The following is a 70157-nucleotide window of genomic DNA, read 5'->3' on the forward strand; positions in this document are numbered from 1 at the left end:
CTGTCCAGGTGCAGGATGTGCAGCCTTCATCACCCAAACAGAGCTGGCACTCAGAGTCTGACCCAGCCATCACCCAGAATGTGGCAATGCTGAGCCACAAGTTATCACTTCGGGCTTCCCACCTCAGCTTCTTTATACGGCAAAGAATTCCCAGTGTGGCCACCTGAGCATTTCCACGGGATACCAAAAATAGCAATAATAATTCCAGATATTGAACATCCACCCAGGGTTTGTCCCCATGATTGTGGTGCTGAAGCATCCCAGAACTTTTCCAAGGCAGGAAAAATTATGGCAGTGAAGTTCTGATTCCTTTGTATGTTTTTATCCTGACACCTTCAGGTGATAATCAAATTATGATTATTTTCAGCACTGAAAAGGCTAAAATCCCTGAGATCCAGAAGGATTTCTCATCAGGATAGCTTTGGTTTAGTAGCAAAGGTTATAGCCAAACAAAATGTTAAATGGAGAAAACTCAGCTTTTTTGGGGGTGTGAAATGAGTTCAGAGAAAAATCAATTTATTGCTGCAAGCCAAGAAGTTCTGCAGCACCTCAAGATGTGTGTGGATGCTGCAGCTTCTCACCTGACAATGGCTCTGCTGTGCACAAGTGCCTTAAATCCTTCTTGAGTTTTTTGCCACTCAAGTTTAGAACCTTAAATTCACTTAAAAATCCCCAAGAGGCAGCATTTTCTTGGTGTAACTGAACAACTTGCACCCAACAAAAAACAACTGGTCCATCATCCTCCTCTGGCCCAAAATTCCACATGTTCTCTGTGATTCTATTTATTATTTCACAGAACAGAGAAGTTTCAGCTAATTCTGCAATGGCATCTTGGATTTCTTTATCATTAAAGACGTGCTATAAGTAAATCACATTCTCCCCACTGGACACTCAAAGTCTTCCAGTCAAACTTTCCTCTGCCACAGACCTGATCAAAGTGGATCCGTGGATTCTTTTGCTGGATGAGATTCAGAACATCAGTGGCTGAAATGCCAAGTGCCTTTATATGAGAGTTCCACCATGTGTTGAACACCTCATTGCCAGCCACATGGAATTCTGACCAGATTCCTGTGCAGATTGGATCTCCCAGGGATGTTGCTTTTCCAGAGATATTTTTTTTTCCTCAGCATGCAGCAAATACATTAAAAAAAGTGGTATTTCCTATGAAAACATTTTATCCAACCCAAATATCTGTCTTTGTTTTGGGAGGGTTACATTTATGTTCCCACAGTACCTTGTTGTGCCATCAAATATCAAACCCTCATTGTATTAGACCCTGAAACACCTTACCTGCAAATTTCTATTTCAGTAGACAAGTTTACAAAGGCAACAGCTACCTGCACCTCACTGAAAACAGTTGTGACATAAAGAGCTGAAGGGACGTGGGGAGTTTAGGAAATGGTTTGGATTCAAACACAGATAAATCAACTTGAGCATCATAATTACAAAAAAAAAACCCACAACAAAAAAACCCCAAAAACAAACAAACAAACAAAATTCATTCCAATGTTCTGTTTCAAAGATATAGTCTGTATATTTATAATTTCATTTCCAATGATAAAAACCTGTCTCCTTTAAGCATCTCTGCTCTACTTCACTACCTGCAAAAGCTTTCCAGCAGGGAGGCAGGATACAGGATGCAGGCCCTGCTGAGGAGGAGGAGGCTGGTGGAAAGGCCAGTTTGCTCAGTTTGGACCATGAAAACAACCTTTCTTACACCCTCTTGGTAATGTGCAGCTGTTTTGCCTCTTAAATGGACCCTGGCACCACAGGGAATTATTTCAGCCCAGGCCTCCCACTCCTGACCCATTTTCATTTCATTTCCTCTCCCAGCCCTGTCATATGGCAGCAGCACATTATATATTATATATTACAGATTATGGCTTTTGGAGTTTCCTGCTAATTTGGTCATCACAGGGATCCTCCAGGAGCACACAGTAATCACCATGAGAGATGAGACCAGTCCTGTAGCACACACAGCCCTGACTCGGCCCCGTTCAGGTTCTCTTTGTGAGGAAGGTGGGGTTTGGCACAAAACTTCTCCAAAAAACCTTCTCCAAAGTTCTCCAGAGCCAAAACAGGCACAGGGCATGCACAACCCACCCCTGGCTTGTCAGGGCACTGGGAAAAAGGGAAGGTTTCAAACTGAAGCATTCAGATCTCCTCAGGAAAGTGAGGAAGGCCCAAGAGATGGGAAAACCCCACAGATCATCTTCCAGAACATTTGGTATATGGATCATCTTCCAGAACATTGGTACATGGACCATTTAGAGAACACAAAGGTCTCTACCTGGTAAAGCAGACAACTTAGATAGAATGCTAAAAAAAATTAAGGAACATTCTTGTTTTAAAGTATTCCTAATCAAAGTTGTCGATGCCTTTGAACCTGCTGAGCCATGGAGTAATTCAGCAAATCCTGTGAGGAAGAACAGCTCCATTCAGCTCAGCTTGGGGCAAAAATGTTTTCTATTAATTCCATGTGTTAATAAGCTTTTTCACAGCTTTTGAACATAAAGAACCTTTTGCTTTAGTACCCTGTAAATTTTGGAGCCAACATGGAAAGCAAAACTGTAACTGTGTGGCTTCACAGCTCCTAAACACACCAGGAGGGGTCAACCTCAAATCCTTTCCTGGCTTATGTGAACATGGAGCTCCCACAAGCAGCCTTCCCCTGGTTCATCACAGCACAGACCACCAATCCCGAGGCAAAAACCAACACAAAAACCTTGGAATATCAGATGTGCCCAGGCAAAGCCCCCAGAAAGATGCTCTGAGCAGGTTTCTCATGTGTGTTGAGTGAACACTGCAAGACAAATTAAATGAAAACCCTGTTTTAATTATTTTCTTCTTGAAGGTGCTCACTAAGAACAATGTGAGTTTAAGGATGATCACAAAAAAAAAAAAAAAAAAAAAAAAAAAAGAAAGACACAAAACCCAGGTTTGAACTGTATCATTTTAAATCAAAGAAAATAAGGAATAAGCAAACCCTGGAAATCCTTTCATATCCCAAACTCAGCCTTGCCCAGTAACAAAAAGTTTCAAAGATACAAGGAACTGCTGTCCAAAAAAAGGAAAACCACCAAATGAGCTGACAGCTTTGGAAATGTTTTCCTAATTCCCATGCCAGAGTCTGGCTATGTACTTGAAAGTTTCTGATTCCCATATAATCCAACTGGGGACACTTTAATTACACAGACAAGTGCATTTTCTGCTGCAGCCAGGCCCATAATGCCACCCCTGAGCCACAGCACACTGCAGGCTTGTTGGGAGGGAGCAGATGAATGGCTTGTGATATCCCACATTCCAAACCAGCCATTGCAGACTTCTCCGGATTTTTTTTTCCTTCAGCAAATTTTGGTGTGGGATCACAGAAATTCCTTTGAAAACAGTACCATGTGGTGGAGGAGCTTTCCCTCCCTGGCACAGCTGCAGATAAAATCCTGTGAGCATCCTCACTGTGAGCACACAGCAGAGAATGTCCAGAGCAGCTCTGCAAGGGAGAACTGCAATATCCTAAAAATCCTGAACTTCACATCCCTGCTTGTCAGTGCTTGCATGAACTAGGACAGGATGGATTCCAGCTGCTCTTTTTTGGGTTTTTGGTGAGTCACTGGCTATCTTCCTTTGTGAAAATATGGATAATTACCTGTTTCATGGCACAACTGCCCAACATTTGTGAAAAATAAAATAAGCATTTTCCAAGGGAAGAAACAACCCTGTACATCCCTCCTGCCACTGCTGGACAAGGCTCTGGTCCTCTCTCCATGAGTTCTGTGACCACCAGCTGATCTGCAAGGCAGGAAGAGGACAAACCAGTCTGGGAGAAAGCAGCAGCGTGCAAGATCACTGCCCTCTGCTGAATCCAGAGCTGGGGAGACACACAGGAGTTCCCTGCCAACCAAAAACTCTGGGAGCAGGGAATGGCATCAGCCACATTCCCAGTGCAACGTTTGGCAAGAGGAGATCAAGCCCCACTGAGGCCCACGGGTGTTTTGGTGGTGCAGTAGCAGGATATTGTCAATAATCCCCAAAATACTGACACAAAAAAGACAGTTTCCTTTGTCTGATGTAAATTAACTCGAGGAGATCCACAATTTTTATGTTTGTGCATAAACACGAGAAATATTTAACAACATCAAGGAAACCTCTACTAAGCAAAAGGTAATTTAACCAAATCAAAACACACCCAACCAAGAAATCACTTCAGAGGATTCAGTGATTAGGTTGGCCCCACCTTGTAGGGCTGTCTTAAGAGTTGATTTATAGATCAAAAATTATTCCACACTTGCTGGCATTCATTTTGATTTTCTTTCTATAGATCTGATCAGCAGAATTTAGTTTTTCATAAATCTTGCTAACTTTGCTGTATTACACAGGGGAAAGTACCATCCTGGCAGTTCTGAAGCAGATCCTTTTAGACACCCTCTCCCCATGCCCCAACAGCAAAGGGTTTTCTCTGCCTTCCACAGCTGTCTCGAGTTAAACTACATGAATCAGCTTATTGGATAACGACCTAATTGCACATTAGCACAGAAACAAAACACTTAAACTGTCACTTTACATTTTCAAGACAACTAACTTATTTTTTAATATAGTCCTCAGCCAGTCAGATCTAAACCAGCATAGTCAAGGGCATGGAAAATAGACAAGTTGTATATTTTAATCCCACCATTTACATTTTCCTTTTTTTTTTTTTTATCTGTTAAAACAACTGATGTCTGTTTAGCTTGATCAGTGAAAATTTCCTGCACTAAATTACTGTTGATGGCTGATAACAACACATGGAAACTCTATGTAAGGTTAAACCCTGAAAGAATTAAAAATGGCTTGAAGGATAAACTTTTTACAAGTAGGATAAATTAATTTTTCCTTAAATATATAAATATAGTGCTTCACAGGTAGCCAACAGAGGTATTTTATTCCTCAAATGCCCAGTTATTGAATACAAAAGGAATATTCTGTCCCTGCTTCAGATGGGAAAATGGACTCAGCCAAATCCTATGAGCATAATCCCTAATGTCAGCCCTGGCATGGACTAATGCCTCTTGGAGGAGCCTACTGTCAAAACCAGAGACAAGAGCAAAGGAAAACACATCCTTGGGAGAGCTCAGCCTGATCTCTCCCCTCTGCTCCCACATCTTGACTCTGGGAAGTGACAGCTCCATTTGGTGACAAAACTTCTGCCAGTGACTGATCACCACGAACAGAAGCTGATCTCAGGGACTGCTGAGAATATGCTGTGAATTGATCACACACACTTTATTTCTAGTTTTATTATTATTATTGTTTATGTTATTTTATTATCATTAGGCAGTCTCATGAATTTCTGCTGAGGACACTCAGGTTTGCACTGAAACCCTGTCCCTGTCTGAGGCAGTTCACCTGCCCAGGGCTGGAGCATCTCTTGGTTTCACAGAACAGGGCCATGGATTTCTTGAAGAAATCCTGGGGAAAGGAAAGGGAATCAGCCTGGGGGGCTCCCCCTCAGCAGCAGCTCCCCACAAAAGTGAATACAGCAGGATGGGAGACAGTTTCACCTTCCAGGCATTTCAGTTGTTGATTGATGTCCCTGCTTGGCTGTCACTTCACTCAAGACAACTTTTGAGTCGTGGAGTCACTTTTAGGCAGCAGAACTGAGTTGGCATTGTTACAAATTCTGTGAGACCAATTCCACCAGGCAGCTGAGCTCTGACAGATCCTCTGGGCCAGTGCTTCTGGTCACAGGGAGGTCTACCCCAAAACACAGATTTTCTTCCATGGAAAGGTGTAATTAACACCAAGAAAAAGCCCTGTGAGCGCTGCACCTACGCTCACATTCCTCTTCCAGCAAAGCTCTCCCAACCCAACGTGGCCTAAGGCACAGAGAAACTGTAAACTGATCTTGGAGCTAACTCCAAGCTCTGGAGAGATGAGCTGGTGATGATCTGCTCCCCAGGAAAAGACCGTCCTTAAACAGGAAACCTAACACGAGAAAAAGGGCCTTGTTAACTCTTTGGGCCCTGAGGCTTTGAGAGTAAAACATATGGTCAGAATTACCAGGCAAGGCAGGGCAGAGCAGCTCACCCTGGCCACAGTGCCCCAGGAACAAGGCACCTTGACTACTACATTCATTTCTCATAATATGAACCACAAAAATTAGTACAAAGCAGTATTTTCTTGCAGTGCTCAATTATTTCAGAGATTTCTCATGAAAGAGGCCTGTCATGACAAATACAAATGGAGAGGTGAATTCTTTCAAAAAGGGATTCCTGGATTCCAGGCAAAATATGGTTTTCAGAAGCTTTAGGGCAAAATTTGAAGCAGGTAAGAAGTTTTCTACTCTTTCATTAACTTAGATATTTGTTTTTCAAACAGATTCCATGTAATATGTCAAAAATGAAAACTGGTTTCTGAATTTGAGTATCGGCACATTTGTAAAAGTAAGTTATGCAGCAAAAGTATCACACTTTTCCTTAAAAAGTATGAATTCTTGCAAAGTCCTCAAAAAAATCTCCTTTGTTAGAGGCTAGAGTCCAATCTCATCGTGGGCCAGTTCTTTTGTTCCTGGTTTGGAATCAAGGGCTGTATTTATTCATTCCTTGAGGTTGCTGCTCCAGTGGCTTCAGATGCAACCCCTTGGATCTTCCTTTCCACGGGGGATTCAGATCCTGGGCCCTGCCCTTGGGCAAAACATATGTTCCACTCCAACCTGGATCCAACCAGAGAATAATTGTTTTATGTTTATTAATCACCTGCATGCAAATAGGTGCCAATAAAAACACCAGGCAGATTCTCTGCCAGGCCCACATCATCCAAGAGCTCCACAGCACAGTTTGGTGTCTGAACAATGAATCCCTCCAATGAAGAGGCATCGCTGCTTTGATATGCAGTGACAAAAATATCACATCAGCTCAGCCCCTCTGCAGTGATGAGTTTGAAATGAGACAAGAAACCTGCAAAAACATTCAACATCAGTGGTAAAATAAATTAGAGATGCTGCATTAAGCTAAACAAGTAGATTAATGCAACACGAAGGGGTGAGATTTCAGTGGCGGAATGACTCTGCTCGTGTTAAATGTGACCTGCCAAGAGGAAATCATCAGGCTGGGGATTGCTGAGTGTGAAAGTTTAAAAGGTTTTCAAGAGATAAAGGGAGTTTTAGCAAAATGTTTTTTAGAGTTCTGTGCCACTGCCTTAAATAAAAGCCATTGCAGCCATTACAGCCAAACCAGCTGTAATTAAACTCATTCTGGGAAGAATTTAACTACAAAGCCTGATGGGACTCCAGGGAAGAATTAGATTTAAGTAAGAGGCAGGGTGAGTTAAGGCACTGGAGCTGCAAATTTCTCCTGTGTCATTAAGCAAGGCTCAGTCTTATCCAGTTCTCATCCATTCCAGAAGACAGGAATACTTTAAGACTGACAACTTTTCTTTGGGAAGAAACAAACCTTCTCAAACAGACCACTGGGCTAAGACCAAAAATCTTAGACAAATTAACAGTTAAGTTTGTCACTCACCTTCTCCAGCTGAGAACTTGGGTGTTGTGCCACAACACACAACTATCAGTCAGCACACTGTCCTGTACACGTCTACCCTACTTCCAAGATTCTTTTTCTGAGCTTATTCAAACATAAAAATAAGCACCCAGAGCAATTTTATTGCCAATTCAAGTAGGGAAGGAGTCACACCAAAAACTGATCTCAGAAAAATCACTTCTGGGCAGACCACAAGTATCAGCCACATGATAATTATCTGAGGCTGTTCCATGAATAGGGGTTTTATAGGGAAGCAGCATCTTGAGCCTAGATGGATCATCAGGGAATATTATTCTCAAGGAAACAAAGCTCTAGCTAGTTGAGAGTAATTCAAAGATTTATAAGGAGTGCTGAAGTTTAATTTCTCACTGAACTGCTTTCATGTACTTCTAAATGTACAGACACATCAATTAAGAAACATCACACAATTGATATATTAGTTTCTACTTAAAATACTACTTAAATTATATTTATTGTAGTTATGAACCCACTGTGCCAGCAGAATGCTCTTTCCCAGTAACAGAACCACTGGTGAGTTAAAAGTGCATTTTAAAATCTATTCTACTTGGAAATCTTTGTATCAATGTAATTCAAATGAAAAAAAAATCCTCTATCAAAAGCAAAATAGGCCTTTGAAAACCTGATTAATTTTATACAGCAAGAACTGGTAACATCTTTGAAAAAATAACGTAGATGCTGCATGTTTGGCATGGACAACTTGCCTGGGGTTTGATGAGCTTTAGTGATGAGAGGGATGACAGCACAATGTCATCTAAAAATACAGTTTTCCCACAAATAAGAAATTTGGAGAGCAGTAAAATCTCAGAAGAGGAAAGATAAATAACCTGAATGTGCCCCCATGAACTGTAAATCAGGTTTCACTTTCACTGTGGAACAATTTACTCAAATCCTCTCAGGAAGGATCAGTGGAATAAAAAGATAAAACTGGCTATATAAATGTCAGGCTTTATTCGAGCTCGCACTGCAGTACATTACTCGTGTGCTTCAAATGAATAGAAAAAAAAAACCAAGAGAGAACAAAACAAGACTACTGAAGAAAGATCTTGGGGGTTAGGACTCCACTTTGGCAAGGGGTATATTGTCCACTTCGTGGATGCCCTCCTTGTCAATGAACCGGGCGTTGAAGGAGGTCAGGTTGAGGATGAAGCGTTTCTGAAGCTGTTCAAAGACAAAAAGAAGGAATGAGATTCACTCAAAGCTTAAATAAAAGAGGAGAATATACTTTCAATTTCCATCCTGGTTCCAGTGGCCCAAAATATTAGGAACTAGAAGGGGTTTTTTCACTGCTCAGGAGTGAATTAGTGGGAGTTTGTTGTAAGATGGTTCACATTAGACAAACCTCGGGCAGAGATGCAAAATAACCAGGCCTGTTAACAGGGAAGACATTTAAGCAGAAAAACTAGAGCAGGCTAAAGTTTTGGACACAAAGTGTACATATCACAAAGATACTTCAAACAGGGCTAAAATTTTGGACACAAAGCATACATATCACAAAGATACTTCAGACAGGACCTCTTCAGAGCACTTCTTGATGTTACATTCAAATCAATCTCTTAAAGACAAGGATAAAGACTATCTTCCTACAATAAAAGCCTTGGTGTCTGAAAGATCTGGAGTCTTATGTTGACACTAAAATTGGTCATGAACTTTGAGGTCAAGGCTTTACCTCAGATATCACTTCACAAGCTGGAAAGGAATTAGTACATGCTTCTAAGAGTTCTTAAGTGTAACACAAGTGACAAGCATGCTGCAGTACATTCAGAAGAAACATAAGAGGAAAAAGTCTGGATCAGTATTATGCCAAGCACGCAAAAAGCTCAAGTTTATGTTCTGGAGGACGTGAACCATGCAAAGGCAATGCAACTGCCTGTAAATCCTTTTCCTCAGTAGCTATTCCACATCTGGCCAGTGCCTTTATTACCCTTCTGGCAAAGGCAGCAAGAAACGCGACAAGAGGAACAGGAAAGGATCAGCGAGTGAATGCAAACAAACATTCCTTTCTCAGGAGCATCAGGGCCTGAGCTCAGCAACTCACCTCCTCTAGACATTTTTTTAAGAGATCCACAGCTTCCTCACGTGTGATACCTGAAAGGGAAAACATCCACAGATTGATTTCATTAGAAGCCATCTCTCTCCACAGAAACTTTTATTAAATTTAAACGACTTTTCAGCTGAGCACCAAAACCTCTCCTTCCCAGCTCACAGAAAACACTTTCCAGATGTCCCGAGGACGCCCTGCACCGCAGTGCTCACGCCCCAACAAGCCATTGAGAATCGATTTGTTACAGGGAATGGGAAGCATGACGGAATTCTGCCTCCCATGGCCAGGCCTGGCTCAGAGAAGCCCAGCACCTCCCTCTCCTGCAGTTTATTGCAGCTCTAAATGAGCTCCAGCTGCCCCGGCCGGCTGCGAGTCCAGGGCAGGAGGTGGAGATGGGTTTAGTGTGATGTTCCTGCTGGGTATCAGCTCAATAAAGGACCAGGCACGTGTGGGATGCTCCTGCTATTCTCACACTTCAGGATAAAATCCAGCACTCCATAGGGGTGACAAGCCATGACAATGAAGTTCATTATTTCCCTCTGTTCCACAAGGAATGGTGAAAATGGAACAATAGATTGTTGAGGGACATGACTAGAAAACAAACAGGGTTGGTGGGTCTAAAACTTCTTTCTAGGCTTAGTTCCAGACTTGCATCCACTGCTCAGGCAAGTTAAATGAAAATGTTCAGTTTATAGCTGCATTTCTTGAAGGAGGTAGATGAAAGGATTTCTAATCTCAGAGCAGAGATAATAACTTAAACTCAGCTTTGCACACAGGAGTCAAATAGTTTGTAGCTAAAGCCAAAGATGTCAGATTAACAATATTCTGTGCTTTGCACATTTCCTTATCTGCACAGTGGGGATGGGGCCATGTATATTCCTTGGCAATGGATTATGTGTCTAAACTAAAAGTTTAGACAGGTACAAACATGTGCAAGAGTTATGATGAGCAGCTGCCAAGTGCACAGAACTGTGAATCAGTCTAAAACCTCTCCATTGCATCCCTGGAAGTGTCCATGGCCAGGCTGGCCAGGGCTTGGATCACCTGGACAGTGGATGGTGTCCCTGCCATGGCAGGAGGTGAAATGAGATGAGCTTTAAGGTTATTTCCAACTCAAACCATTCCACACTCTGTGATTCACCACCACCACTTCAGAGTGCTGGAGATGATCTTGCTAGGAATACCTTTTCATTTGAATGTTTTTAATTTATCATACACAAAGCCAATCCAAGATATGGAGCAATAGGATCTGGGACTGACCTCTGAATACTGATACTCTGGGAAAATGTACATGTCAGAGCCAACAGACAAGAAAGAAGATAGAGCTGTCAAAGTGTTATTTATTAAAAGCAGACTACCAGCTGCCAATGGTCCAGGAAAGTCTAATCATATTTTAGAATAACTGAATTGTCCTTTATTCCCAGTCTGTATGCTGCAAACAGGGGAAAAAAATTAAGGAGTTAACTAGTTTTCTGTTACCATGCTAGCAAAACCAAAGGCAACCTTTCGAGCTCCATTTATCTAACAAAAAGTCAAGTTCTGATCTGTTGCACCACAGCAATGTCACCTGATTCAGCAAATGTCAGTCTCACTGGCTAATAAACTCAAGGCCTAAATTGAAGCAGGAGAATTTTCCTGTCCAGTGGCTCCACTCACCTGGCTTGTAATAGCGGTCAAGGATGCTGAGGGTAAGGAATGCTCCATATCCATGTGCTGCAAAGGGAGCCTTGGCCAGAGCTGCCAGGTAATCCATGTAGTACAGGGCAGGGCCCTCGTGGTCATCATAGCCAGCCAGGAGAAGGTTCACGTGGTAAGGGGTCTGCCAAGAGAAAGGATGTTTTTGTTAGAGCACTCACAGCAGATCTGTGAATCCTGATTTCCCGTGCACCAGGGAACAGCAGAGCTGATTACCCAATTCCTTATCATAAAATGCTGCATCAGTCTTGTCTGCAGCACATTGTGGGTGTCAAGCTAAAAGTGATCAGGTCTTCTGGTAACATGCACCAGCAAATAAAAACATAGAACTCTTCCACTGTGTTTGGTTTTTTTTTTACAGCTTTCACAACACACTCGAACTTTAAAAAACTTGAATGCAGTCTCCATGCCAGATTCTTTCCCCTCACCATAAAAATTATGGATTTTTACTGCTGACACGTGAGCACAACGTGAACACTTTGCAGTTTCTAAGAACTCTTTGTTCATGTAACCTGCTCTTTGCTCTCTCCCCAGTCCCCCTCCCAGGGAGCACAGCACGTATGAAAGCTCTCACACACTGCAGTCACACACAGTGTCCTGTTCACTGGCAATTTGGTTTTTATTGCATGTACCAAGTGTAATCTTTAATATTTGGCAGTTTACTCCATGTTCTGGGTTTAGTGTTCCACTATCATGAATAAATCAGACATCTCTTCTTCTCCTACATCTCCTTCCAAGATCTGTACTTTGTAAAACCATGAAACACACGTGCACTGTATTATTTTTAAATGTAGGATCAGAAAAAAATTTGGGCATTGTATGTATTTTTAAAAGCAGCTTTTATATACTTCCAGTATTTCCATATCTACACAATGTTTCTTATTAAATTAATTGTACTAACAGGATATCTCCAAACTGCTGGAAAACCTGGATCAACAAAGCAACAAAATAAGAAAAAAATAAGATGATGCAACTACCAGATTAAAAAAGCAAACAAAATTTCACCCTAAAGCCAAAACATTAACTGCATCATAGAAAAAGTTCATTTTGATACTCAATGCAGTAAACTTCCACACACAGAAAAAAAAAATCACATGCCACTATATTTTTACTTTCAGACAGTATGAAAGAATAAAGCAGGCTACAGTTATATATAAAACATCACTTTAAATTGTGTGATTTAATCTTCAAAGCATCCAAGAATATTTGGAAAGAAGTTACCATGCAGCTGTATTGGTTTAATTAGGCTGTATTTCATCATTTATTTATTCTGAAACATCACACAAGTTGATATTTAAGAGCCATGACACAAGATCACTCAAATTATTGTGTGACTTGGAATTACCAACATTGGCATATGCGAGATACTCAACCATAAATAAATGGTGTTATACAGACTTAAACCCATCTGTAAACTGATTTTCAGTTTTAAGTTCTCCCACTAATGGTCTCTGAGACTTCTTAAACCTCAAATGTGAATAATTATCCCCCATGCCTTATTATTCTAGAAAGGCAGGATTTAAACATCAGCAAATATACATAATCTATTTACAACTTCCATGATTATAAATGAAATTTGCAGCATAACACCTCGATGCTGGGACTGGAATTTCTTGTACATCCCAAACCTTTTGTCCATTCCAAAGGCAGCCTTTCTTGACTTCTGTAACTTGGTCCATGCCAACCATTCTCAACTCTCTACAAGGCTGGTGTGGTTAAAGGCCCATCAAATGAGTGATGGCTAACACTCCAGGACATTTTTTTAAAAATCAAACTTCCCTTCCTACAGAAGCACCATTTCTCATCCCAAGTAGTTTTGCACTTGGTGCTGTTTGATTTAAAATAACGACAGCAATTAGGAGATGTGTGAAATAGTTCAGAATTTACAGCTGAAGAGCACAGCTGTGCACAAGAGCCCAAGCCCAGCTCGGTGGTGACACAGCCCTGTGACATCTGGCGGAAGTCAAAGTCACAGCGAGGGGGAAAGGTGGGAGCAAGGAAGCCTCCTGCCAAGTGTGGACATGGGGAGAGGAGCTAAAGCTGCCTTTGGAATCCAGCCAGACCCTGTCACCTATAATTAAACAGCATCACAATCAGAGACTGAACTTCATCACCTTTGGAGGGCAGGGGGCTTTTTTTCCTACTTCCCCCCACCACACACACAGCCTCAGCAGTGAGGTCAATGTACCAAACCCTGCACTGGGTTCAGCACATGAACCAGGTGAGGTGCTGGAACAGGTAACAACAGAATGCTGGAATGGTTTGGGTTGAAAGGGACCTTAAAGCTCATCCCATTCCACCCCCTGCCATGGGCAGGGACACCTTCCAGGTTCTTCCTCTTCCAGTGTCCTGGCCTTGGGCACTTCCAGGGATGCAGGGCAGCCACAGCTTCTCTGGGCCCTCTGTGCCAGGGCCTGCCCACCCTCACAGGGAATAATTCCTTCCCAATCTCCAATCTAACCCTGCTCTCCTTCAGCTTAAGGCCATTCACCCTTGTCCTGCCACTACACACTACAGCACCACTCACCTCCATGAAAGCCAAAGCACCTTCCAGGTTTGCCCTGATCACAAATCACAAAGACTCTTTTCAGATCCTGCTCTGGAGCAGAAATCTTGTGTTTTAAAAAGAGAAATGTCATGAAAAACCACATGGTGACTATCAAGTAGAAGCAAAGACAGCAGTGATGTAATGGCCCTAAGATACAAGCCCAGTGTCATTACACTTGAGACTTTCCACCAGAAGAACAATTTCAAGGCACTGCCTTGTGAGCTGTCCCTAGGATATCAAGAATCTGGACTGCAGGAGTAATGGGAATCCTAAATAAAATCAAACGAAATCATCACCATGAGATGGTGATGAACAATGCAGAACAAACTCTGTTTTGACCTTGGCCACAACAAGTCTAAATGCCTGAGAAAGTCCTGCTGCAGTTTAACCTTCCCTTTCATACACCTTCTGGCCTCCTATAACATCTTTACACAGTGAGTGCCAATAAAGCAACAAACTACGTTTTCCCCATCAAACCTTTTACTTCTCAACTATTTTCCCACTCCTAACAGGAGGTGGTGGCATGTTTTACCTTTTAATTTTTATTTTCATGATCCACATGATTACATCAGTAGCCTCCAGAAATCCCTTATGCAGTTTCAAGCACCAGCGTTAATCCTTCTGGTATCCCACATTATGATGAAAATGTAACAAAATTCATAGGGAAAAAACCCCAACTCCCATGGCAAGGCTTGTATTGTCAAATTCTAAATGCCACAAACAAACCATGAAGTGCTAAGTTAGAGAAAAAAGCTTCTGCCTGCAATGTGGAGATCAGTGTAGTGTGACAGCAGTGTCAGAGAGCGCCACGCGCCCTGGGGCGTCGCCATCTGCACCAGAGCAGCGTTTTGTCTCTGGTAAATAAACACATCTGCCTCTGTCAGTGTCCTCCCCACTCTGCTGCCCATCTGGAGAAGGTGAGCTGGAAGACAGGCGTGGGCTCAGCAAGGAGTGGAGCCACAGGGAGGATCAGGCCCCAAGGGACGTGGCAGAGAGGAAGACAAAGGTGCCACGTCAGTGGTGCCTCCTGATGGGCAGGTCTACCAAAAAGCCTGTTAAAGGTACTTTAAATTACATGTAAGAAATAGCTGCCTCTGCTGAAAAGGACAGGACACTCAGACTGATCTGTGCAGGTCAGATGTCCCTGAGATGAGCCATCAGCACCAGGGCCAGGCCCCAACAGCATCACTGCTCCACACCAGCCTCGAGAACTCACAGGAATGCACAGAACACACACAGACCTTCCAAATCACAGCTCAACACAAGCTCAAGCAAACAGCATCACTGCCAACCATCACCTGCCAGCCATGCAGTTGGATGAAGCCATTTAAACCAGAAGAGCATTGTGAAATCACAGAATATCCTGAGTTGGAAGGGACCCACAAGAAAAAATTTCTACCTGCAGCTGTGTGTCAGAAAGGAGAACAATCATCTCTGGCTGTTCCTGTGCATGAGTTCTGGAAGAATTTTCACTCCACATGTATATAGTTCACAACAATACAGCTCTGAGGTTAATACTGGCCTTTATTTGCTAGTGTAAAACCTGATTTCAGGCCTGAGCAGTGCACTGCTAGAACAGCAACACAGTTTAACCCACACTCTCTTCCTGACAGAGCTGACCGACTTCATTCTCAACATCCTCTTTCTTCCTGTTTTCTTTCATGTAGCACATTAACATTCTTCTCAATGAAATGCTTCCTAACCTTAGATCATTAAAGGTTTGTTTGCCCCCTCACAGCAGCTTTTCATACTTTGAAAAAAATCACCCTGGGAAACATTGCTAATTGCAGTACAGTAACTTGAAAAAACAACCCCAACTTGGATGTGGTATTTACCAAAAGTCTCATGTTGCTGTTTACAAAAGGCACTTGTTTTCCTAAGTACATCAAACAGCTTTGCTCTATGAAATCATTTTCCAAGAAGATTAAACGGATTTGGAGCATTTGCATGAAAACCCACAACCTTATCTCGATGCTCAAGAAGTTTCATTCACTTCACGTCTGCAGCGTGTGACAAAGTGTTTACTGGGCCCAAGGCTGGAATTTTAAGTCTATGCCTGTATCAGTTATTGATAAGTGATGTGATAAGTTTTTAAAACAAGCAAATCAAGCTCTATTTTACTAAGACATTATTTCAGCAATGTGAACTCACAGAATATCAGAATCAGTGATGTTGGAGAAGACCTCCAAGCTCATCAAGTCCAACCTGTGACCCCTCAACCCTTTGTTACCCACAGCAGAGCACTGAATGAAACATCCAGTTGTTCCTTCACCCACTACATCCCTGAGCAGCCAGCTCCAAATTCATCACTAAAGACACTTTTTCAGACTCCATTATTTGAGATGGAAATGTTCCCTGGAAGCCTGTGCCAAATGTCTCAGCTTTACTCACCCGACTCCGCAGATAGTCCGCGAGGTTTCGCCGGGTGAAGTTTGCAGCTGCAGTGGGAGACAATTCATAACCTGGAGAAGAAATGGGACTATTTGTTTGCTAACAGCCCAAATCATTCATGATTCACCTCCCACCTTCCCGTGCCTTTTCTGAAATAACAAAATGTTCTTTAGTGACAAAATGTAGTGCCTTTTGTCTAATTCTGGTTTATTCTGAAAGCTACAGGCATAAACAGGGCCCTCAGACTTTGGGTATTTCACATCTGTATGGACCATAGAAATACATGGCTTCAAAATATAAAGTATTAAGGACATGTAGCTTGACTTTTTTGTCCAATATATCAGAAGCCCTGGTTACAGTTAGCATGCAATGGACATATTAGGAGAATAGTAAGTCTGTCAGTAAAACATTTGTGTCATTTATATTGCAAAGAAGTTTACTAGGATTTGGATAAACCATTTAATTTATACTGTACAATCCAGGTTCTAATTCTTCATCCTGCCTGAATTGTCACCTTTGCAGAGAATAGTAAGTCTGAAAGTCTGTCAGTACAATATTTGTTATTTATATTGCAAAGAAGTTTACTAGGATTTGGATAAACCATTTAATTTATACTGTACAATCCAGGTTCTAATTCTTCATCCTGCCTGAATTGTCACCTTTGCTGAACACTAAAAATGCAGAAATCTTTGCAGAAGGTTTGAGAACAGCCCTCTCCACCAACATTCACCTGGAAACCACTTTAGCTCTGCTCCCAACCCCCAGGGCCTGTCCTGCTTCACTCACCATTTCTCATTTTGTAGAGCTGAACATTTTTCTGGATGTATTCTGCAAACTGCACCGTGTCTCCAGGCTCCCCCACACACAGCAGTAAGATCTTTTCACTCATCTTAAACATTTTGTCATGGTCTAGGCAAAGAAAAATAACATTGAGAGCCATGGTCACCAGGAAGAATAAATTATTTTGCCAATATCATGACACATCAGGACTTTACAGAAGCAAAAAAGAGATGTGGATAACTGCATCATGACCATGAAAAAAAGCCTTTCTGAACACAGACTGACATTTGGTGTCTCACAGCTGGTGACACAGAACACAAGAACTGTTAAAGAGAAACAAAGCCCTTCAGGAGGGAGGCATTCCAGAAATAGAAAGCGTTTCCTACCTTAGAAGCAAGGCAGGAAAGAATAAAGCTTCACACAGAATATTGTGTTCAAAGCATAAGGGTTTGCTTCCTTCAGGAGTAAGGATTTTGCTCAGTGACTATTAAACTTTATTCAAATATTCTGCCACAGAAACAAGTAATTTATATAAAGCTGAAATATCAACACAGTGAGCAAAAGCAATCTTAGGAAATCCAGAAACAAATTCCATGTCAAACGATGCCCTTTTACTCATATCCTGCAGTCCCAAAAACCAGAAGCTTATGTGAATGAAGCTTTTCCAGAAACATTTATTTTCCTTGTTATTTTTTGAGGAAAAAACCAAACCACCAAAGAGAATGAAAATTAAAGTAATGATTATAAATCCCAATGAAGCTGACCTACAAGCAGGAAATGAAGGAACAGTAATCCATATTTTTAGACGTAAGTGCAATTTAAAACAGTTTTGAGTTTGTGTTGAGGGGATCCAAGCTGTTGCAATGACAGCGCTGAGGACAATCCTGAGCTCACAGAGCCTCCTGTCACCAGAGCAGGTAGCTGGCACTTGGATAGCCCAGGCAGACACTGAGAAGCTGCTGGAGTGAAGGAAAATCCTTGCACAAACACCAAGCCTCCCCCTCTGAGCTCACTGAGTGGTGCTGAACAATCCCTGCTGCAAGGCAGGCACCAAGTGTCACAATCCTCTAAAATGATGTCAAAAGTCATCTCAGCACTGGAGCTGCTGTCTGGGAAAGCCACTGCCACTGCCCAGCCCTGCAATCCCAGAGTGGTTTGGGTTGGAAAGGAGCTTCCAGCCCGTCCCCTTCCATGGGCAGGGACACCTTCCACTGCCCCACACCCAGCCTGGCCCTGGGCACTGCCAGGGAGGCCACAGCTGCTCTGGGCACCTGTGCCAGGGCCTGCCCACCCTCCCAGGGAACAATTCCTGCCCAAAATCCCATCCACCCCTGCCCTCTGGCAGTGGGAAGCCATTCCCTGTGTCCTGTCCCTCCAGGCCCTTGTAAATTGTCCCTCTCCATCTTTCCTGCAGGTTCCCTTCAGGTACTGGAAGGGCAATTGGGTCACCTCAAAACTTCTTCAGGCTGAAATTGATTTACAAATAAATAGTCTAAATATAGACCTGAAATTTATGGGTTCCCCCCTCCAGCAAAACCAACTAAATCCTATGTTCAAAGTACATTTTTCTTAAAGGTTGTGAAAAAACCCTATTTGGAACCAATATTAACTTAGAAAACATTATTTTAAGTGATTAAATTTTTATTTTGTATGTACCACAGCCTCTAACACTGCTCCAACTGGCTATCACAGACTTGAAGTGAAACATTTGATGTAAAAGCAGCGCTATAACATTTTTATATAGATTTATTTATATTCATTTGTATGGATCTAGCGATCTTCTGCTCTACAACTTTTTTTTAAAAGAGCTACTAAAGCACAGTCTTTAGAATGCAACAAGCTTCAGCCTAACAGGAAAAAAAAAATTGATTTTAGAGAATTTAAATCATTTTTTTAGAGAGACTTGGTGACACCCTAGATGTTTTACCTGACAAAGAAACAAAAGCCATGTTTCAGTCTGGCTCCTGCTCTCCGTGCTGTGAATTTCACTGATACTTTTAGTCCCCATAATGCCTTTTCTCCCATTAATTACGTTTTACCACTGAACAGGTCACAAGTGAGCACCTCCTGCCACACATCATTATCCCTGTACGGGTTTTAAACACTTTTACATTGCTGTTCAGAGCGAGGATTGGGATCACAGGCCTGAACAGGTAAATTAAGCTCAGAACCCAACACAGAGCGGTCACACCCGGCCACGACCGGGGACTTTACCCGCAGCAAGCGGCGATTTCACCCCCGCTTTGTCTCCCCGCTCCAGAGGCCGCCTGGCACTTCCCACAGCCCCCACACCTCGCTGAGGGGCCCTGCAGCGCTCACACACCGAGAATCTGCCCGCCGCGCTCAGCCTCCCCTCAGCCCGAGCCGCGGCAAATCTGAGGGGGTCGAGTTCCATCACTTTGGAATTGCAGGGTTGGTTAAAGGTGGAAAAGGATGAGGTGGCCTCGAATCTGAGGGGGTCGAGTTCCATCCTTTTGGGATGACGGGGTGGTTAAATGTGGAAAAGGATGAGGTAGCCTCGAATCTGAGGGAGTTGAGTTCCATCCTTTTGGAATCACGGGATGGTTCAAGGTAGAAAAGGATGGGGTGACCTCGAATCTAAGGAGGTTGAGTTCCATCACTTTGGAATGAGGGGATGGTTAAAGGTGGAAAAGGACGGGGTGGCCTCGAATCTGAGGGGGTCGAGTTCCATCACTTTGGAATTGCAGGGTTGGTTAAAGGTGGAAAAGGATGAGGTGGCCTCGAATCTGAGGGCTTTGGGTTCCATTGCTTTGGAATAACGGAATGGTAAAGGTGGAAAAGGAAGGTAGCGTCAAATCTGAGGGAGGTCGAGTTCCATCCCCTTGGAATATAAGAATGGGGTGGCCTCGAATCTGAGGGGTCGAGCTCCATCCCTTTGGAATCACGGGATGGTTCAAGGTGGAAAAGGACAGGGTGACCTCAAATCTGAGGGCTTTGGGTTCCATCGATTCCATTCCTTTGGAATGATGGGGTGGCCTCTAATCTGAGCGGGTCGAGTTCCATCCCTTTGGAATAAAGGAGTGGTTAAAGGTGGAAAAGGATGAGGTGGCCTCGAACCTGAGGGGGTCGAGCTCCATCCCTTTGGAATCACGGGATGGTTCAAGGTGGAAAAGGACAGGGTGACCTCAAATCTGAGGGGGTCGAGTTCCATCCCTTTGGAATAAAAGGAATAAAAGGATGGGGTGACCTCGAATCTGAGGGCTTTGGGTTCCATCCCTTTGGAATCACGGGATGGTTAAATATGGAAAAGATCCCAGAGACACAGCGTGGCGGGATGAGGCACTGAGGTTGGAAAAGACCTCCAAGGTCACCCTCAGCCCAGCGCTGCCACCGTGCCCTCCACTAAACCATGTCCCCAAGTTCTGCATCCACGTAAGGTTTTCACGGAATCATCCAGGTTGGATCTAAGATCATTCAGTCCCTCAACCAGCGCTGCCTCTGGAGCCACATCCCCCAGCTCCTCCTGGACACCTCCAGGACAGTGACTCCACCACCTCCAATGTCTGGCCATGCAAACAGCGAACATTTTTTCCAATATCTGATGTGAATCTCCTCTGTCCCAGCCTGAGGCCAATTCCTCTCGTCCTTCCCTGAGCTCACTCTTCCCACAGTAGGAGAGATGGCCTCACCTCACCCACCTGCCTGTCGGGGAGTTTGTGCAGAGCCACAAGGTCCCACCCGCGCCTCCTTTTCCCCAGGCTGAGCCCCTCCAGCTCCCTCAGCCATTCCTGGTGCTCCAGCCCCTTCCCCAGCTCTGTTCCCTTCTCTGGACACGCTCCAGCCCCTCGATGGAGGGCCCAGAACTGCCCCAGGATCTGACGTGCAGCCCAGCAGTGCCAGCACAGGGGATGGACAGTGTCCGTGTGCCCCAAAACCATCGAATTTGGTTCCCCACAGCCTAAGGACAATCCCTCTCTCTCCCAATTAGTGATCCCAATATCCTGGTCTCCTTCCAGGTGCTGAGCCCTCCTGGGTGCATTGCTGCTGCCTTGGGCTGGGAAACGCTGTCCTGAGGGATCTGGGCTCTGCTTTCTGCTCAGTCTCCATCTCATATGACCAGTGTGGGGCTGTGGTGTGACCCAGGATGGTGGGATGGGAGGGATTTGTCATTCCAGGGGCTGTTTGAGCAGTATCTCAATGTGATGTTAGTAAAGATGATGTTACAGTTACTGGAATGCCTGGATGAAGTTTCCTGCAGGAGCTCCTGCTTGCCAGAGAAGAAAAGAATCTGCATGTTCCTGCTGTTTCAGGTGCAGGAAATGAAGGTGCAGAGAGGAGAAGTGATTTAGGAGATCACAGGGCAGGGTAAGGGAGTGGATGGGAATAGAAATGCCTTGATTCACTGAGCTTCTCTCCAGCTGCCGGAGCGGGCGGTGCGGATCACCAACCCCACCATGAACCCTGCAAGGCTTACACGGGGCTTTGCTCCTAATCTCCCTGTCTGGGCTCCACAGAGCTCCCGGAACTGACTTTCTGTAGGCCTAAACATGGTGTCTTCTAACAGATTCCCCTCAGAGACGGGCAGGGACAAGCCTTGCCTTGTTCATCCCATGCCCAGCCTGTGGCAATCCTGGTGCCAAGTCTGGCTTTGTCCTTCCCACCACAATGCCTAGAGAGCAGCTCTTGCTGAATTTTTAGTGAGCAAAGCTACAGAATCTCTTTCACGTGTTTATTTTGACAGTGTTAGACACTGCCTGGATGGAGGTGTTTGTCAGTGGGATTCAAATCCTGAGCCTGGCTCTCCTGGCATGCAGACCTCAGTGGAGGGGAAAGCAGCAGGCACTGCAGGCTCTGCCACACAAACCCAGGCTGGTGACCCCAAAATGACGTCCAGCATTGAGCTGTGTGTGACTCATAACTGCACATAACAGCAGACGATCAATGTCATGATTGTTGCTAATTATAAAATCAAACCATAAAAGTAAAAGCTGTTTCAAACCAATGAATAGGGTTTTTTTCTCCTGTGTGGAAGCACAAATCAAGAAATCTAAACATTTAGCCAGAGATTTCTTCAGTGCTGTGGGGGATTTATTGACAGCCACATCTAGTCAAAGCTTCCCCCAGTTCCTCTAGCTCTGTACTGTTTGAATTCCTGCTGGTCACTGAATTATTTCTTTTCTTACTATTTCCTGTGCTTTAAAGGTGGGGAAAGCGCAATCAAATTATCGTCATGCTCATTTGGTTAATCACCCATTTAGTTACTTATTCAGTTCATTAACAAGACGCTGGCTAGTGTCAGTGTGGAGGAAATTCTGAGAGGCAGGCAGTTAGGAGACAGGATATAGGAGAAATAGGCCATTACTCCAGCCCAGTGAGTGGCAATTTCTGTCCCTCTTTTCTGCTACGTCACTTCAGTGCACAGTTTGTTCTGGATTTTAAAAAGCAGCCAGCAAACACGAAGAAAGCATTCTGCTGCAGATCACCGTTGTTTGTTAGATTCCATTTAGGTTCAATCCAAAGCTCTGCAGAAGACTAAACCACCTATTTTAGGACTCCTTTTTTTTCAGTTGAGAAAAATGTGCTGCTCCACAGGTCATAAGATGCCTGTAATTATGACCCCAAATGGATAGAAATGTTGCTTCTTGAGACAAATTCTATCTGACAGTTTTTACAGTACGTTCGTTCAGAGCAAAATGCCCTGTCCCCTGTCACCCGGATTGAAATTATTAAGGAAGACAGACATTTCACTGACAACTCTAGCCTCAGGGGGGAAAATATTCCTTCTGTTCCCCTCTGAAGGTCAGAGCTCACATAATGCAAAACACTTAGAACACGCGCGTACACATGCTCACGCACATGCGGATGAAACTCTCTTCAGCAGAGCTCTGGGTTTGATGGAAAATAGGAACCCACTGTGCAGGCAACTCAGGGAGTTTGGGCCAAAAGAGACGGGCCTTGCATTTCTTCAGTGTTAATTCTCATTGTCTTGTAAGTGATTTCTTTCTCCTCTGCTTGTAAATCGCATCAGGAGATGGTCATGTGTGCTCACATGTTCGTACTTCCCCTCACATGATACGTGCCCAGACATGGCACATCAGTCACTGGCAACTCCTCCGACAGTGTGGGATCTGTGGGATGGTCACACTTCCCTGGTAGCTGTTTATTCTTTCAAAACATTTCGTGCCTTCTTTCCCGTGCTGTTAAAAGCCCATTTGCAACCTGTATGTCCCATTTCTCACTTAAGCTGCATTGCCAGCTGTCATTTGGCCCAGTCTGTCACCCAGCAGTGTCCCCGTGCTGGGGATGTGCAGGTCCTCTCCTGTCAGAACACCAACTCTGGCTGCTCCAGAGCTTTTTTTGCTGGAGGAAGGGCAAAGCCTGGCCCTTCAGTGCCTCCCCAGCCCTGGCTGGACGTGTGAACACAGCAGTGCAGCCGCAGATGAGCTGTCAGTCACCGTGTTGTGCCTGTAGATCACCAACCTCACTTAATCTAGGGCTGAAAATTGGACCTGAGCCAAGGTGACCGGAGGTGAGAAACCAGCCCACAGCTCATTAACCTCTTCCCATTGCACAAAGGCTCTGTCTTCCCAACTTCCCAGCGACTTGGATGGCACCAGGCTCATGCTGGGTCCCTGCTGACCACACAGTGTCCTGGTGTCATTTGCACCGAATTTTCCTGGCAGGACCCAGCTCCCAAGCACTGACCCTGCTTTTCCAGCCCATCCTAGAAACACGTTCAGGGTGTTAATGGGCAGCTGCGAAACAGCTGCCCTCCCAGCACTCCAGGACTGAGCCCTTCACGGAGCTGGCCTGCTCATCTTCCAGAAATGCCTGGATTAATGCCACCACTTGCCTGTGGACCTGAAAGACCTGCCCAGACCAGCTCCTTCCCATGGCAAGGATGTTCTCAGCTGAACACTGGTACCAGTGGCAGAGTGGGAAACAAAAGAGTCCCAGCTTTTGTGCTGAATTTACTGTCAGAAAAAGGGTGGAAATCCCAAATCCTGCTCTGTACTGCCTGTTCCATGCATCCCACCCCACCATGCTCCTGCCAGGTGGGAACAGAGCCCTGTTCTGCCCCAACTCCTGCCCCTGTCCTGGCTGCCCTTCCCAGAGGGACACCAGCTCCTGCACAGCATCTTCCTTCAGATCTGCAAGAATCTCCAAACTTTTCTTTCTTCTTTCTCTCACTCCCTCTTTTTCTAAGTTTAATTCCGAACAGCCGGCTGTGTTCAGCCTGACTGGTTTGTTATGGCTTATAATTTGTGTTAGGATTAATTAACTAATTACCGACAAATGTCCGTTGGCAAGATTCTGCTTCTGCTTGTCAACTTGAAGTATTTAATTATTTTAATCATTTACTTTCATCTTCAGAATTTATGCTCTTCCAAGAGCGTTTCTAGGCATCTTTTAATTATTATTCTGATTTTTTTTTCAGAGGGGTGGCGAGCTGGGGGGAGAAAGCTGGGGGATGGGATCAGTCCTCATTAACTATTTCAGCGAGGAAATTTCCTTGGAAAGCCCTCTGTAGTTTTCAGACACTGGTGCATGGAAGGGACAGTCTGGAATGCAGGTGTGGGAATGCACAGAGAGGGATGGGCTGGGCTCTCACTTCCCAGTAAGGGTCCTCCCTTTTCCAGAGGATTTCAGGGGTGCAGACTGGGGATGCCACGGGTCCTGTTCCTTGGTCTAGGGGTCAAGCAGGTGTTGATTTACACAGATGCTTCATCCACCAGGAATAGCCCCTAAATCCAGGGGAGTGCTCAGGACACCCTATAAGGCACAAAAGAGTCTCTGCTGGATGAAATCTGAAGTGGACTCACAGCCACTGTGCCAGCAAGTAAATAACACAGGATCATAGGAAAGCATCCATTTATATAGGTTTTTCATCATTAAAAGGTTGTGAATGGCTGAAAACCCCCAAACTGAGCCCTGCTTTGATCATCCCTAGGGTTTAACATAGAAAGTGGGAACGCATCAGAATAGATTTGGGCTGGGATTCTGTCCTGGGGCTGGGGTCATGTGTGGAAATCCCATCCCACATCTGTGGGCATGCACAGGAATCCCAGACCCTGAATGTGCTGCCAGCCCTGGGACAGGAGGGCATCAGGTAACTGGGACAGTGGAGAATCCAGTCAAGGGCATCTTTTTCTGTGGGAAATTCCATGTGGGTGCCACAGACAAGATCCCACCTGAGCACACTCCGGATGAAAAGTCAATTTGCTCAGAAAAACAATGGAGCACCTGAAAATATATTGTATAAATAATTCAATGTATGCATTTAATTCCTTCCTTCCAAACACACTGGCCTTGCTGTTCCTTCCCTGTTTTGATCTCCAGGTGGGGCGGGCACCGCAGTGATTTGAAGGTTATGCACTTTCAATTTGCACCTGCTTACACAGTATGATCCCAGACTTTGAGTGGTTTTCCTCTTTTTCCTTCACACAGCAAAGCTGCAGCACTTGTGTGGGATTAAAACACAAGAGAAGGAAGTGTAAGAAGCTGATAAAAGACAGTGAAACTCTGAGTCTTTCACTAATACTTTCCAGAAGACTTCCAGGCTTTTTTTCCCTGCCAAATGCTTTAGGCTGCCAAGAAACCAAATTCCAAGGGGCTTGTAAAATCTTCTGTGGTGGGCACTGCCCAGGCAGGCACAGCCCCAGATCCTCCAGTGGGACACACATACCCCACTGACTTCAGCAGGAAAGACTAATGAAGGCTTCAGCCCCAAGAACATTTCTTTCCTGAGACAAATGAATCCCTTGGACCGGAGCACTGAGGAGAGTGTGCTATTTAAAAGGTTTCTTGAGGGTACGTAATTATATTGAAAATAATTAGGGGCAAGGCAGCAGTATTATTACTACTTATCATATCACTCTAAACTTAATCCAGACTGATCTTTGGGAATGCAGTGGGAATGCAGAGGATGGACCTTTCTTGAACAAGATGGGTCCATAATGTTGCTGGTTTTGGGTTGATATGGGAGACAAGGGTTTCTCCTTAGGAGTCACCTATGGAGACAGCAGGTTTGTCCCAGAGGGGAATGGAGGACCCAGGAAGGCTGGAGCATGGCCCTGGAGTCTGTGGAGTCTGGACTTCCATGCTAGTCCTTTGGTCCTTTGGACAAACGTGTTCCAGGACCTGGCAGCCTTTAAGTGACACCCCAGACCCTTTCCTGGAGACACAACAGCCTCTGGGGTGTGATTTGTGAGGTGAGCGGAGGCTCCCAAGGAGCCCAGGGAAGCAGCATTGCCCTTGTGAGCACTCATGGAGAGATCTAAATGAGATTGTTTTAATTAACTTCAGAATCCTGTTAATTAGAAGCCTCTCTGCATTAAAAATTGCTCCAGAGACCAGACCAAGTCATGGCTACACATGAAGGCAGAGGAAGAGGCAGGCCAGGCATGGATGGATCACAGTCCGGACCTGTTTGGAGCAGAGGCTGACAAATGTCAGGGTTAAAAATCCAGCTGGGGTCCCAAGGCTGCTCAGGAGGCCCAGCTGAGAATCCCAGGGCAGGTCACGGCGTGGCAGGACCAGAGCAGGAATTTTGGAGAGGCTAAGAACTGCTGTGGGACCTTGGGAGTCAGGAGATGTGACCAAAGCCCCAGGAGAGCTGGGCTGGAGGATCTGGGAGAGCCTGCAGGCAGGGAAACTGAGGCACGGGGAGCACAGGGTCAGGGAAAGGTGCTTTAAAGCTGTGGGCAGCTCCTGGGGTGGGCTGTATGTTCCTAAAGAAATCATCCCTGTGGGGAGCACAGGGGCTTGGAGGGCTCTGCAGTGGAAGGGGAGCAGCTCTGGGGTCACAGAGGAGCAGGAGCTGGGCTGGGGCTGAGGGTATGGACGGGTCCTTGTGGGAAGGAGAGCCTTGTCCTATTGAAGGCTGACAGAATGAACTTCAGTTTATGCCCCTGGCAGTTTTTTACAGCTCAGCTATTCCATTTAGGGGTTGGGAGCCAGTGGAAGGAAGCTCGGATCGCTTCACTGACCAGCCATAACATCCAGCCAGTACATTAACTGCCCTGCTGCCCTGATCTGATGTGGTTTTACAGACAATAGCTACTGGCTATTTAGGCAATGTATAAATTAACATATTCTGCACAAACTAGGAACATATTTAAATTAAAGGAAAGTGCCCTTTATTTGTCAATCATCCAACATCCACATTTTTACATTTCTTTAAAAAGACAATTTCAGCCGTCTTAATCCTACCTCAAACCATTCATCTTCACGAGGGAAAAATGTTGTTTGATTGCTCGATTGTTGCTCTGCCCCCCTTCCCCTGCCTCTTTCCTTTAATTAAAACAATCCCGATCTGCTCTCCTGGAATTTCTTTCCCAGATTGGCTCAGTAACTTGTGACCTTCATTTCTGCCCAGGCTGGAATCTGCTGGCACGAAGGGTCAGAGATGAGGAGATAACAGGGTCACCACCAGAACATGGGTGCACACAAGTGTTTGGGGTGTTGCAGCAGCAAACTTTATCTGCTGCTGTTTCAATATTGATGCCTGACATAGCAGTAAAGGAGAAATGGGCATTGGGGAAGTGTTGGATTTGACAAAATCGTGCTCAAAGGGCGAAAAAAATGACCTGAGTGGTATTTTCCAAACTGTAGCAGCCTGAGTCACTCAACTCTCAAGTGCCATTTCCAGTGATTTTAAACCTACATGATGCTGGTGAAAAACATTTCCAAGAAGCTCCGGGTTCCTTGGAGCTCTACAGCTCTTGCAGATGTGAATTGCCACAGCTCAGCAAATTATCAAAGGGCTGTTCTGTTGACAGCAGCTGTCGGCAGTGAAGCACCTTTCCCTGCTTGATGGTCTGATCAGGCACCAGCGAGATCCGGTGGCTCTTAGCAGCACAATTCTGTTTGAATGTTTGAGCTCTATTTTCTTTCTATGTTAAGTTAAAGAAGTAAAAAGCAAAATAACTCTGTTAAGAAACCTTCCTGACTGCTGTATCACAGCTTCTGCCCGGCTCCCATGGCATAGTGCTGAAAGAAGGGAAATTAATTTCAAAAAAGAGAAATATTGCTAAGAAATGCCCATTTGGCAAAGTTTGCCTCTCTCTGCCTGTCAGCCAGATGCCGACACCTCTCTCTTCTCAGCAAACCAGGGCCAGTGTGTTTGTTTAAGACCCAAATCAGCATCAATCAGGGTCTGTCAGTCACTCTCCCGGAATAAAGCGCCGGGGTCTGGAGCGCGGACGGTAATGGACACACGCTCCAATGAGCTTGCAGCCATCCCACCACATGCCCCAAGGCTGGAATTCTTTTTATTATTATTATTATTCAGAAAATAAACATTTTGTTAGTTAAGAAACTGTATTTAAGGTGCTGAAATGGAGCTCTCTTTGGCACCAAGGGGCCTTTCCTGTAACTCTCAGCTATGGAGAAGCTGGCTGGGTGCTGAGCCTGGAGTGTGGGGCAGCCTCAGCTCATCCTACAGTGGTCCCAAGGGATGAGGAGGAAGAGAGCTGCTCTAGCAGGCAGCATGGATCCTGCACAGTCTGACAGCATCGTGATGCTGGCTGGAACCAGGCTGTGAATAATGTCTGAGAGGTGTGAACGCTGCAGCGCGCAGGAGCCTCCAAATAATAACAGCTCACCAAGGGAAAACCACCCCGACAGCCTTCAAAATGGAGCTGCCTCCTCCCTGCTCCCCTCCTCCTCCCACCTGCCTTTCATTTTTCCTCATGCATGGAAGGTATTAATTACCCACCGTGCTTTAATGGCTCGCAGGAAGTGCCCTGCAGCGATCCCGGCGCGCAGCGAGCTTTGCCCGGTACGTGGCCAAGGAAGAGGAGCACGGTGTGACGCTGCTGGGGCACGAGGTGTTTCCTGTGGCCCTGTGGAAGGGACCCCATTTTTCTGACTCCTCTGAGCAGCTCTTTTATCTCTGGTGTTCAGCCACAGCAGCTCCTGTGCCCTCAGGGTGGCTGCGCAGGGTTTGTTAACCTCTGGGACAGGCAAACCGTGACCTCTCTCCTCCTGGGAATGAGCACTGCTGCTTGTTCCTGCTCACTGACATTTGCTGCTGCTGAGCTGTTCCTAACCTGGCTGAACTGTGCCTAACCTGGCTGAACTGTGCCTAACCTGGCTGAGCTGTTCCTAACCCTGTTAATCCGTGGGGAGAAGCCAGAGGAGCATGGCCAGGTAACCCACCCCACAATGGGACAGAAGATGGGGACACATTCCACCTGCATCCCCCATCCTGCAGCAGAATGCAGTGTTGAGATCAGCAAGTGCTGGGCTCCAGGACTCCCCCCTTCTGCTTCCAGCTCTGCGCTCCAGCTGTCAGAGGAGGAGTTTGGGCACCAGCCTTGTGTCTGGCATGAGGAACTCACCAGTAGCCTCCTCCTGCTTGCAAGGACTGCAGGAACCTCCTACAAAATTGTGGTTTTGCCAGAAATTTTAATAAAGAATTTGGAAAATAAGCATTTGGAGCAGCAGGGCACAGGGAATTTTTAAAATTTTTAACCCCGGCAACCTCTGCCTCAGGTCCCACTCCCTGGGGAGGCTCTGAGCTTAAATCTGGGCTGTCTCCCTGTGCCAGACTCTGCTTTCATTGCACCAACCTAAAACCAACAGCAAAGCACTCAGCAGATTCATCTACAAAGAGGTGGATATGGGCCAGTTCCAGCCTGTCCGAGGCTGCATGAGGCAGGAACCAGGTCTGAGTCTCAGCCTTGGGATTCCTGAAATATGCTGGCCCTTGACAGACACAGTGCTGTGAAGCTCTAGGAGAAAAGGTGATAAAAACCCTCTCTTGAGAACAGATATTAATTCACAGACTATCATGGCCGAAGATGAGCCTTTGGTTTTGCTCTGCCCTGCCCTTTTCCACCACTGCCTGCTCCATCCCTGCTTTCACACCAGGAGAGCTGAGCACCATCCCTGCAGAGCCTGGTGCTCCGGTGTGGGACCTGCCGAGGGGAGCACGGAGCGGAGCAGCGGCGCACGGGAGCAGAAGGGCATTAATCACCTCGCTGTGATTAGGGGCTCAGTGAGCACAGGCTGCCTCGGGGCCTTTCTGCTCCCTCTGAATGCCCTGGATTGCTGCTCTCTCCAACAGATGCAGCCCAGCCGTGCGCACCAGCCCCGGTGGCTCCAGCTCCTGCCCACCCTCTGCCAGTGCTGCTGCAGGTTGTGTTGCCAGGGTGGAAATGGTCATTTCTTAATTGCTTTTAGTGCTTTGCTGCACTGGAGATTGGTAAAAACCAAGTGTGCCTCCCACTGTGCTCCAGCTCCCAGCTGTGAGTCCCCTTAATGGTTGGAACTGGAGTCTTTTGTGCATTCCTTTTGGAGAAATGAGGTGGCAGCAGGGACAGGATGGCCGAGGTTGTCTGGGAGCTGAAGCCCAGGAGAGGCCATCAGGAACACACCAGGGCACAGAGCTGCTGGAGGAGATGTGTGGAAAGCAGGAGCAAGGGGACACAACGCCCCACTGAGGGAGAGTATGGCCTGGGCCACATTGCTCTGGGGAACAGCACCCACCTCACCAAGTCAAGTGTCAGGACATGCAGAGATGTTTTTTCCCCATCTACAAATACACAGCTTTATTCACTCAGAGCCATCCTTTCATTGCACGGAAATGGATGTGGCCACACACGTTATTTTAACTTCACGGCTCTCCCATCCGTACATAAAACAGCCCAGGGAGCTGCAGTTGATTCATCTGTTTGCCACAGAAGATGGATCAGTTAGCAAATTATTTTATTGACCCGCAGCGCTGCTCAAGGTCATTTGTTTCAGTGGACAAGCAGCATGCCTGGCATGCAAACGGGGCTGAGAGGGAACCTCCATATGCGACTGGCATATCCCAGCCCCTGGCCTCATTGTGGAGCCCTCAGCTCAGGCTGGAGCCCTCTCAGCCCGGCTGTGCTCGTTGGATAAGCTCAGCATTTGGGCTGCGATGCTGTAGCTTGCTCAGCTGTCTCCAGGCTTTCATCCCTGGCTGCTGCTGGGAAAGAAAATCCATCCTTCTTTACCGGAATGTGGTTTGGAATCTTTTTGCTTTGTTCTTAAAGGGTAACAAAAGCCATTTGCGGTGAGGAAGGGAAGAAATGGAGTTAAGTAGCTCAGTCATCATCCAGACATAGCCCAAGTCTGTAGATTGTAAGGATGAGACATGCACTGAAAATCACACTGTAGAAAATCCAGGCCCTTCCCAGGCTGTTGATCTTCTCCCAAAAATCAGGCAGGGATAAAAGCATATAATTTCTTACAAAAATGGGGGTGCCTCTGCAGGTTTGGTGAGCATTCCTCCTGTCCCACAGCCTTGTGAGGTCCCAGCAGGATCCCTGGCTGCCCTGGCACATCTCACCCTTGGTGTCCTGCTGCCATTCACTCCTCCAGAGAACCTCCACTTCCCACTGTCCTCCCTGAGCTTCCCGTGGAGCTGGGGCCTTGCTAACCTTCATTGACTTGCCTAAACATTTATTAATTGATTGCTGCAGGGTTACCACAGGCTTCTGCTGGCGTTTGGGGGAGATGGGATGTCCACGGAGTATCCTCGCATGAACTCCCGCCGTTGCTCCGGCTCCGCGGGCTCCGTTCTGCATCTGCTGCTCTTGCTGCTGGAGCAGCTTTTAACCAAAGACATATGGGGCCCATTAACACGGTTTTGCTTGTTTGCAGAGTCTGATCTTGGGAAGAACTGGCTGATTTCAGCTCATAGTTAAAAGTCTCAAGCCTAGGTGATGCAGGAGTGGAGCTGGAGCCAGCCTTGCAGCTGCCTGTCAGCACACAGAAATTCATCAAGCTCAGGATGAACGCAGTGAAATCCACAATGGACAGAGACCAGATTAATTATATCAAAGCCACGGATGTCTCCTTTTGCCCAGCTTAGTGCTGGCTTCTTCCTACGATAAGTTTCATTCCACCTGCAGCCTGTGTGGATGGAGGGGAGGGGAACTGGGAGGAATGCCCAGGCTGCAGGGATGTACAAGGAAACAATCCTGATTCAAAGTACTTAAGAACACCTCTGTCTTCTTGCACCTCTGCCTCAAGAAATGGATCTCAAGTAAAAGCTGGGCTTTCTCCATCTGTTGCCCCACCCTAGTCTTCACACTTTTTTTTTAACTTTACAAATGTGCCAGATTAAAAAAAAGAGAGAAGGAAAACCAAAAAGGGAAAATAGCACATCCCTTTGTGCAAGGCTTTCTTCCAGTCCCTGTTAAGTTCCTGTACATGCTGACAGTTTTACAATTTACATGACAGCTGGCTTGCTTGGAGGAGATCTCTGTTAATTAAAATAACACAAAGGGAAAGAAGCGAAATCGTGTCAGCGGATAATTAATTCGGAGCAGGGCACCAGGCTGTGCGCCGATCCCGCTAACAAAACTCCGCAGGAATTCGCAGCTTTACAGTCCCGGTCCCGCTGAGCCTCCTGGAGCCACTCGCTGCTCGGCCCCGCTCTCCACACCAGGCTGTCCCTTCCTGCAGGACACACCACCGTCAGGCTGTCCCTTCCTGCAGGACACACTGCCGTCAGGCTGTCCCTTCCTGCAGGACACACTGCCGTCAGCCTGTCCCTTCCTGCAGGACACACTGCCCTCAGGCTGTCCCTTCCTGCAGGACACACTGCAGTCAGGCTGTCCCTTCCTGCAGGACACACTGCCGTCAGGCTGTCCCTTCCTGCAGGACACACTGCCGTCAGGCTGTCCCTTCCTGCAGGACACACTGCCCTGCCCTGGGTGCACACTCTGCATCCCAGAGCTGGGATTGGGACACGTCCCTTCCTGAGGTGCTGGGTCCAGCCCCCGTCCTTCTGCCCTCCTCTTCATTGCCAGGGCTCTGCCTCTACCAAAGGGATCCTTTCTGCTGCTGTCCCTTTGTCCTGATCCCACGGGCAGAGGCCATGCAGAGCACCTCATCCCCCACTCCCTTCACTGCTCGGTGCTGGGGCTTCCAGGGCTGGGAGCAGCCAGCAGGTACCCGGCCAGGGGCCAGCACAGCCGAGGCCAAATCCTTCCTGGCGGCAGCTGGGCGAGTTATCTCTTTCCTCCAGCCCCACTCAGCATCAGAAGCTGATCCAGAGGCAGCTGCTGGAGAAGGGCTCTGTCCTTCTTGGCCAAGCAGCAAATCTGTGGCAAGATGAGCCATCGGTGCCTCCTGGTTGGGATGGGATTTATGGGAAAGGCAAGGAATAGGTGCATGAGGGTGAGCCCTGGGAAGATTTGGGGAATCCAGGGTGCTGGGGAGCAGGGAAGGCATTCCTGCATGGACTAACAGGGGATTTAGTGGGACTGAGGACAGTGAAGCGAGCCAAGCCCTTGGCTGCCGGCCGCAGCCCTGGGGCGCTGGCTGGGTGCAGGCTGTGCTGTCACCATGCTCACGTCCCTCTGTGCCACCCCAGTGCCAGCAGTGGCACCTCACAGTGCCCTGGTGCTCCCTGTCCACGAGCAGGGACAGTGGGTGCTCCCAGCACCCTCCCCAAAAGCGGCCACTCAGCACCTCAGTGCTTCGTTAACGATTCTGCAGCTGCCTTGGTGTGCTGATCAGGCGGGCTCGGAGATGGGGAACAGGAAAAAAAACATGGAAAGAAAAGAGAAAGAGCAGCCCAGGGCTCCAAAGCAGCTGAGGTGTCAAAGACAGAGATTTAATGAATGTGCCTGCGGTTCACCTGAACAGATGAGCATGAGCTAGAAGGAGAGAAGGAAGAAAATGGAAAAAAGGAAGGATCATTTTTCAGATTGGCAGCTCCCCTCCCAGACATCTTTTAACAAGAGAGGGGGAAAAAAAGGCTTTAAAGGGCCAGCCAGCTGCTTCCCTGCATCGTGGTGGGGACCCGGGTGCTCTGCACCCATTCCAGGGGTCAGGCTGGGTTGGGGCTGTGACTCCCAGCCCCCCATGTCCCCTCAGCTGCCCGGGTGCTGTGGGACCATGGTGGAGAGAAGGGTGGGGAGAAACTGCTGAAAAGGGGTGAGAGGAGGCAAAGCTGCTGGCTCATCCATCCCTGCACCAGCCCCACAGAAAGGCAGCAGTGTCTGCCTGCAGAGCCACTCTGTGCCCAGGACATGGCAATAAATGGGGGTTGGCAAGGGCCAGCCCAGGACAGCAGCCCAGAGCACCCAGCACACCTGGGCTTCCCTTGGCCCCCAACAGTCCATGACTCTGCTCCATTACATCTTCCAGAAGTTGCTCTGGGAGAGCCTCAGTTCCAGAGTTTCTTTGCAGTTTTCCAAAACAGAGACATTTCTTCTCCAGTGCAGCTCCTTTTCTGTAACCATTTGCCCTGCATAAACCAACACTCTGTGTCCAAGCAATTGGCCATCAGTTTATCCAACGTTTCTCTTTCCAGTGTCTGGTGGGAACAATATTAATAAAATACTGTATTTATACAATAAATATTAATACCATTTTATTTAATACAATTGTATTAAGTGCAATGTGTGATGTGTCCCAAGCCAGCAGCTTCCCTCTGCTCCTTCATGAGGAGCCACACCACAGTTCTCATTCAGACATCATTGCTGAGCGACATGGACCTGCAGGATCAGGGACAGGAGTACTCCAAAAATAAAACCAGCAAGGGCAGCAAATCCCCACTGTGTTCCTGCCCCTCCCAGCTGGGTGCTGGGACCTCCAGGTCCCCCCCACCCCAGCACTGTGCCAAGCGCTGCGCGCGGCTGCCGCAATTAGGGCGATCTGGGTTTCTTCGTAGCTGCAGGACAACGTTTTTGAAGGCAGGACTTTGATCTTATTTCCTAAGAGTTTCTCTTTCCCTTCCTTTTCATGTGTGTTTTCCCTGGGTTTTGTCTCATTACCCAGGTGAAGGCTGACGTTCCCCACGGCGGCCGTGCCGGAGCGCGGTCCCCGTTCGCCCCCCGCCGTGGGACCCTCGGGGACTCAGGGACAGGGCATCCTCACGTCCTGGAGCAAGTTTGTCCGTGGGCCTCTCCTGGGCAGAGCCTGCCAATTATGCTCAGCACGCAGAGCTCTGTCACATCGGCTTCTTGTCAGGGAAAACACGGCACTGGGGTCCTCCTTTCCCGTTTTTTCTTTCTGTTGTTTCTTTTTTCTTGATATTTTTAATGATTTTGCAAAGGAGCCCTAACAACAGAGATGAGGGCATTGCTCACGTGCTGCTCTGGGGAGTCTGGGGCTGTCACCCGTGGCAGGAGAGGATGGGGACAGGGACAGCCCTGCAGCCCAGGGAAGTGCCACCGAAGTCCAGGCAGCCACAGGGAAGCTGTCACTCTCTCAAGACGTGCTGTTGGCACAGGCCTGAATATCAAAGTCTTCCTGGATAAATAAATAAGCAAATCTTGTCCCCTGAACATCAGCATTTCTTCTTAAAACAGGCCCAGCCTTCTAGCTGCCCTAATCCTACCCAACACCAATCTCCAATTAAAACTCCAGTGCTGAGTGAGTTGTAATTCTCAGCACCTCAGGGCCACTTTTTTATTATCATTAATTTTTTTTACCCATTAAAACCTGTTTTCTCTAAATGAAATAAAATAGGGGCAGAGATAACAAAACTCATTGCTTTTTCATATATATATATATATAAAAGAAAGAAACAGTTTGCATTAAAAAAAAGAAGTTAATAAATGGCCGAGCCCCAACAGATGGGGGTGTGTGTGGAATTTGCATTTTTCAGATTAACATGCACGAGCAAAGATAGAAAACGCACTTGCCCCGGGGAAATAATTTGAGAAATCTTTGCATATTTTATTTAAAAGCATGCCACGTTAGGCAGGGTAATAATGCAGAGCGATGGTGATTAGGTTAGGCCTGGAGGGATTGCAGCCTGGGACCCTCCCTCCTCTTGATCTGGCTCATCCTTTTGCCGAGCCCCCCTTAAACCCTTGGTGTTACAGGCCAGACACCCATCCCAAAATCCAGCCCTGTTGGGGTGTTGGTGGTTGAACCCCATGGATTTGGGGCAGCTCATGACATGTGGTCCATGGGCTGTTGCTCTCCTCACTTCCAGGTGAAGAAAGGATGCCAGTTCAGTTCCACCCCAAGCTCCTGAGCCATGGGATCCCCCCATGTGTTGGGAGGGATGTGCTGCTCAGGGTTCAGCCCTCTCACGGGTGAGGTGTCTCCCTGGAGCTCTGCAGATCCTCTGGGATTCACAGCATTCCACAGGAGGGGTCAGTGTCCCAACACCCCAATCCCTCAGGATGCTTGGGAAATCACCAGGTGGAGTTCAGGTGTGGCAGCACCGAGGTCCCACTTCTGCCAAAGCTTTTGTGCCATCACCTCCTGTTTGAAGCCAGGGAGAAAATCAAGGTTCATCCCCAAAAGTGCTGGGGACACTGCACATGGAATGTGCTTTAAAAATTCATGCACTTTCCTGAGGGATTCAGGCAGCTTGGGAGAAATTGGGCGATCTCTCATAACCTCTGACAGCCTGCTCGTGGCATTTATAGAGCCCCAGACCTCTGAGCTGAAATGTGTTTTTTTCTCTCATCCATAGTGAGGAAGAGGAAGGTGAAACAAGCCCAGCTTCAGGTTCCAGTGGCCCTTCAAGACATGCTTCCCCCAGACAGCAGAAATGGGCAGCCTGTGCCCTACTGCAGGGCACAAACCCCACAGCCATCAGCTCTCACCAGCACCAGGGCTAGGATGCTGCTTTGGCCTTGAAAATATGATTTTCCTTTTTAATGTCACCATCTGCATTCTGCTGTTTAAAGTTTAACATCTTGTTTGCCAGGTCTCTTTCAAGGTGATGAGGTCTTGCCATCATTTAAGAAGTTCTTCATCTGGGGGCTGTAGGGAAGAGAGTCCCATGCAGTGGAGCAGAGCTTGGAGCAGCTCCCATCAGCCAAACCAGGGGTGGGCACTGCCCATCCCTTCCCAGCCATACCTGGGGGGTCCCAGGTGCTCAGTGCTCCTCAGAGCCACCACCAGCACCTCCACACCCGGCTGGAAATATGGCAAAACCCTCCTGCCTGGCAGAACCAGGCCCTTGGAAAGCTCCTGCCACTTCCCCGGCTTTGAAATCTGACCCAGAGCCTGACTCTCTCCCTGTCTGCTCCCCGTTTTTCTTCTGGGGGCTGTAGGGAAGAGAGTCCCGTGCAGTGGAGCAGAGCTTGGAGCAGCCAAACCAGGGGTGGGCACTGCCCATCCCTTCCCAGCCATACCTGGGGGGTCCCAGGTGCTCAGTGCTCCTCAGAGCCACCACCAGCACCTCCACACCCGGCTGGAAATATGGCAAAACCCTCCTGCCTGGCAGAACCAGGCCCTTGGAAAGCTCCTGCCACTTCCCCGGCTTTGAAATCTGACCCAGAGCCTGACTCTCTCCCTGTCTGCTCCCATTATTAATAAACTTTGAAGGGCTCCCTTCTGTCCTTAATGAGATTAGTGTTATTTTCATGCATTGCTGCAGGGCAAAGGACTGAAAAAGTGGCTGATCTGTAAACTAAAGGGTGCTAATCTATAGAGGGTGGGTCCCCCATTCTCATGGCCTCGGGGGCTGGGTGAGAGTAATCAATTAAAAGAGGGGATTAGAGGTGCCGTGGTCACCTACTTTATTGAGGTCACCCTGACACCCTCCCAGCCGTGGGCACACGCGGGTCCAGCTCGGTCATTGAGGCTCTTAGAATTAAAAAAGCCTTAATCACCAGCCCCTGTTCAGGCTCTGGACCCAAAGGAGCAGTAGGGAAAATCTGTTGTTAATACATTAATGGGCACAATTTGCTTAGCGGGTTTGTCTGGGCTTTGTAAATTAATGCTAATTTAAAGCACAACCTCACTGTCTTGTGTTTATTTTTTTCAACTTTATTCAAGTGCCTCCTTTTTGCCAGGAACTTGGGGAGGAAAAAATCCTCGACCTGGCCAAATAGGGAGTTGCTTTTTCTGTGGTTTCATAGATGTTCTAAAGGCAGATTGCTTAAGGAAGGAAAGGGCAGCCTTGTGCCGACTGAGAGTGTCCAAACACAGCTCCAGTGGCCATAATTGTGGAGAGAAGAGATTTTCTCTCTGAGGATTTCCTTACCAGCAATGCCTTGGGCAGCTCTGGGCAGGGATTGAGTCTGCACTGTGCATGTTGTACTCCTGGGATTTCTGTCCTTCCCTTTGGATCACAAATCTGTGCCTGAAAATGGCCCAAAGCCCTGACCTGCCCCTGGCCCATCTTTGGGGAGAGGAAGGAGCAGTTTGCTGCAGGACTCGGGCACTGACAGTAATTAAAAGCCTCTTTGCAGCGAGCAGGAGCCTCAGAGCATCCAGCAAGGGCTGCAGCACTCCTGAGCCCTGGGGCAGGGCATGCAGCACACCCCTCACCTGTCCTCTAGTGTCCTTCCCCTGGGGTGTCCCAGCCCCCCGTGGGACATCCCACCCACCTCGGGAGCACCCAGGGCATCTCCCAAACCTGAGCCCAGCAATTCTCCCCTTAGCCAGGCCGTGCCCAACAGCAGCCTGGGCATGGTGGGGATGGGAAGCAGGGCAGGGATGCCAGTCAGGGGTGTCACCACTGTCAGGGGTGCCAATCAGGGGTGCAGCACACCCCTCACCTGTCCTCTAGTGTCCTTCCCCTGCGGTGTCCCAGCCCCCCGTGGGACATCCCACCCACCTCGGGAGCACCCAGGGCATCTCCCAAACCTGAGCCCAGCAATTCTCCCCTTAGCCAGGCCGTGCCCAACAGCAGCCTGGGCATGGTGGGGGTGGGAAGCAGGGCAGGGGTGCCAGTCAGGGGTGCCACCATTGCCAGGGGTGCCAATCAGGGGTGTCACCATCGTCACCCGCAGGCACGGCTCGGTGGCATTGTGCTGACACTCACTCACCCTCAGCTGCCAGGACCTGTGGCTGCCACCGTGACACGTCCCCAGCGCCCACGGGGTCCCACCCCTCTCTGCTCCCCAGAGAGGACCCTGCCCTGCGTCTCTGCTCGCTTCCACGTGTGAAAGGGATGTCACTTTGGGTGCATCCCGAGCCCTGTTGCTGTCTGGGTGATGGCTCTGGAGTGCTAAAGGGATTAGCAGCCGTCTGCTGAGCCAGGCTCGGGCTCACAACGCAGAGACTGTGAAAATAATTGCCTTAATTTCAAAACCAGCTTTAGACAGAGGAGAAAATTTATGCTGTGGGGGAGACAGCTCCTTTTCTGGGTGCTGGGGGAATGTCAGGCCCAGAGGAGGGAGTTTTCCTTAAATTGAGAATGGGCAGCATGTGCCATGAGCCAAGACTGTCCTGGATGCCACCGGGCATTTGGGGTGTGGGCATCCTCAGTCACCAGTCCTGGTGGTTGTAAGACTGCTGCTTTTATATGGGGGCTTGTGGTGGTCCAGGTCCCCATCCCTGCCCCAGAAGGGACATTCCCCCTGTAGAGATCCTTATATTGGGAATGTGGGCACCTGCTCCTGGCACGGAGCTGAGCAGGGAGCTTGGAGGCAGCAGGCAGCTGGTCCAGTGACTCATGGCACAGCCTTGGAAGGCCTCAGGCTGGGCAGCTTAGGAGCTGTCATTTGCTATGAACACTTCCTGGAATTTTGTCTAAGGACAGGAGGAATAAAGGCTTTCTTTGGGCTGGAGATGCCACAGGGGACACGGGGGCTCGTGCTCCACCCTCAGCATCTCTTCTGAGCCCACCATCAATGAGCTCCCAACATCCCATCCCCTCACCCTGGGATGAGGCTGAAGCGCTCTGCCTCCACTGCCAGCCCTGGAGGGACGGATGCCCCGGAGGGCTCTGGAAGGGGGGACAGCCCTCGGCACCCCCAGCCCTGCCGCTAAACCCCAGGCTGGCAGCGGGTTTAATCCGCGCAGCCCCGCTCCGCGCCGCATTGCCACGGGCGATGCTGGATTAGGGACCGGCCGCCTTTGTCCTCCCTTTGTGCGGCGTTTTGCTCGCCTCTGCCTTAAACCTTGTAACCATTTTGCTGCCTTTTAAAAGCGCCTTGAATAGGGGGTGGGGATGGAGAGGGGCGCGGGGGAGAGGGGCCGGGGCTTTGAGGTTGAAGGGAGGCATTCAGGCTGCAGCTGCCCCGTCTCAGCACATTCCCCGTGACCCCCACGGGCACCGCCGCGGCCACCGAGCCGCGCTGGCAACGCGGCTCCGGGACAATCCACCTGCTTGCTCGGGACAAGCACTTTCATGCCTGTTGGGATTAGAGATTTTAAGTGTCGTTCCAAATTGTGCGGATAAACAGTCTTGTGAAAACTTGTTATCGTGGGGAAACGGCCCCGCCGCCACCCTCCGTCCCCTGGCCTTTTGTTCGGGCAATTTTTATTGCCGGATTGGATTTGATGAGGTTTAGGGTTTATTCTTAGGACTCCATTGAAGAGCTGATCCTTTGTCTCCCGCCGTGGAGCGTGAAGAATATGAAACTTAGGCAAAAATAAATCTGCTTTTCACACGTATTAGCCCCTGGTACACGCGGGGACCACCAAAAGCAGCTGAGAGCAGCAGCACCCCGGCCCTCTGCCCCGGCCCCCCGGGTCACTCTGGCCTCCACACCCTCTCCCCAGTTTGCACAGTCCCCTCTGAGCAGGGACACACCTGGGTGGTCACTGGTGGCCTTGTCCCAGCACAGTCCCCACTGCAAGAGCCACCCAGGGCTGCTCTGGCGATACGGATTTGGGAGGGTCAGCTCTGTAAAGAGCCCAGATGGTGTTGGGGGGAGCATCCCTCCTGCCCACCCCCAAAAACCCCAGCCCCACAGTCAGGTCAGTCATTTAATTGCTCCATTTATCACCAGTGACTTCGGGAGAGATTAATCAGCAGGGTAATTCCTGAGGAAAGGTTGCTCCAGAGGCTGCTTTCATTTCAGAGGAGCTCCCTGCAAATTTCTCCTTTACTGCAGGAACCTGCTCTGACACGCTCCCAGCAGCAGAGGGATGAGCCCCTGCCCCGGCTCCATCCCCACCTTGTCCTGAGCCACGGGGCTGCTGCCGAGCCCCGGGGAAGGCTCGTGCCTGTCCTTTGAGCTGGCCACTGCTGAGCAGCCTCCAGGGCAGTTTTGGCAGCACCAGGAGCCAGCAGCAGGCGTCTGGCACAAGCCTAGAGGTTGAGTTTCTGGAAAGTCTGGAGCTGGAGGCAGAAAATCATGCAAGACTTGGCGCATTGGGCTTGTTCCAAGCAAAAAACAAAAAAACAAAAAAACCCAAACAACTAAATCCAGGGCATGGCAAACTTGGTCAGAGCTGAACCAGAGCAGGGCTGTCCTGGAGGAGCTTGGCTGGTTTCAATCCACACCTCTCCTCGTGGCTCCCAGTCCCTAGAGATCACTGGACAGAACTTTTCCCTCTGCCAGGTCCCACAGCTGGGAGCTGCCACAGCCTTGTCCACCTCGAGGAAGGTGCAGGCTGTGTCATGGCAGCAGCAGCAGGGATGCAGCTTCCTCTGACAGGGCTTGGGAAGAGCTGGCAATGAGCAGGATGGGACAAGAGCTTGCTATTCCAAGCATTCAGGGTACTTGGAGATGGATATCTGCTGTCTGCATGGTTGTCCCACCATGATATATCATGGAAGGGGTGGCAGAGGAGGAGCTTGGCTGGGATGCCCACACTGGTGGCATGCCCTCAGGACATTTATTGTCCCCCTGTCCCACCAGGCAGCCCTGGGCAGGGTCTGCAGCAGCCTGTGCCCCATCCACCACATCGTTTCCTGCTTTGCATCTCGTGAGATGATTCCCCAGATACCCAGGGATGTTCCAGCTCCTCCTGTTAGGATAAAATATCGGTAATTACACGCATGCCTAATTTGAATTATTTCCACAGTGCAATCCTGGCGCTTTGGACCCCGCTGAGTAAGGTGGCAGGAGGCTCCTTCCTCAACAAGGAGATGTTGGGTGGTGGCATTTCTGCTCCTGGCCTGGGTGACCAGTGTGGCCATCAGGTGACCCCCATGGGGTGCAAACAGCTCGTTCCCAGCACCCAGAGAGGGCACGTTCCCAAATGTACTTTAGTTGTCCATAAAGGTGGGTGGAGAGGGGGATTTGGCATCTGCTCTCAGACCTGCCATGGGTGTCCCCACACTGAGGGTGTGGGGAGTTAATTGCAGTGCCCACGGCCTCGTTTGGTGCCACAGAGCTGACAGATGCTTTCCCAGCCGCCACGCTGCTGTCAGGAGCTGTGGGGCTGGTGGAGAAGGTTCTGGGTGAGTTTCCTTGGCCCAGGCTGGGTGAAATGTCAGATTTTATTCGTGTCATGGCTCCTTCTGGCCCTGCAGTCGATGAGTGCAGAACTGGGGCTGGCTGGGGAACAAGAACTGCTTCATCAACTGTTCAAGGTTTTAAAACTTGGTTTTCTTCCAGCGTGCAACCAAACCAAGTCCTTTGGAAAGTTTTCCATGTCGAGCTGCCTGCATGTCCCAAGGAGCCGGGGGCAGAGCAGAAATCTCCCTCAGCAGGTTTTTTGGGGTGCATATTGCAGCCATGGGCATCTCCAGGCCCCCCTTCCCTCTCTGCTGCCTGCCCACGCTGATCCCTGCCCTGGCAGGTCCCTGCCCACGCTGCTGGGCACATTCTCTGTGCATGGTGGGTTTCCCTCAATGCAGAGGTCTCTGCAGCCCCTCGCAGCCCCTCGCTGTCACATTGTGTTATTTGCTCCTGAGAAGTGACTGATGGACCTTCTCCCATCTGCAAAATTCCCAGTGGCCACCCAGAATTGCCAGGACACCAGGGGGAGATGCTGGAAAGGGATTTCAGCACCCACTGCTGCCTCCCACCCACCAGCCTCTGCAGTGGGTGGCTCCAGGATTGGAGAGGGGTGTTATTTGGGGATAAGGAAGGGACACCTCAGGTCAGCATCAGGGATTCATGCCCTGATGCCCTCCTGGGCACCCCTCTATGCAGGTTCCTGCCCATTCCTGGCTTTGCGGGCAAGGGTACGGGCAGGGCTGAGCCCCTTGTCCGGGGCACAGCAGCTCCCCCTCCGTGTTTCCTCCAATCCTTAATTCGTTCTCCATCATTTTTGTCTCCCCCTCCTCCCCCTCTCCGTCTCAGCTGCCTGATGAATGAAGGATGGGTTTTTAAGCCTTTTTCGCCCCCAAGGCCTGCAGCTCTGGCTCGGCTGCTATCGCTGGGATAAATGCAGCTTTTGGGCCCGGAGCAGCATCCGTGGGAGCCGCGGCCCCCCGCGCCGGGTTATCAATCCCCGCTCAGCATCGCCCGCGCCGGCCTGGGTCCTCTCCACTGGGAGCCCCTTTCCTACCCTCTGGCCACAAGAAAGACCAGTCTGACTTAATTCTGCGCAGTATCAACACCAAACAGACTCAGCCCAGCACTACTGGCTCTCCTAATTCGGCTTTGTGTTCCGTGGTTTTCATGAATTTTTAAAAAGTTTGCATTTCTCCCGGGTTTCGGCGGGTTTGCTGGGGTGTGTGTGCCCCAGCTCCACGTCCTCCTCCTCGCCCTCCTGGAGCAAACAAAGGAGACAGAAAGTCAGCTTGGGGCTCCTCACCCTGGGAAGTTTTGGACGGCTTGAGAAACCGAGGGTGCCACAGCTCAGGAGATGAAAGGGTCGGGTGGTGTTTGGATCCAGCTCTCGGGTCCTGGCACAGCCCAAACATGAAAATACAGATGGTGCCACTGGCAGGGCAGGGCTGGAGACTTGTGGAAGGAGGCTTTGGGAACAGAAAACACAAGGAGCCAAGCCCTAAATGGACTTTAAAAACCCAGATGCATTTCTTTGTTGTTGGTGTGAAATGCAGCCTCCATCCGTGACTGGGAGCTGGAAGCTGCCTTCCCCCTCTGGCCCTGTCCAGAGCAGAGAAATGAAGCCAGGACAGAAGAAAATGGAGATTCCAAGATGGAAAACATAGATAGAGTCTGTGAAGGCAGCCAAGCCAGGCACTTTGGTTTAAGTCTAAGCACAGACAAGCTGGGAGCCTCACTCTGCCACACCAGCCTGAGCTTTTGTCCACTTCCAGTGGTCCACAGAGAGCTTGGAGACCAGTCTGGCCACCCCAGAGGCTGAAAGCTGGGCCCAGCCTGCACCCCAGAGGTTCCTGTCTGCAGAGGTTGGCAGTGGTGACACTGCAGTCCCACCTGTGTCACAGAGCTGGACTTTGGTAGCCGCCAGCCCCACCCCAAATGCAGCAGCCCGTGGGGAATGGTGTCCCCCCATCGTGGCCAGGAGGAGCCAGCAGCCCCCCAGAGAGCCCCTGGGGCTGCCCAGGGGTTTGTTGGCTGGGCAGCAAGAGCCTTTGTTTTCAGCCCTCAATCAAACACTCATGGACAGGCCCTGTGCGTGTGGCACTCGGATTATTATCATCTTGAAGGAATAAAATGCAGCACTGGGGCTTTTGGGATTCAACCCGATGCTTCCAGGGCTCCAGATATTCCAGGGCTGATGCTGGGAACCAGGAAGGCATTCCCTCCAGCGAGACAGCCACTACATCACACGGGAGGAAATAATGATGTACGGCTGGCCTTGGGGCACTCTTTGCAGCTCGATTGGCCTCCCTGGCAGAAGAATAACCGGGAGTTTATTGCCTCTCTCCCAGTGATCTTTACTCCCAGCTGTTTTCTCAGGGAGGCCTGGGTCCCCATCCCTCATCTGAAGAGCTGCTGGTGAGGCACTGAGCTGGTTCCTGGGCTCTGAGGTGCTGGTTCCTGGCACAGGGCTCTGCTCTCACCTGCCCCACCTCTGTCCAAAGCAGAGGGTGATGTCTGGGACCCCCTTTCCCCTCCTCCTGCAGGTGCAGTGAGCTCCTGGAGCAGCACCAGCAGCCTGGCCTCAGCGCCCAGCCATCCCAAATGGACAGCACCCATGAGCTCACTCCTCCACACCACATCCCCTTCCCCAGTCCCAAACTCCCAGTGCTCCTGCGCTGCACCTGGGCAAAGCCCCTGCAGGGGTCCCAGAGCCCATTTCTGCCTTAAATCCCACCTGCCTGAGAAGGAAAAAGGGGAAAAGAGCCCCTTCATGCCAAAGCTGGTGATTCCTAGCTCCTGGTGCTGTTTACAGAGGGCAAAGGTGAGGTGGTGGCAGGTGATTTTTTGCCCCTTTCCCTGGCCCTGCTGCAAACAGCCTGATTGCTTCGATTGCTACAATTCCTCTGTCATTAAAATGTAAATGAAAACAGACACAAAAACAATCTGAATTTCCAGCCGAGTTGCTCTTGCTTAATATTCTACCCCGAAGGGGGATGTGCGGAAGCAACAACATTTCAAAGGGAATCATTAAAGAAGGGAGGCTCAAACTGCGTTTCCATCAGATACCACGGCAGAGCCGGGCACTCGGGGTCCCGCCCATCCCAACGCCGCTGGAAAGGACGAGCAGGAAAAGGGGTCCTGGAAAAAGAACCAGCCACGGTGAGGATGCTCACACTGAGCCGGGCTGGGCTGCTCACACCCCAGTGGTCCAGTTCTGCCTGCTCCAGGTTCATGTTTAGTGATCAGGCTGGGATGGTGCCCGGATTTTTAACACATTCCAAGGTTTTAGAAATACCCTGGAAGGGCATCAGGGTTTGCAGTGTGTCCTTTTCTTTTGTACTTCCATTGCATCAGCTATCATTCGATTTTGTTTTTAAAGTCTTTTTTTTTTTTAAGCTCATAAAATACTGGAAAGGGTTAGAGTGGATTCCAATTACAAGGTAAAATACTTCCCTCCCTCAGCAGCGCAAGGTGGGGGGAAGAGCCTGGTATTCCAAACCCTGCCTCCCACCTTGTAGAAATACCCTGGAAGGGCATCAGGGTTTGGAATGTGTCCTTTTCTTTTGTACTTTCATTGCATCAGCTATCACATAATTCGATTTTATTTTTAAAGTCTTTTTTTTAAGTTCATAAAATACTGGAAAGGGTTAGAGTGGATTCCAATTACAAGGTAAAATACTTCCCTCCCTCAGCAGCGCAAGGTGGGGGGAAGAGCCTGGTATTCCAAACCCTGCCTCCCACCTTGTCCACCCTGAGCTCTTGGCACTGGTGCTGCTCTGCTCTGTTTCAAGCAGGAGGTGACTGAATTTCTTCTGTATTTATTCTGCCAGTGTGAGGCAGTTAAAATTAAATATAAAGCATCAGGGAGTGAGAATAGCCTGAAAAATCCTGTGAATGGTGGTTCTGTCCCAGTGGATGCTGCTGGAACAGGAGGGATGCACCAAGGCTCAGGCCCACAATGAACTCCCAGGATTTGCCTCCAACCCTCCAGGTCCCCCTGGTCAGTGCCACTTGCCCAGGGCTGCAGGAAAAAGGAGGATCCCTCTGGGGAGAGCCCCCCTGCTCCCCAGCACCCTCCTGGACCTCCCAGGCAGTGCCAGGTGCTCCCAGCACGGTGGCACACATGGATCCTCTAAGGGCTGAGCTCATCTCTCCGGGCAGCCTCACTCCTCCGTGCCCCAGGGAGCAGCCTGGGAAGGATGGTGACAGTGGCACACGGCGTGCCCAGGGGGGTGGCACCCCTCAGCACACTGGGTGCTGCCTGGATGTGACATTTGGGGTGAGGGGAGCAGCTGTGGCTGTGCTCACCTTCCCAGCTGAGAGCAGGGAAAGCCCTTTTCCCACTGCAAACCAAACATGAGGGATCTGGAAGTCTGAGACACAATAAACAGGGGATCCTGGGATGCTTTAAGTGTGTCCCAGCCTGGATCTCTGGATAATGGCCTGAGATGATTAATTTTCTTTTGTACTTTCATTGCATCAGTTATCACATCACTCGATTTTATTTTTAAAGTCTTTTTTTAAGCCCATAAAATACTGGAAAGGTTTAGAGTGGATTCCAATTACAAGGTAAAATATTTCCCTACAAAGCTTCATAAATACTTGATTTTGGTTGAATGCCATTATTTTAACTTTCAAAGCAAGGCAACGTTTGCCAAACCCTGCTTTGTGCAGTAAAACTGGCCCAGCGTCACAGGGATTTGATGTAATAGTAATAATAAACTTTCAGAGGAGGCCTTAAAACCAGAAGGGCCGTGGGTCAGGCATGGGAATTCAGACTTGGATGCTGTGGGGTCCATAGTTCAGATCCCCCCGTGCTGGGGGAGCCCCAACGTGGCTCCAGAGCTGTGGCTGGATCCAGACCCTGCTGCTGCCATTCCCACCGACCTGGGGGTGCTTGGGGCAGGAGAGCCCAGTTAACCCCTCTGTGAGGTGAGAATTCAGCCCCTTTAGGGAGGTCTGGCAGTCCCTGAGGATGGGGAAAGCCCTGCAGGGGTCCAAGAGCTCATTTCTGCCTTGGCAGGGAGTGCTGGGTCACATCCCTGTCCCAGCCCCGTGCTGGGGCACCCATCCCACCCGAGCTGCCCCCACAGGGGCTGAGCAGGGCATGCAGGGTCAGGGTGTCCTGGGGGTGAGACCCGGCCCCTGCAGGGTCAGATTTTCCTTGGGGGATAGGACCCTGCCCCCTCCAAGCTGGCCTGGGCTCAAGCCTGCAGCGTTTTGTGTCTTTATTGTTTTTCCCCCCGCAATTGGTCGGGTTTTTAATGAACTCCCAAATCTCATTTGGGGCACGGGAGCTGGGGGTGGAAAAGCTCTGTCTGAAGTTGATTTTGCAAATCAGTTCTGGCCATCTCCAGCCAGGTCCTGGGGCAGCAGCATCAGGCTCCCAATAACCAGGGAGGAAGCCTCTTGTTGCCAGAGCAGATCCACCTCTTTGATGTGCTCCCTCAGTTATTCTTTCATTTCTTGAGCAAATAATCTGGATTTTCACAATATTTACCTTGGAAATAATTATTTGTGTAAAGCATTTGACCAAGATAAACAGAGAATCTCTCAGTCTCACTGCGGGGCTGGGAGGGCTCATGTTCCCCCAAACCTGAGGGAGCACGGGCTCCATGAGAAACGGGCTCAGAGAGGAGCACCCCACATCCTGTGGAACCCCCGAGGGCTTGGACAGACCTCCAGGCATGCATGAGGATGGAAAAACGTGGCCACTCTGCCCTTCATGCCTTGCTGTGTCTGTACATGGATCCCTGAATTGCATCCCTGGATTCCCACAGACTCACAGGCTGGAAAGGGAGAAGCAGGAAGGGGTGGGGGGAAAGGTGACAGAGGGTTCAAAGGGCTGCTGCAGCCTGGGTTTTTCATCTCTGCTTAATCTCTGTGAAGCCCGAGGCAAAGTCACCTTTGGGTCAGCACTCAGGTGTTGTTATCTGCCACCCCCATCACCCGGAGCTGTCCCCAGCCCTCCCCACGAGCAGGGCCGCAGGGCAGGGTGCCAGGAATCCGGGAATGCGGTCCCCCCGGTTCCAGGCGTTCCCCTGGGGCAGAAGGTGAATCCTGCACTCACACCGCACCCAGCTGCCCCTCGGGAGAGAGGGGAGGAGCAACACGCACCGGGGTTTAAAAAAAAAAACAACAAAACAAACAAAAAAACCCAAAAATTGAGCCTGGATGAGCTGCCAGCTCTGGCACAGCGCTGTGCCCAGCAGGGCAGCATGCCCAGGGATGCAGGAGGGAGGAGGGTGCCAACGCCTGTGCCCTCCACCTGCCCAAGCTCCACCTGCACACCCTCCGAGCACGGGGGGGCTGCTCCCAGCCCCACAGCCTTGGGAAGGGAAAGAAAGGAACAAATCCATGGAAAACTCAGCTCCTTCAGCTCCGAGGCTTTTATTAAGATGTGCAACATGCCCACGATCACAGGTCTGGACACGACAGAGGAGCAGGCGCTGGACACGAGTGGGCAGAAGGGAGGTGAGGGCAGCACGGGCCTTGCTGGAAGCTGCCAGAATCCTCCAGCACTGGCACAGGTTGCTGAGAGCTGAGTGCACCCCTTGCCACCAAAATGTCCTTTCTGGAAGAGGGTTTTTGTGGATCTCCCCACTTCACCCACGGGCAGCAGCCCAGGGGTGCAGAGCCTGGCTGTGCCCCGTGTGGGGCAGGAGGAGGCTGGTGCTGCCCCTGGGGCACTGCTGGCCTTGGCCAAGTTGTTCATCCACAGTCCAGGAGCACCTGGAGGGTGCCAGGATCTGACCAGGCTGCAGGTCCTGCTGCTCCCTGGGCTCCTGGTGAAGTGGCTCCTCTGCTGGCAGGCAGCAGCTTGGCTGGGAGGGATCTCTGGAATCCCTCATCGCCCCCCTTTGCAGATGAGAAATGGAATCAGTGGCAACCAGGGCAGGACAGGGAGTGCAGACCCCTCTGGCTGAGCCCTCAGTGCCCACTGCTGCTCCTGCACACCAGCACTCAAATGGAATATGTGTCCTAGGGATGCACAGCAAAGCACAGCAAACACACACAGCAGCTCCTTTTCCATCTCCAGGTAACGCAATTGCTCTTTGGGTTCTGTGTACAGCTCTCACTGGATAAAATACAGATTCAAAAAAAAAAAACCAAACAACTTTTTGCTCCCAAATGATAAATTAATGTAAACACCAACACCACAAGTTCATGAGCAGCTTTGGGATCATGCATTGAGTGAGAGCATTGCCCACAGCAGACAGACATGCACACACACATAAACCTAAATTAATTTTTCTCTAATACTGACATTAAAAACATACATTGTGTTGGATCACTTGACTTAAATTTACTTCCCAGCATTCTGAGGTCACTTTTCAGAATTTTTTTTTTCTCTTTTACAGCCCAGGACACCTCACTCTCACCAACAAGCAATGTTTACCAGGGGCTGGGCTGTGGCTGCAGGACTCACTGGTGCAGGTGGGATGTGGGGATGCAGCACGTGCTGGAAGTGCTTTGCCCAGGGAGGTTTAGAAGCTTCACTGCCCTGGGGCCCTCACTGCTCCAGCACGGCCATCCCAGCACTGGTGTGGCTAAGCCAGGCTCAGCAATGGACTGGGTCAGGTTTGAAGATGAGCCCGGTCACCTCGGGCTCAGCAAACCCCACAGTCCTGAGGTGAACCCAGCCCAGACCTGAGCAGGACAAAAACAAATTCCAGTGCAGAGGATGATGGAGAGGAACTCTTCGGGGACTCTTGGCTGCATTGCAGACAGATGGCAAGGGCAGGGTGGGCACCCAGGGCCCCGGTGAGCGCTTGGCACAGGATGGAGATGCCAACACCACACCATCCAGAGGGCTGGGCTGGGCTGGTGGCACCTCAGGGGCCAGGAGCAGCTGCAGCAGCAATGCAGGCGGGGCCCTGCTGCATGCAGCGGATCAGCTCCTTGCGGTTATCCAGGATGGTGTCGAAACTCTCCTGCAGCCGGTTCTGCTGGTCCACAACCTTCTGCTGCAGGCCGTGGATCCAGCGCAGCAGGGCCAGGCGCCGGTACATCACCAGCTGGACGTGGTGCTTCTCCTTCTCCTGCTCCTTGAAGCGCTCCTTGTCCTGCAGGTGCTGCACGGCCTCCGCCAGCGCCGGGAAGAGCGTCCCCAGCTCAGGCTCAGCCAGCCCTGCCTCAGGGGGGCTCTGGGCTCGGGGGGCAGGGGCAGGAGGGTCCCAGGGGGTGCTGCAGGTGCTGTCGGGGCTGTCGATGCTCAGGGAGCTGCTGGCGTAGCCGTTGTCCTCCGCGGGGGAGCTGGGGGGCTTCACACACCCCCCGGCCGCCTCCTCGGCAGCGTTTTGTCCCCCTGCCCCGCCGACCTCGGCTCCCTCGGGGGGGCTGCGCACCCCCTGCCCGGGGTGGGTGTCACCCAGGCCCGGGGGGGTGTCCCTAAGCCGGCCCTGGGCCATCTGTCTCTGCATTAATAACAGCAGATTATCAGACGGATTTGTGGTGTTTTCGCTCCGGCTGGAGCCCTCCTCCGGCGCGGACCCCGGCGCTGCCTGGCTCCAGTTCTCGTTGCTGTCACACACTTCTCCCACGAAGTTGGAGTTGGAGTCCGGCCCATGTCCCGCCCCCGGCAGGGCCGTGCCCAGCGCCGGGCCCCCCCGGCCCTGCCGGAATGGGGCGTTTGCCGGGCAGACAGCAAACATCCCGCCGGTGTCCTGCCTGCAAGAGAGACACGGAGCCGTGACACGCCTGTGGGCACCGGGGCTGGCACAACCAGAGCTCGGGGCAGCTACAGGGGGGGAAAAACACACTCATTGCTTTATTTACCTCTTTAAAGGCACTGGACCTACCATGGGGTCAGTGTTCCTGGGTGTCTGACTGCTGCTCTCAGCATGGCCCCATGCAACATCGTGGAATGGATTGGGTTGGAAGAGCTGTTGAAGCTTATTTAGTTCCCACCCCTTGCCATAGGCAGGTGTGCCACCCATCCAAGGGCATGTTCCCACATGATGCAGAAGCTCAAGGAGCCACTTCCTATCCCAGCTGTCTTCCCTGAGAGCTCCAGTCCAAGCCCGTGCTCCTGCAGCATCCCTCGGGTGATGCCAAAGGGCATCAGGGGGCTCAGGCACGCAGCTGCTGCAGCATTTGGGCCGTGGCTGGTGCAATTAATCCCATGCTGGTAAAGGTGTGCTTGGAAGGAGCTGCTTTCCCAGCAGCAATAAATGTCTTTCAGCAGCTGAGACTGCCCGGGCTCCTCTGCAGAGCCCCTGTCACCAGCCCTGCATCACACTGGTGACCCCACTGGCCTTCTCCTCTGCAGCACTGGGAGCAGCCTGGCCCAGAAAAGGGAAGGTCATCCCAGCCTTCCTTGCCGGGTCACCGGCAGGGAGAGGCGCTCTCCAAGCCCTCTCCCACCAGGAATCCTCACGGGAATGGCAGCAGGGACCCCACCGGGTGTCCCGGTGTGACCCCGGCCAGCAGCGGGGCACCGGGAGGGGTGCGGGAGCCCAGGGCGCTGCCAGAGCCCCGGAACCGCGGGACCCCCGCCCCGCAGCCCCCGCAGTGACACCAGGGCTGGGTGACACCCCCGTAACACCGCTGCGCCCCGCAGAGGAGCCGCACCCATGGGCGCGGGGCCGGGCTGCTCCGCCGGGGCATGCCGAGCCGAGCCGGGGAGCATCCCTGCCCGCAGAGCCCCCCGGAGCCCCCCAGGAGCCTCCGGGAGCCCAGCCCCGATGGAGGGTCCCGCTGCCCCCGCAGAGCCCCCCTGAACCCGCACCCGGCCCCCGCGACCCCCGCTCCGCTCCCGCCGCCCGCCCGGCCCCGGCACTCACCGCCCCGGTCAGCCCTGCTCCGGTTCTGGCCCCGGTTCCGGCCCCGGTTCCGGCCCCGGCCCGGGCTCCGTGCGCCGCCGCCGCCGCGGGTGGAGCGGGAGCGGAAGCGGCCCCGCGTGGGGAGGTGACACGGGAGCACTTCCGACAGCGCCGCGGGGCTGCCGGGGAGCGGGGATATGGGGGGACCGGGATGATGGGGGGGATGGGGGTGAAACAGGGATGCTGGGGGTGGGGGGGACGACAGAGATGCTGGAGAGACAGGGATGCTGGTGGAAACGGGGATGCTGGGGGGAACAGGACTGCTGGGGGGAAACAGGGATGATGGGGAAAAACAGGGATGCTGGGGGAGGAAGAGGGATGCTGGGGGGACAGGGATGATAGGGGGGAACAGGGATGCTGGGGGGGAACAGGACTGCTGGGGGGGGGGGAACAGGGATGCTGGGGGGAAACAGGGATGCTGGGGGGGAACAGGGATGTTTGGGAGGGAACAGGGATGCTCGGGGAGAACGAGGATGCTCGGGGGGGTGACCGGGCTCTCGGGGCCGCCCGGTCCTGCCCGGTGCCCCCCGCTGCCGCCTGCCCTGACTGTGTGTATCCCTATGGGATATCCCTGTTCACCCGCAGCATCCCTCCAGAAACTTCCACCGTTTCCTGCACGGGAAAGGGGAAATCTCCCACCCGTGTCAGGGAGAAGGAGCTGGGACCCCCGGCACTGGGTGGGAGCTCCCCAGCAGGGGGGCGGGCAGATGGATTGGGACACTCGGGCTCCTTCCCACCGGCCCGCGGGTCCCGTGAGCCTCAGCAGGTCCCCGTGGCGATGGGGACGGAGCTGAGTGCTCAGTGGGTTCTTTATTCCCCTCGCCCGGAGCCGGGGTGCCCGCACTGGGAAAGGAAAAGGCTCGGGAACATCAAACGGTTCCCACGAGCCCCCCCCGGCGCGGGGGTCACATGAAGCACCGGGAACATCTCGGGGGATAAAGGAGCTTTGTGGGGCTGGGAGCTGCTGTGGGGGCAGCCACATGTCCCTCAATGACCCACAGAGCTGCCCCGGGCGGGGATGGTCCCATCTCCTGCCGGATCACCCGATGTGACCTTCCCTGGCATCCTGTGCGAGCTCTGGGATAGACACGGCACGAGCAGAGCACCTTCCACAGCCCAAACCCTCCCAAAACCTCCCAAAACCTCTCACGTGCCCCGAGGGGAGGAAGGAGTGATGGAGGTGCTTTCAGGATGGACAAAGATCCTTTTGAAAGCTCTGAATTGGAGGTGGGATGTAGGGAGGAGATGTTCCCCCGTGACATGGTGAGGGTTTCCCCATAACAAGCTCCTTTGGAGCAATGGAAAATGTGAAGGATAAACAAGTTGGTTTAATTTCTCATCTGCCTCACAGGCCCCTTGACAGCCTCTCCTGCTCCTGGCTGCTCCAAAGGCTTCAGCAGCTCCATGGAGGAGCAGTCAGAGGGGCAGGACCAAGAGCTGTAAGTGGGACACTTGGGCTGCAGCACCAGGGGAAGCCTGGGATTAAAGGAACAAACCCTTCCTGTCACACAGGAAAGGCAGCAGCTGACTCAGGCATCTGGAATGGGCAGGACAGAAAGAGGAGTTTGGGCACACAGTGGGCTCAGCTCGGCCTTTGCCATCAAACCTTTGCTTTGTGCTGCTCTGGGCTTCACTCCCACCATGGCCTGAACTGAAACTGAGTGAAATTTTCATCCCTGAGAGCACAGAGGGAATTTTGATCCATTCAGGGACCTTCTCCCTTGGTGTACCATGAGGCACATCCCAAACAGGCCTTTTCCATCTCTGTTTAAGTTTCCGGCACAGAAAGCCATGAGTGGCACTGGAGTTTGGCTCCAGGGCAGAACAGGGTTTGCTCCTCTCTCAGCTTTGCTTGTCCCCACCCCAGGAATGCCCACGGGATGCACACATCCCCCAGGGTGCCAGAGTGCTGCAAACCTGCTGCCCTGGCTCTGCCTCCCCTGGTTTGGGGGTTTGGGGTTCCTCCCCCAAGTGCCAACCACGGTGGGAGCCAGGGCAGCTCTGGGTTCAGGGAGGGATGCAGAAGCAGTGCTTTTAGGGGTCTGTCTCACTGGGATTTTGCAGTGGTGCTGCTCAGGTTCAGTCCAGCTCTGGGATTGTCTGTGTCTGATGGAGACCAGCAGCATTTGCTGCTTCCTGTGAAAACAGTTCCATCCCTCTGTGAGCCAGTGTCCCCCAGGCCCAGCTGTCCCTCCCTGCAAGGACCTGCCTGTGGGGACACTGTGGGAACCCCAGAGCAGGGAACCCCAGCTTGGGGCACAGGACACAGGGGACGTGGTGACCCAGGGAGGGCTGGGCTGGTCCTTTCAGGACAGTGGGAAAGGGAATGTTTGGAAGTGGAGGGGGCTTAGTGATGGACTTCAGAGTCATCTTCCCCTCCTCTTCCACCACTTTGTTCCAGAAATAAATTAAAAGCTCTCCCTCCAGGAAATTAAAAATAATTTAAGAAGGCTGAGCACAGGACTTGATGTGCTGGGGTTTTGGAGCTGGGGATCCTGGGCTTGGAAGGGACAAGGGTGCTGGGGTGACCCGCTGGAGCTTCTCCAGGAGGCACTGGCACCAATTACCCCACCAGGGCCATTCCCAGTGCCACTCCCAGTGTCATTCCCAGCGCCATTCCCAGTGCCATTCCCAGTGCTCCCAGTGCCATTCCCAGTGCCACTCCCAGTGCCATTCCCAGTGCCATTCCCAGCATTCCCAGTGCTCCCAGTGCCATTCCCAGTGCCCCATTCCCAAAGCTCCCAGTGCCATTCCCAGTAATACTCCTAGCGTCACTCCCAGTGCTCCCAGTGCCCCATTCCCAGTGCCCCATTCCCAGTGCTCCCAGTGCCATTCCCAGTGCCCCATTCCCAGTGCTCCCAGTGCCCCATTCCCAGTCCCATTCCCAGTGCTCCCAGTGCCATTCCCAGTGCCCCATTCCCGGTGCTCCCAGATGCCGTGCCCTTCCCTGTCCTGGCTGGGGGGGCCTCTCTGACCTTGCACCAGCAGGGACCTGCTGCCATCACAGGGACGTGCCAGAGATGGCAGCCTGGCACTGGCCATGGTGGAATTCATCCTCCAACCCCAGGGCCCAGCTCCCACTCCTGTGCTCATCCTGCTGCCTGCTTCTCACCTGCTCTGTGTCCTGCTCACTGCTGCAGTGCCAGGGGCTTTGAGCCAAACTGGTCCCAGGAGGAGCCCTGGCACCTGGCCCCGTGCCCACAGGACACCAGCCCCGTGTCACAGCCCTGGCTGGTCCCAACCCCTCTGCTGGGGAGGAGGCAGCAGAGTTTGGAGCCACCCGGTGCAAAATGAGCTGGGGATGCACGGCCTTGCTCCTGCTCAAGGTGAGTGCTGCTGCTGCTGCTGCTGCTCAGGTTCTGCACAGAAACACCCTGAGCACCCCACCCTGTCCCTGAGAGCGTTGTCCAAATGCTCCTGGAGCTCTGGCAGCCTTAGGGCTGTGACCATTCCCTGGGCAGCCTCTTCAGTGCTCCAGCACCTTCTGGGGATAGAACTTTTTCCTGATATCCAACCTAAACCTCTCAGTGATGCTCTGTTAGACTCATGATGGTATCTTCAAGCCTTGAGCACTCCAGGTCCCAGCTCACCCAGGAGCCACCATCCCACTCATGGTTTCATCTTGGTATCCCAGTGCTGAGATGGGCAGCTTGTCCTGAAAGAGTTAAGGGTGAAACATTGCAAATATGAAAAAAAAAAAAATTACAAAAGAAAAAAGTGCCCTGAACCACATGCGACCTAACCTCCCCAGCGGCTCATCTGAGTTTAATAATGGAGGAGGGAAATCTCCCAAAAAGCTCTCAGAGAAATTAAAGTAAACAGTGTGCTGACCTCCAGCCCGCGCTGCCCCGACGCTGACTCGCTGGCCACGGCGCTCTGCCTCCCCTGGCATCCCTGTAATTGTAAACACATTCGGGTAAATACAAGGTGGGGACTGAGGGGGTCCTGGGGAAGCAGCTCTCCCACAGCTGCTGAATCTGGGGCTGAGCATCGGGCCACAGCCATGGGTGATGTCTCTGGGCAGTGTGGCCATGGATGTCCCTGGCTGTGAGGGGCTTCACAAGGACTGAGGACTGTGAGGACTGAGCTCCAACATTGCCAGTGGGAACAGGAGCCACTGGGACCACCACACTGCCCTGAGGCTGCAGAGCTGGGGCTGGAAAACCTCGTGCTGGGAGCAGTGGCAGGTCCTGCAGGTGGAGAGAGGAAGAGGAGGAGGAATGCCCCTCCTATCAACAGGTTTGTCCTCTTGGCCTCACAAAATTTAAAAACAACACTCTTATTTTCATAGACTCTTCATTTTTTTTAGGCTGAGGAAAAGAAAAGCAACCCCAGGCTGAACAAGTGCTGGTGTTCCTCTCTGAAGAGGGGCCTGAAAAGCCACTGGTCTGGAGGGAGGAAGCATCACTGCCAGCCCAGCCCCATTCCTGGCCTTGCTCCATCCTCATCCTCATCCGCAGCCCCAACCCTCTGCTGCTTTACACACAGAATCCCGTGGTCTGCATTTCCCACAGGATTTTCTGGGGAAAGCACCCCTTGGGGAAGGGGCAGAGGGGGCTGGATGCAGGTGACCCCATTCCCTTGCACACAGCCCCAGCCCCTGCCCAGTCCTGATCTCGAATTCCTCTTCGATCAGAATCCAAAGCAGTGGCACTTGCACTGTATTTGGTGGAAAATGCCAGGGATCTGCAGCCAGATTGGATTTCAGAGCAGCTGAGAATCCCACGGAGGTCAGAGCCTGCTCACTGCAGCAGCTCCCAGCCCCAGGGATCAGCCCTTGGGTAGCACCGGGAGGAGGAGGAGGAGGAGGAAGAGGAAGGGGCTGTGGGGTTGGGGAACCCAGCGGAGGTGTGACCCTGCCACCAGTGATGGGGATGTTGGGACAGGCAGCTCTGTCACCCCCTCTCCAAAGCACTCATTCTGAGGAGGAAGCCTCCTTACTCTCTACTTTCCTAAACCCCCCCAAAAATGGATTTCTCTTGGCCGAGGGAGCGGGGCCGTGCCAGGGGAGTGGGGCTGGCGTTTCCTCTGCGGTTTATCCGCTGCTTTTAGCCACAAAAAGGGAATATTGCTGCCGACTCCACCCCTTCCATCAGACCAGGACCCAAAAATCACCATTTCCTCTTGGCCTGTGAATCACTAATAAACTCCAGACAGAAAGGTCTGATTAGGAAATTGTTTGGGAAATGGAAAGGAAGGGGGAGGGACGGCCCAGCCGGTGCCTCTGGGTGGCTTTGCCCCTCGGCGTCACCTCCCAGAGCCTTGGGCTCCGCAAAATCCGCTCCAGCAGAGCTCTCCCGGGGATGGATTTATCTCTCTGCAAGCATTCGGGGGTGAAAATCTCAGTGTACATTGAAATATATATATTTTTATTTGACCACCGTCCCTGGGCTGTTCCGAGCATCCCTGCGGGCTCCTCACCAGTGTCCCTGGAAGGGCTGGTGTCACTAATCGGGGAGGCATGTGTGACATGTGCTGTGTCCCCTCCCTCCCTGCCCATGGAACGGGGACGGCCCCGCAGCTCCCGGCACCCCCAAATGCTGCACTCTTGCTCTGACACAGAAAGGCTCCACATTTGGACTTCATAACGCAGAAAAAAACGTCAGGATTTTGAAATTTCAGCCTTGGACCCAAATCTGATACATTCCAGAAATGCTTTAATTTATCCCTTTGTCACAACATTCAATAAAAGGTTTCATTTCAGCTGCGCCGCTTTGATTAATAACTGTAACAGATTCTAACCTGAAGGAATCCTCTGATATTGTGTCCATGGAAATTAAATGTTTGATTGCACATAGTCAGGATTTTCTGGTGTGGAAACAGCTCCACTAGAGAACTTTGAACAAGCTCTACTCAAGAAACACTTCGAGTTATTTTTCCTTCACCTATAACAAGTCAAAACATCTGTTAAAAATTCAATCAGAGCACAACTGGTTATTAAAAAAAATAAAATTTGGGGTGTAAAATGAAATGACTGTCCAGGTTGAAGCCAGGTGGGATGGCTGGACATGGCTCAGCACAGGCTGCAGGGACCTTGGGGGGGTCCCACAGCCCATCCCCTCCTGCCCTGGCATCATCCAGGTGCCACTGTGCTTGTCCCTGTGTCCCTGTGGCCTGCACACCACCAGCACCTGCCACAGCATCCTGGGATGGCCACTGAGGCAGCAGGAGGCACTTGGCATCCCCACCACAGAGAACTGGAGCAGGAGGTGCCTTTTGGGCTGACGAGGATGCTTCCCATAGACTTGAAATCCTCTGTGCTTTAGTAAAAATGGAAACACTGGGATTTCCATTGTCTGGGTACATTGTCCTTTCCCTTTCTTCCACTTCCATGGCACGGCAAGGGGTTCATGTCTCCTCAAGCCACGGGAGAAGGCAGACGGATGGGACGGAAGAGGGAAAACCAAAATCCCATAAGAATTTGGGAACAGGAGCACTTTTGCACTGCTGCCACCAGCCCTGATCCTGGCTGTGCTGTGCCACGGGTGCCCCTGTGCCAGGCGGGGAGCGGTGGCACATTTTTGAGGTCAGAAAGCAGAGTTTTCAGCATGCCAAGATAAACCCCCGCTTCCTGGCAGATCCATTCCCATCAGCCTTCGGCCCAGCGAGACGGACCCCGGCGAGGGGAACAGCCCAGCAAATTCTCTCTGCATGGGTGAAATTCCCTCCGCTACCGAGGTTATTATCTCCCAACAGGAACCAACAATATCCTTTCATTTAGGCACTAATTCGAACAATGTGCGCCGGCCGGGGGAGGAAGGGCCAGAGCCTTTGAAAAATCCAGGCAGGAGCCAAACCAGAGGGAAAACAAAACTCTGGGATGATGTGAATGGCTCGGTAAGGCAGGGCAGGGACCAGAGCAATGCTGGAAATACAGAGCTGCCAGTGCAGGGCATGGCACAGGGGCACGCAGGGCACCTTTCTGCCAGCTCCTGTCCAGGGAATGCCATCCTTCAGGCTGTGCTGGAGCCAGGAGCCCCATCCATGGGGGTTTTGCCCACTGGCAAAGCCACCTTCTTTACCTAACCAGTGTATTCACCCTCACAATTCCAATCCCCATTGGGCAGGAGGGCGCAGTAAAAGAATTCTAAACTTCTTGTATCACAAAGCCTCACACGAGGCACCAGGAAAAGCTGAAGCGTGTAACTGAGAACTGTGAAAACATCCTCATTGCTGGTTTTCAGGAACAAACAGGACAAACTCAGCAGGGGAAGGGAGCCCCCACCAAGTGCAGCTGTTCCATCACCACTCCAGAGCCCAGGGGCTGATGGCCATGTCCCATGGGCTGTGCCCACCTCACTCCCTGTGGTTTGTGATGGGACCAGCGTGGTTGGAACTGCTCCTCAACAGGGAACTCTGCTGGCATGTCCAGCAGGGGCAGCCCCATCCTCATTCTCATCCTCATCCCCACTTCCATTCTATTCTCATCTCCATCCCCATCTCATCTCCATCTCCAGCTTCCTTCCTGAGCTCATCCCCACCTCCATCCCTGTCTGAGCTCCTCCTGGGATGCACCCTCCCATTCCCACTGGCTGTCCCAGTGCTAATCCCTCCTGGGCACAAATCACAGGGGTTTCCAGGGGAATATGGGGGGATTCTCCCATGTTTACTCCTCAGGTGCTGCTGTTGTGAATATTTGCTGCCGTGTGGGCAGAGCAGGCACACTCCCTGGCAGGGATATCAGTTGGAACATCATCTAATTGATTACATGGAAATTGCTGCTGGTGGAAAGGGAAGCCCTTGCCTTGCTCTCCGTGAATTAATTTTGCTTTTGCCATTCTTGGCTGTGCTCAATTAATCTTGTTAAAGTGATAAAACTTTAGCTCACCCTTCACTCACGGGGTACCGGGGAGGCTCCAGGAGGTTGGTTAATCACAGAACAGAGTCATGGAATATGCTGAGCTGGAAAGGATCCACAAGGATCATGGAGTCCAGCTCCTGGCCCTGCACAGACACCCAACAATGCCACCCTGTGCCTGGCAGTGCTGTCCAAACCCTCCTGGAGCTCTGGCAGCCTTGGGGCCGTGCCCATTCCCTGTTGGAACCCAGAGCATCTCTCTGGATGCCCTGGATGTCTCAAAGCTCTGGCAGGGGCTCGGAGACCCTGGCAGGAAGCCAAAGACACCTGGAAATTTGATCTTAATTCATGGAGCAAATTGCCAACCTGATATGAAGAATTACAGGCCACAAAAGTTTAAGTGGCACAGTAGTAGGAATCACAGGGTGAAGGGAAAAATTTTGGAGCACTGTACAGGGGGGTTTTGTATGTTGTACAGGGGGGTTTGAAATTCTATACATGGGGGTCGGGAGTCCCAAGATGGAGGGATTTGGGCGTGCCCTGTCCTTCTTCTTTCTTCTCCTTGGCATCCATGTCCAGGATGATGTTGGCATGCGTGGATTGGTTCATGGTGAAAGTTCACTTGCCAACAAGGGTGAAAAGTATTGGAAATAGAAGGTAAATATGCAATACGTAGTTTTCACTATAAAAGAGACCCCGTGGGCGGGAGAGAGTGCCCCTGGCTGTCTTGCTGATCAGACCTCGGCTGGACAGACAGAAAAACTTTGTAGATAAGGAACAATAAACTCAACTGAAGAGCAAAAGCAAGAATCCAGACTCGTTCTTCGAGAGCGTGGCCTGCCCAGAACCACCTTTGCCCGTGCTGGGACAGAGACCACTGACAGCCAGCCCTGGCAATTCCCTGGGGAGCCCGGGCAGTGCCAGCACCCTCTGGGGTGCTGATCCCCCACCTAATTCTTCCAGTGATGACGGGATGAGCTCACCGAGGCGCTTCCAAACACCCTGCCACCAGCGCAGCCAGCACAGAGCTCCCCAGGATTCACCATCTCGGATCACTGCAGGCCGGCGGTGCCGAGCGGGGCTCGGGGCTCTGTCCCTGCCGGGGCCACCGGGATGCGGGATGCGGGATGCGGGATGCGGGATGCGGGATGCTGCGGCAGGAGCCGGGCTGGCCCTGCCCCGAGCCCAGACAAAGAGCGGCGGCCCCCGGCAGCTGGCGAGGGGGGACGTAATCCCACAAAAGTCCTGCTCCGGGGGGCTCAGCGGGAGAGGTGGGGGACACGCCGCCGGGCCCCCGCCGCCGCTGCCCCGCTATTGACTGCCTAAACAGTTCTTTGGTGATTACAATGTAAATATAGCTTTTCATGGAGTAAAGGCCTTTTATGGGATCCACACACACTTAACCACTTAACCCCGGCGACAAAAAGAGCAGTGAATGAGCTGTTTAGAGGCTGCTCGTGCAGAAAAGCGGGGTCTGAATAGGATTTGGGGATCTCTGTGTATCAATTGCTATGCTCCGGGGGGCCTCAATGGGGCTTCAGCGTTCGAGCATGTGCCAAAGGGCTCCGTGGGTACGGATGGGGTGTCAAAATAAAAAATAAAAAAAAAAAAAAAAGGGAGAGAAAAAGAAAAAAAAGGGGGGAAGAAAAAAAGCAGCTGCTTCTCTTTAATAAAACAATGATTTATTCATAGCAACTTGGGGAACGGGCAGGGGGACACAAGGACGTGCCAAATTGATGCTCATCCTGCCCCACACTCCCGAGAGGATGAGGGGATGAGCCTGCCTGGGCAGCAGGAGGCATGGAAACTCCCGAGCAGCCCCTGGGGACCCCGGGGCAGCCCTTGGGGACAGCAGGGCAGCCCAGGTGGCATCACCAGGTCCCGCTGCAGCCCCAGCCAGGTGACAAGGGCATCCCTGTGGCTCCACTTCTCCACCCCAGGCACTTTTGGGGAGCATGAGCTGGGGGGCTGGGGACACCCCTCTGCCCTTCCCGTGCCACAATGTCACCTTTGCAGTTGGTGTCGTGCCCGGGTGCAGCAGTGGGGCCGTGCAGGGGCTGACGTGAGGCTCAGCCTGAGATCCCCGTGCCCAGGGTTGAGCATTTTGGGCTGGGAGCAGAGAGCAGTGCCCAGGGTAAGAGTCAGGGGTGCAGGGACCCCTGAACAGCCACTCGGCATCTGAGGGACACCGGTGGGTCCTGTCCCCACCTTGCCAGGCCACAAATGGGATCATACCAAAAACCCCGACAGGCTGATGAGGCACAGACCGAGTCTGGCCCTATTTTTAGGCCTGTGCAGATGGAGGGATGAAAGCAGAGAGGGGGGAGGAGCAGGGCAGGAATGGGAATGAAAGACAAACAAACGCCAAGCAGATGTTGGGAGCAGGGCTCTTCCCCTTGCAGGATGTGCGCGTGGCTCCCGGCAGCACCGGCTCAGCCAGCCCCGACCCCGAGCTGGGGGACCAGGGCAGAGCAGAGGGCAGTGTCCCCTTCTGGCTGTCCCCCATGGCTGGGGATCCTGCTGGCACCCCAGGGCAGTGGGACACCATCAGCCCCATGCCCTCAGCGGTGGTTCTGGCAAAATTTGTGTGAGGATTTTGCTGTAACAACACCCCGTGGCCACGGTGGCACAGCTCTTGGGACGGAGCTGTGGCTTTAGGGAGTGCAGCCAATGCCTGGCTCACCTGCCAGCCTCACCACACTGGGGGCATCACCAGCACCACGACGGGATTTGGTTTGGCATCTCCAGTTTCTGTTCAAGCTGGAGACCCCAGCAGTGTCACTCACAGGAGCCACGGGCAAGGCCCAGACACCAGGACAAATCCCAGCCCTCAGGCCCTGAGCTGGGTGCTGGCTGAGGGACACCAAACCCAGCTCCTCCAGCCCTGCCTTTGCCCCTGCAGGTGCTCAGGGGTCTTTGCCAGCCACACTGATGCCATCTAATCCTCCCTGCCTTCCTTCCTTTTCCCTCTGCAGTGTAGGGATGGACGGAGCACCGCTGTGGGTTGGGGTGGTTGCAGTCACAGCTCAGGAGATGTTATCATACCTGGGGGCTCACGTCATCCCAGCTCTGAAGATCACACACCCTCACAAAGCTGTAGGTGGAGCAAAGCACACCAGAACCAGCCCAGTGCTGCCTGTGAGCTCATCCCAGAGGCCTCACTTGGAGATTTGCACCGCCAGCATTGCCCTCACCTCACAAAAAGGGCACCACAGGGAGCTTTAATTGCCTGTTGATTTAATTATCTTCTCACAGCAGATGGATGGGCTGGGATTGCCTTTTGCTGGAGTGTCTGTGCTGGCACTGGCATGGGCATCCTGCAGGGAATGCCAGCTGGGGTTGGGATGGGATTGGGGATGGGATGGGATGGGATGCTGATTTAATTATCTTCTCACAGCAGTGGCTGGATGGGCTGGGATTGCCTTTTGCTGGAGTGTCTGTGCTGGCACTGGCATGGGCATCCTGCAGGGAATGCCAGCTGGGGTTGGGATGGGATTGGGGATGGGATGGGATGGGAGATGTCTTGGGTGCCAAAACCTCTCTGTGGGTCCCTGACGGGGAGGTTGCTGAGAGAGGCTCATTGAGGCACCTTGAGGCACCCCAGCTCTGCCAGCCAGGGGGCTCAGGGTGTCTCACTGAGCCACAGCAATGTCCCTTTCCAGCACAGTGCCAGCCTGGAGCTAGGGCTGGGAAAAAGCCAACTCAAGTGGCAGCTCCTGAACTTCACATTCCCAGGCACAATGAGGCCCCTCTGCCCCATCCAGCCTCACTGGGGAGCAGGAGGAAGGAAGGACAAGCCATTTTTTCTCTAATCTGGTGTTATTTGGGAAGGGTTGAGGGTTTCCTTCAGGCTTCATGTGGAATATTCACGAATTCATGTGGAATTCATGGGAATGTGGAAAGGCCACCTCTGGATCCTGAGCTGGCATTAGAGCCTTGGTGGTTAATTATTCTTCCTGCACAGAAATGAGTGTCTGTGAAGTGGCAGCTGGAAACTGGGCAGTGCAGGAAGATGCTGCAGGGCTGGCCTGTGTCCCCCTCCAGCTGGGCTGAACCTGGCCTGGCACAGCAGCCACAGAAAGCCAGGCCAGGATGGAGTGGGACCTCTGGGCTCTGTGCAGCATCCCCGTGGCAAAGGTGAGGGCTGGCATACCACAGGTGGCTTTTGGGGTGTGAGGACACGTGTGAACGTGCCCCCCAGATACTGATCCCCCATGGCCACGTGCACAAACACCATCAAATATTGAAAATCAATGGGCCACTGCAAGGGAAGCAGCACAGAGCGTGTTGCATGAAAACAGCCCTGAGGAGCAGAGAGAAATATTAGCTAAAAATAAAATTAATCTCTTGCACAGCTGTAAGATTTGCTGATCTCCCTTTCCCCCCCACACACACCCTGCAATCTTTTATGTCGTTTTCTTTAATTACAGCTGGTTTAGATCTCTGCTGCCTGGAGAAGCAGAGCTGGAGTCAGCCCTAAATTGGGCTTCTGGATGATACAGGAGAAAATAACAACCCCCAAGGACTGAACATCTGTCTGCACGGAGCACGCGCCGCGCTGGAATTAATATTAATGACTAATATCTAATACAGAAGGGAACTTTTGCTTTACAGGTCACCCACTAAACCCTGCAGGTGTCACAGAGCTGTTTTCTGAGCCATGAGCTTGTCTGGACTCTGCAGAGCCAGGAGCAGCCCTGGCTGCCAGGGACAGTGACAGGCTCAGCTCTTGGGAATGCAGCAGCAATCAGGGTCTCCAACCCATCAGTAACAGAGGGCTCTTGCTTTTATTATATTTCTTTCTTATTTCTGTATTTCTTGCTTTATCTATTCCCTTTCAGCCATGCATGCTGCTCTCCATCTCCTGTTTTTCCGACAAGAAAACCCAAAGGAGAAAAAAACCCCACACACCAAAAACCATCACCTGCTCTGCTCCTAAACCCAACTAAAACATTTATTTAGGCCCAAAAACCTACCCCAGCTATCCCTGGGGAAGGGATGCACCAGTCAGTGAGCAGAGTGAAAGCCAGGGAGGGTAAATAATTGTGACATGGCTGCTCTGGAAGACACCCCCGTGAGAGGACAGTGACAGGGACAGGGTCAGTGACAGGGTCAGCTCTTGGGAATGCAGCAGCAATCAGGGTCTCCAACCCATCAGTAACAGAGGGCTCTTGCTTTTATTATATTTCTTTCTTATTTCTGTATTTCTTGCTTTATCTATTCCCTTTCAGCCATGCATGCTGCTCTCCATCTCCTGTTTTTCCGACAAGAAAACCCAAAGGAGAAAAAAACCCCACACACCAAAAACCATCACCTGCTCTGCTCCCAAACCCAACCAAAACATTTATTTAGGCCCAAAAACCTACCCCAGCTATCCCTGGGGAAGGGATGCACCAGTCAGTGAGCAGAGTGAAAGCCAGGGAGGGTAAATAATTGTGACATGGCTGCTCTGGAAGACACCCCCGTGAGTGCCTGGGGGTCTTTTTGTCCTTTAACCCTCATAATGGGTCTGGGACAACTGATTAGAGGCCCAGGACAGATGAGGTGCAGAGCTCACATGGTGAGTGCTCACCAAACCTGCTCCGTGCTGCCTTTTATGTGTCCACTCCAACATAATTTTTCACATGTTGGAAATACAGATGATTTTAGCCTGGGTCCATCTGGTTTCCCAAATAACCTGTCTATTTGATAAATAACATAAATTAAATTAGACAAGACAAACAAATAGTTTTTTTTCTCTCCCCTTTTCAGTCTCCTGGCAAAAAAGGGAAAGAAAACATAATTCAGTGAGTGCCTTGAGCCCCGAGGAGCCGTGCAGCGGCGGGAGCTGGGATTATAAACGTGTCTGCAATGCCAACCTTCACCACACACCTAGGGCCGCTCCTCCCTCTGCTTTTAAGTCCTTTTTTAAAAATTCGCCATTATCATTTGGGTTCCCAAAAGCTCATTCTCTCTGCAAACTCAGCAGGTAACGTTGTGTATTAACAGCACTGCTCTTATCAAGGCTCCTGTGGTGCAGGCAAGGATCAGGAACTCAGAGCCCATGGGTTTTATTCCTCCTGTGCCCTGTGTGGGAAAGGGAAACTGAGGCACAGAGAGGTGTTGTTATTATTAGAGCTACCCAACTCGGATAAAAATCTCAGGCTGCAGCCACTTCTGCACCAAAGTCACCCCCAAACATCACCAATCACAACACTCAGCTGTAACTCCTCTGAGTTATCCTAAGGCACACTTTGGGCAGAAAAAAGGGAGGGAAGTGGGAGAAGTGGAATCAGCTCAGCCCAGGACAGCCCTGCAGACACCATTCACAGGATCACGGAGGTTGGAAAAGATCTCCAGGATGGAGGCCAACCTTAGAGCAGCTTCTGCTGAGGCTGAGCCTGGATGCAGGACCCTCATCCCCACCCTGAGCCATTCCCTCCCTCCCAGCCCACCCTTGGCACCTCCAGCAGCAACGGGGAGGAATTTTGCCCCTGTTAGCAGAGCAGCCTCACATCCATGCCAGGAGGAGGGAGCTGAATCAATACCTGAAAATGAGAAGGCAAAGCTGAGTTAATGTGGCAGACAGGAGCAGAGGGGCAGCCCTGGAAAAGCTGGAGCCAGGAGATGGAGGGGAGCAGGGCAGGGCAGGGGTGGGAGCACAGGTGAGGGCCAGGCCAAGCCCCAGCTCTGGGACAATGTGAGCAGCATCTCAGCACATGGCTCAACCCTTCCCTTGATATTCTAGCTCCCACAGAACCTGTCCCTGGCCTCCTCCCATTCTCTGGCATGAAATATGCTCCCAGGCAAGGAATTTTTAGGGTGCGATGTAGAGCTTCCAGCAGCAACTCACAAACCCTGAACTACTGCAAAGTTGTTGTGAAGAAAATGCAGCCAGAAACCTTCCCATTCCATGTATTTCAATTTACAAGCTTTTCAGGCTCAATGGTATTTCCCTACCTTTGGCTCTGGAACAAGGAAAATGTATTTTAAAAGGAAAATTCTACAAGGAAAGCAAAATAAAAGCCATCATTGTGGCTGGTAGCATGTGCTGAGGAAAAGCCAGGAAAGCACCAGGACCCAGCCAATCCTCTAAAGGTGCTCTTCAAACTACCACTTTCTAATGCAGAAACGTGGCAATTATAGGTCTCTATAAATTTAATCCCTTGCAATGCCAGAGCATGGAAAACTGCAAGAATTTCCCCTGGAGTCAAGACACAGTTTAAGCTTGAATGATTTTGCTTTGCCCCTGTGCCAGAGCAAGCACATTCTCTTGCTGCACTCTAGTGGCAGAGCAGGAGCAAAATTCTGGGAAAATGCCCAGATTTGGAGCTTGAATGTTTTAACCCAACAAAGCTGTGCTGAATTAGTCCAACTTTCATATCAGTGAAACACTGATAAAGAATGAAGTGGGTGCTCAGAAATCTTTTAGTTACTTGGTCCTTTAAGAAAGGTCTGATAATGAAGAAGGAAAAGTCATTCCTCTTCCCTACACCTCCAATCCCAAATCCAGGTACACCAATTAATTAGAATTGCAGCACTGAACTGAAATGGACACTTCTTAAGACAAGGATAAAGAACGTTTTGTCTAGGAACTAAAAAATCTAAAAGTATTGAAGCGGGAAAAAAACATATCCTTCAGGCCAAGAATTTTATGCAAACCCAAGTGGAAGACTTGAGGAGTTGAAAATCCACACTCCAATAAACACAAGGGGTTGTTTTTGTTGTATTCTAATATTATTGCAGCTGTTCCTAGTGAAGGACTGAGTTGTGGCTACAAAAAAAGGCAGCAATGAAAAAACAGACATAGACAGAAATAAAAAACATTGGAGGAAAAAAAAAACCCAGACATGAGAGAAATCCTATAAATTAATTCTGCCTCCAAAATTAAAACCATGTTTTATTGTAAAGTTGCACTTCGATTAGTACCATAATTCTTTATAACATACTGTACAATAAAATATTTTACACACAGCACATCAGGCATGTGCTCAAGATGTTACAAAATTTACAGCTCAGACATTTCTCTGATGGTGTCAGCACCTCAGGTGTGTGACATCCAGTCCCAGAGAGGTTTAGTTTTAGAGCAGGACCCTGTGGCACCATTATCTGCTCTCCAACACCTTCAGGATGTGATCAGAAACATCAGGAATGCTGGATACTCTGGCTCATGTTTCTCTCACACTGTTTAGAATAGTTGTGAATGACAGCTCCTTATAAATTCCCTCATTCTAGAGCAGCCCTTTCCTTACTGGCTGCTCAGCAATGGATGGTTTCTCTTGGATGAGTGCAGTTTCCATGAAAACAACAGAATGGATGGTTAAAGACAGCCTGAAGTTGGGCAAACCAAAGCAACCCCAGCAAGTTCCCCCACCAATGCAAATAAACCCCCCCAAACCTTTTCCTCTCCCACACGTTGCTCACATTCTTCCCTCTCCACACACACATCCATCTGCAAGTTTAAGGACATCAACAGTAATAAAAAATGGAAAGAAACCCTTCTCATATTGCCTCAGAAGAGACTGGGACCTTTCCCACAGAGTAAACATTTCAAGGATAAATTAGAGCTTCTAAAGAGGAGAAGCTTAATAAATGCTCAACATTAAAGAAAATAAGACACTGGAGGGAGCCACAGCTCAAACTTTGTGCTGCAAGTGTAAACAAGTGTCCTGCCATGGCCAACACTGCTTCATTCTCTCCCAGAGCTGTAGCAATTCCTCCTTTATTGTGCTTTCAGCTACCTGAGGTATTTCCTTGTCACACCAATGGCATTTCCAAGTGGAACTGATACCTCTGATACCTGTGAGGACAGCCCACAGCAGTGGAAGTTCCTTAATGCTTGGGAAAGATCAAGTCATCATTTAATTCCAAACCAGGAATGGATTTTGTGCTCCCATTTGCCACAGAGGACTGAGAAAAAACAAAGCACAAAACCACTGCCTGGAAATCACTGGAGCTTGTGAAGGAGGTGGCACCCATTTGTTTCCTTGTCTGGTGATTTCTGGCAGATTGGCAAAATAAACTGCAGCTGGCAAAGAGGAGACAATCTCTGGCTCCAAACAGGAATATTCAGCTCTCCAAGTACTGGAAAATGCTTCGGCTTTGACTGGATTCCTCTGAGCTTTCTACCCTGGGCCGCTTTGCTGCTGATGTTACCACTGCAGAAGGGCCTCTCTTCTTCACCTAAAGGCAGTCAAATACATTAGAATACACAATATGCACAAAAAAAGTTTAAATTCTGAATTATGAGAGAAATATTTGGTGTGAGAGCACACAGGGAATATTTAAGACAGTAGTGCTCTTAACTGCTTGGCAAATTTTAGTGCCTGTGTATTCAAATAATCTCCACAACAGGCAGCACCTGCTACCCAAATCTTTACCTGAGGTTTTGGTTTCTCCTTTGCCTCTTCACTCTTCTCTGGTGAAAGTGTATGAAAGACAAAATTCCTTGAATTTCGAGGGGCATTTGGATTAAGATCTGACATTGCTGCCAGCTTCTGAAGGACAGCTTTAGGTCTGTTCAAGAGTGACCCATTTTTTATCTGAAAGGCAAAGAAAAGCTGCATTAAACCATTCTCAGGAAACAAGGCAGGTTGCTTAATAAGTTACTCTGCAAAGAAAATCTACTCTCTGCTCACACATCACAACACCACAAATCAGGAGAGCCCACAGTTCAGGGGCAGCTGACTTGGCTGTGTTAGCAAATGCCATTTTTGAGGATTGGTACCCACCTGGATGTCACTGGCAGGTCTGAAGGCTTCAAACGGGTTCCTGGGTAACAGAGCTGTGCCTTGTGCCACCACTGCTGGGCTGGCTGGCAGAGACATGGGGGAAAAGATCAGTTTTTGAACTCTTTCCCTCTCTTCTTTTCTTATCACTTCAATAAAAAAATCAAACTCACCTTTCTTCTGCAGGGACTTGGCAGTCACTTTTTTTGCCAGCTTCATGAATTCGCTGTCTCCACCAATTTCTTCTTCCTCCTCCTCCTCCTGCTCTTTATTTTTTTCCTTCTGTAGCAGAGAGAAGACCATTGAAAAAAAATCATATTACAAATGGACATTTCATTCAGTATTTTAAGTAATTATTTTCTTTATATTAATTAATTTTCATTTACTTTCTACTGTAAGAGGTTAAAACCATGTTTTAATTGCAATTTCTTAGATACTTCACCATCCTTGTTCTAATAATGAACAGCATCACATTCAGCTGAGAAATCTGACTTAACACTGAAGTTTAACTTGAGGAATAAACAATTTCCCATCCAGTAATGATACAGAGACTGAGCAAGCCTTTCTAGCAGCTCACCACACCTGCTCACGGAGCCACTGCTCTCGCTCAAATCTCTCCTTCCTCCACTTCACTTCTGTCTCATCAAACTCTTCATTCTCCTCCTCATTATCTGAATCTCTCTGAAACAAGTCCATCTGTGAAGCAAAATCTGGGCAACAAAACAAGACAGTCAGCTATCAATTTTGAAAATAAAGGCTAGTAAAAGAGAACAAAAAAACACCCCAAAATCAATCAAACAAACAAGGCAAAAAACCCAGAATCATCCCCCCATC

The 70157-nt window shown here is 50.5% G+C and overlaps 3 protein-coding genes across 5 annotated transcripts in view; all 3 read right to left on the bottom strand.

Moving 5' to 3' along the window:
- Positions 1-8460: 8460 nt before the first annotated feature.
- Positions 8461-17165, bottom strand: PSMB2 (proteasome 20S subunit beta 2). Its single transcript, XM_039729240.1, has 5 exons — positions 16997-17165; positions 16211-16281; positions 11233-11395; positions 9571-9620; positions 8461-8693 (listed from the first exon to the last, which is right to left on the bottom strand). Exons 1-5 carry the CDS (start codon positions 17148-17150, stop codon positions 8586-8588), a joined length of 546 nt encoding a protein of 181 aa, XP_039585174.1. The 5' UTR covers positions 17151-17165; the 3' UTR covers positions 8461-8585.
- Positions 17166-48374: 31209 nt separating this feature from the next.
- On the bottom strand, positions 48375-51894 carry CUNH1orf216 (chromosome unknown C1orf216 homolog). Its single transcript, XM_039729190.1, has 2 exons — positions 51780-51894; positions 48375-50664 (listed from the first exon to the last, which is right to left on the bottom strand). The coding sequence occupies exon 2, from the start codon at positions 50646-50648 to the stop codon at positions 49830-49832; it is 819 nt and encodes a 272-aa protein (XP_039585124.1). The 5' UTR covers positions 50649-50664; positions 51780-51894; the 3' UTR covers positions 48375-49829.
- Positions 51895-67460: 15566 nt separating this feature from the next.
- Positions 67461-70157, bottom strand: part of CLSPN (claspin) — a 17602-nt gene continuing 14905 nt past the window's right edge. For all 3 annotated transcript variants that reach the window (XM_039729261.1, XM_039729262.1, XM_039729260.1), the window contains exons 21-25: positions 69906-70033; positions 69497-69605; positions 69327-69409; positions 68976-69137; positions 67461-68778 (exon numbers count right to left, since the gene is read on the bottom strand). In XM_039729261.1, the coding sequence (XP_039585195.1) occupies positions 68665-68778; positions 68976-69137; positions 69327-69409; positions 69497-69605; positions 69906-70033 (596 nt within the window). In that variant the 3' untranslated portion in view covers positions 67461-68664. The remainder of the gene's footprint in view (positions 68779-68975; positions 69138-69326; positions 69410-69496; positions 69606-69905; positions 70034-70157) is intronic.

The sequence above is a fragment of the Passer montanus genome, unplaced genomic scaffold (assembly GCF_014805655.1).
Source record: "Passer montanus isolate IOZ18808 unplaced genomic scaffold, ASM1480565v1 scaffold68, whole genome shotgun sequence".
NCBI lineage: Eukaryota > Metazoa > Chordata > Aves > Passeriformes > Passeridae > Passer > Passer montanus.

Coding starts and splice junctions, on each gene's coding strand:
- PSMB2 (XM_039729240.1), bottom strand. CDS start 17,150: ATGGCTCTCAATGTTATTTTTCTTTGCCTAGACCATGACAAAATGTTT. Junction 16,282..16,996: donor GCTCTACAAAATGAGAAATG/GTGAGTGAAGCA, acceptor TTTCTTCTCCAG/GTTATGAATTGTCTCCCACT. Junction 11,396..16,210: donor CGGACTATCTGCGGAGTCGG/GTGAGTAAAGCT, acceptor TTCTCTTGGCAG/ACCCCTTACCACGTGAACCT.
- CUNH1orf216 (XM_039729190.1), bottom strand. CDS start 50,648: ATGTTTGCTGTCTGCCCGGCAAACGCCCCATTCCGGCAGGGCCGGGGG.